At 32.9% G+C, this 60,948-nt stretch overlaps 4 protein-coding genes across 5 annotated transcripts; 1 reads left to right on the top strand and 3 right to left on the bottom strand.

The window, feature by feature from the left end:
• The first annotated feature begins 4,269 nt into the window (after positions 1-4,269).
• On the top strand, positions 4,270-12,057 carry LOC140974001 (ABC transporter G family member 24-like). Its single transcript, XM_073437192.1, has 15 exons — positions 4,270-4,661; positions 4,767-4,843; positions 7,076-7,351; positions 7,449-7,512; positions 7,595-7,741; positions 7,862-7,896; positions 8,075-8,148; positions 8,443-8,679; positions 8,764-9,362; positions 9,454-9,750; positions 10,041-10,526; positions 10,681-10,829; positions 10,968-11,257; positions 11,344-11,477; positions 11,613-12,057. Exons 1-15 carry the CDS (start codon positions 4,396-4,398, stop codon positions 11,761-11,763), a joined length of 3,282 nt encoding a protein of 1,093 aa, XP_073293293.1. The 5' UTR covers positions 4,270-4,395; the 3' UTR covers positions 11,764-12,057.
• Positions 12,058-20,888: 8,831 nt separating this feature from the next.
• Positions 20,889-54,920, bottom strand: LOC140974003 (uncharacterized). Of its 2 annotated transcripts, XM_073437194.1 has the most exons (5): positions 54,902-54,920; positions 22,954-23,123; positions 22,735-22,866; positions 22,493-22,657; positions 21,153-21,888 (listed from the first exon to the last, which is right to left on the bottom strand). In XM_073437194.1, exons 2-5 carry the CDS (start codon positions 23,026-23,028, stop codon positions 21,796-21,798), a joined length of 465 nt encoding a protein of 154 aa, XP_073293295.1. In that variant the 5' UTR covers positions 23,029-23,123; positions 54,902-54,920; the 3' UTR covers positions 21,153-21,795. The 2 variants fall into 2 exon arrangements, with proteins under 2 accessions (XP_073293297.1, XP_073293295.1); XM_073437196.1 differs by lacking the exons at positions 21,153-21,888; positions 54,902-54,920 and adding an exon at positions 20,889-21,123.
• On the bottom strand, positions 23,948-54,926 carry LOC140974002 (uncharacterized). Its single transcript, XM_073437193.1, has 6 exons — positions 54,711-54,926; positions 54,486-54,617; positions 54,244-54,408; positions 53,565-53,635; positions 52,673-52,839; positions 23,948-24,067 (listed from the first exon to the last, which is right to left on the bottom strand). Exons 1-5 carry the CDS (start codon positions 54,783-54,785, stop codon positions 52,695-52,697), a joined length of 588 nt encoding a protein of 195 aa, XP_073293294.1. The 5' UTR covers positions 54,786-54,926; the 3' UTR covers positions 23,948-24,067; positions 52,673-52,694.
• Positions 24,068-25,413, bottom strand: LOC140974004 (uncharacterized). The gene is made up of 4 exons (XM_073437197.1): positions 25,220-25,413; positions 24,997-25,128; positions 24,755-24,919; positions 24,068-24,162 (listed from the first exon to the last, which is right to left on the bottom strand). The coding sequence occupies exons 1-4, from the start codon at positions 25,292-25,294 to the stop codon at positions 24,118-24,120; spliced, it is 417 nt and encodes a 138-aa protein (XP_073293298.1). The 5' UTR covers positions 25,295-25,413; the 3' UTR covers positions 24,068-24,117.
• Positions 54,927-60,948: the final 6,022 nt, after the last annotated feature.

A 60,948-nucleotide genomic window follows, 5' to 3' on the forward strand; every position in this document is an offset into this window, starting at 1 on the left:
ATACACAATATGTACATGGATTTGACTTGGAATGCGATTCTATATCCCACTATTAAAATTAATACAATTTATAATATAATTGTAAGCCCACAATTTTATTAAAATCATAACAATAGTTAAATGTCCACTTATTCATTAGATTGATAACAAGATATCTTAACACACGTGGTCCCGAAACACAGAGAATAACACATAATATATATGACACATGCATATATTTTAGATCTCTCTCATTCTCACATCTAAGACAAGAATAAAGTGATCGATTTTATGTTATCTTGGAAGATTTGTAACTTCAATGCTATATCAATCAATGGATTCTGGTACGCGTTTACTTTTATTTATACTTTCTGATAATTCGGCATGAATTCATGATGTGTTGTGATATATGAATTTGATTAGATAATGTATAAATTTATTTTTATTAAATCTCTAACATCTTGATCATTAATTTTTAGTTTGTTATTACTCTCTTAAGAGGATTAAATATGCGGCCCCGGTCCTTTCATGATCATGAAATAGAAATGATTCAAAGACAATCCACCACGACCAATATTGATCACAAGACTCTCATCTTACCGGAGTTTTACTATTTACTAGTGAAAAAAATTAAGAGAAAACTGTAAATTTAGTTTTTTATGTTTGACTATTTGAAAATTTGATTATTTATCTTAATCGAATTTTAATTTTAATCAATTATTTTTGTTTTTCTTGTAATTTTAGTTCTTTTCTACTTGACGCTAATATGCTCGGTGTTACATAAGCACTTCAATAGAAAAATATTAAAATTGCAAAACAAATTACCAAAAATTGGAATATATGGGACTAAAACACGATTCTGACAAGAAATCGAATTAAAAACGCCAAAAACCAAATATAAAGAAAGAACTAAAAAAACAAGTTTCCCAAAAAAATTAAATATTAATGAGAAAAAAAGATTAAAGTAATGTCATGCTTCTTTTAGTAATATATACCGAAAAGGGCATTGTTCTTAGCTTCTGTCGTTGATTTGTTAGAGAATCAATTCATATCTTATTTAACATGAAGTCCGAACACGACATCCGACCAAACCCCGAGTCTACAATATTATTTATGACAAATATTCATTAAAAATTCAAAATGGCAATAAAAAAATACATCAATAATATTTGTTTAATGAAAAGATAAAACAATATTTTAAAATAGTTCAAGTTTTTATTACTTTCATGGAGTCAACGTTTTTCCCCTTCTACACCCAAGTTGTAATGAGAAACAATATTCTGGAAAATATTGGCTAATTGGCTAATGGACATATGTGTACTATATATCTATATGTTTTATATATAGTTATAATTTTCATATTCTGGTCATATGCTCGTGAGTAACTCATGGACGTCAACAAGATGTTCCGCGCTCCTATGAGTTGATCCGTCTACAAGATGTTCATAAGACCATCTTGGAATTATTAATGCATCAATTTTCTCGAGACACGAAAAAATGTGCGAAGTGATCTTTTCGTGTATCGAGAAAGTTGTTGCATTGATGATTTCAAGATGTTCATATGAACATTTGTCTGCACCTGTGTTTATTTATTTGTCATTATTGAGATGACATTCACCTATCGATGTGATCAAGCATGTTAAAATTGTATACTCAATATGTGAGTGTCAAATCAGTTGTGGGCAATATAGTTAGGAATAAAAATATCTGTATTTTGTACTCATGACTTAGAACTTTTTAATTACCTGAAAATATTATTATTCAAAAAGGGAAAATACCTGAAAATACTCATTAAATAATCCAAATTGCGTTCATTGTTTAGTTTGGCTAAACACAGAGCAAAGTGGCACCAAACCATTAAAAAATATAATTAGACATATTCAACAAATTATAGGAAATCATAGTCAAACATAACTAAGTATATATTAGACATATAATTTATTTTATTGCCTAAATCATAATCAACATATTGAATTCGTCTATAAATAAAATAAAATAAAATAAAGAATTTTTTTCTTGCCGAAGTATATATTTAGCATTATGAAATTTTACCCTTTCCATTTGAGAAAATACAAGACGTGTTCAATAATATGAACCTGTTGAAGATTACCTCCCGAGGGGTTTCCTGGAAATGCCAATGTTTTATCCCTTCATTTAATTAATTTTGAGAAAATCAATTTTTCGTTTTCCAAAACATAATCTCTTGGCATAATTATAATTTTCATTCAAATTTTTATTTCACCTAAAAAAAATCTGTTATTAGTAAATATTAAAATCAAATAATATTATTGTTGACTTAAGTGTGCATGAATGTGAGTAGTAATGAGATGAGCGACCTCTTAGAAAGTTCTTGTGCTTTAAACTGTTAACATTGCGCTGCTTGATATAATTGGCTAGGCGGGGCCGTAAAGAGTGACGTGAAATCATAACTGATAATATTGTTTGTGCTGAGAACATGATCGACGGTAGAGAAAGAATAAGACTGACTTCTAAAAGATATGAGACAACATCAACAGATAGACACGCATCTCCCCTTACTAATGGACATAACGTTCTGACTCATTATCACTCAAGTAGGTGTACTCAACGTTGTCTTGAGTATAAAAAATAAAGTTGGATCTTGACCAACAAATATAGCTTTTGGCCTAGTTGTGAGTCTTTGATCCTAATAATTATATTAAATTTTTTTTAATATTGTACAAGCTAATTAAAAAAAATAATGCAATACAATTTTCTATGATATAGCATTTTTCCGAAAAGCCAAAATAATATACATAGCTTCAATCTCCGTGCCATTTTTCCAAAAACACACTCCAAAACACAGAAAATAAAACCAAACCTTTCAAAAACAATAAATAAAAAAAAATAAAACCAAAAAAATTATTATATCCATTTTCCAAAAAAAAAAGAAAATGATTATATCTGTTCAAAATTTCACAATTTTTCAAAAATATATTATAATATTATGTTGTAATATAGAATTTACACCCTTCATCATTATCTACAAAAATATCAAATTAATTATAATTACAAAAAAAAATCTTATAAATTTTAATTATCCTTTCGGGAAACAATTTCAAACACATTTTCATAAATTCTTTTTCCTAAATACTTTCTTTTAAATATAAAAAATAGAACCAAGTATTAACTCATAAATTTTCTTTTCTATGTTATTTTACCGAGCCACGACTAAGACGAAGTCATCCTACAGAAAACTTCTCAACGAAGCAATCAAAGGTTAGTTTTTTTAAAGATTAATAATGTCTTGTTATCAAGATCGGGGTAATTAATTTTTTTTTGAGAATTAAGTATTAAAATAATACACACTTATATATATTTACTTTTAAAAATCAATTGGATTGTATATTAAGAGTAAGTCTCATGTGAGACCGTCTCACACAAGTTTTTGCCGTATATTAATGAGTGTTTGGAATTAATAATCTATTTATATTCTCTATACGAAAATGATTTACTCAAATTTTTAACTGGGCTAATATCACAACCTCTTATGAAGCATTTTAAACATCAAATTTAAATCGATATAGGATAAGGCCATTACAAAGTTTTAAAAAAATTCCTTACGATTTCTTACGGGAAAATTATATTTGGTCATTTAACTTGCAAGTTTCTCATTTTTGATTACGTTGTAGGTCATCAGTTAACTAATTTGCAAAATGTTCAATTATAGTTATTTTTCATGACAATGTTGACATTACTCAGAAAAAATACGTGACATCCGAAAATACTAACGTGTCGTTTCCACGTCAGTATTCTAGTGAAAAATAACTAAAATTGAAGAAAAAAAGTGTAAAACTAAGACTTTGAATCAATTGTTAACAGAAAAAAAATGGAAAACTTCCAAGTTACATTTCATGAACAATTTCTTACATTTAAGGAGAACAAAGTCTTAATTTTTCCAAAAATCAAACATAAAATTTATGTATTTTCTTACCTGATCATATTTTTTGAAACTGTACTAGAAATACTTTTTTTTTTTTGTGTGCTAAAGATCACATTTTTATGTATTAATTTGTTTGTAAATATAATTAATTAATTTTTAATACACCTTCGTCAACCTCTGTAATTAGCCATTTCTCTAACACGCTCTTGTTAATTTGAACATGATGTACATATAATTAATATTATCAAAATAGTCAAACACGAAAACTCAAATTACCAATTCATATTTTCCCTACGACGTGGTCAACTGCCAATGCTCACACACACACACACACACAAATATATATAGATATATACATATACAATCAGTTTTTATGGAAAACCCTACAATTCTTTAATCCTAGTTTCCTTATAATCTTCCTCTTGACACCAAGAACACACACCAATACACACGCACGCACGCGCTGGGTTTCCAAAGAAACTTTTGTTATCTATGAGCTTCCAATCAAACAACACATGGGAAACATGAAGAAGTTGAGTATTTTACAATCTATGCAAGTTCTGATCATATGGAGCTTGATGCTGTGTTGCTCGGTGCGGTTCGTGCAGTGCCAACAAGTTTTCAATAATGACTTCCATGGGCATGTAAACAGCAGTCAACTGGAGGATCCGACGACCCTGAACCAGTTCACGGAATTCGTCTACGACCGGCTTTCCGGCGTGACGTCCGATCTGATACACAGTGAGATTGCTAAACAGGCCACCTTCTGTATCACAGACCCGTAAGATAATAATATTACATGAATTCAACTATATCCTTTGTTTTTAAATTTTTTTCTCAGCTGACCCGAAAATTGAGAAAGTAGNTGCATTGTTTGTGATGACAGGCAAGATGATTGGAACAAATCTTTTAATTTCTCTAATAATTTGGATTTCTTGTCTCGGTGCATCCTCGCTACTAAAGGTATGTTTCATTTTCTTTTTTTGGTTTAATAACGCATCAATTATATATAGGCTTGGTTTTTTAAATACATATATATAGTTTTGTTTTTTTTAGGAAAAAAAAATCTTGTTTTTTAAATAAATAACTTGAACTTTAGTTGTATTAGAAATTATACTTAAATTGTGAGCATATGAATTAAATTTTTTGGTGTTAGGTACAGTTTGATGTGTGAGTTAGGAGAATTGTAAGATTGATAAATAGTTCGAGTATGTAGATAATTAATTTCGCGTGATAAAATATATGTTTTTTGGTATGAGTATAAATTGTAAGATAAAATTTTTGTATTTTCTATTATATACATATATGTGAATGTATGTACGCATAAGTAATTATATAAATTGGGACTTACCAAATTTAATTTTAGATAAGATATTTTTGTATTAATCTATTTTCCATTTAAAACTGAAATCAACTATTTAGAAATATAAAACTTTAAATTTATATGTTTGCATATATCCATACCAAATAGAAATGTTGAATTTTAGGGGAATTGCAATCTTCATGCAAGACACCCAATTTATAAGATTAACGAATGCTTTAGTAATTATTTCCAACTAAAGAATTTAAAGTCCCAAAAAATGTAATTTTATCAACAAAACATTATTTATTGCATTTTAATAATTACTCAAGATTATGCATTCATATTATTAGGATGAAGCGCTTACCACTAAGTTAAAAATTAAAACTATTATTCAATACACGACTTTATTTATTTATACTCGTGACAACTCAGAATACACCTACTTGGGTTCTAATAGGTCGGACTGTTAGGCACATGAGCCCGGGGAGGTGTGTGTCAATTTGTTGATGTTGTATCATATCCCTTAGATCAGTTTTCTATTTTCATATTGTCGGTCTTGTCCACAACAGAGACAATATTACCCGTTAAGATCTGTCGTCACTCTTTACGGTCCACCTAGTCAACCAGATAAAGCAGCGTAACGTCAGCAATTTGATACACACGAGAACTTCTCAAGATGTCACGCATCTCAGTACGGCTCTCACTCATACACACTTGACTCACTATTCCTCCCAAGAAATACAGAAATATATTTATTGGAAAATTTGAACTCATAACCTCTTTCCGACACTAATTGTTAGGATTAAAAGTTTACAACTACACATGCGCAACTTTATTTCCTTATATTTGTTGTACATAGTGCACTTTTTTGGATACTAATGGGTCGGGCTGTCAGACCCATGAGTTTGAGGAGGTGCGTGTCTACCTCTTAGATATCAGTTTTACCCTTTATCTACTACCAAATCTGTCCCCAACAGAGACATTATCAGTTAAGATCTGACATATCTCTTTTACGTCTCACATATCCAACCATATCAAATGACACAATATCAGCAGCTTGACGCACGAGAACTTCTCAGGAAGTCACTCGTTTCATCATTATTCTCACTCAAGCATATTTAACCCATACATATTGTAATTTTTTTAATCATATTTTCTTTTAGAAAGTTGATATCTACACTTCACTTTGTCTTTATCTACACTCCATTTCATGTGTAAAATATATATCAAATTTATTCATAAATAAAATAAAATAACAAAAAAAATGAAATATAAATATCATCTCTCTTTTATTTATTTTCATTTTCGTGTTTCGACAAAGCATGTTCACAAATTGATTTATACTTTGTATTAAAGAAATTAATAAATTATAGAAGACTTTCTCTGTAATTTAAATTAATAAAATCTTGGGAAGAACAACTTCAACGCCTTGCCCAGAACAAACTTTATTTAATTTATTTAGTTTTTATAAAGCAAACGATTAATTAGGATTTGCTCAGCTTGTATTCCGCCTTATTTTTAGTTTGACAAATTGACTTCATAGAAAATAGCACATGCTCTCGAGTTATTATTTATTTTTGGTATTTGATTAAGTTTACAAATTTATTTTTGAATGGGAAATAGCTTATAACTAAATTCATAGAGAAGTGGAGACCGGACTTGTAGCCCAGTGTTCTCACCCTCTGTCGGAATAGCTGGTTTACCCGAATTTGATACCTCACCTCGCGTGAGTTGTGATAAAAAAAAAATTCATAGAGAAGTGAATATGGCTGGCATTCACATGCACCTAATATGTACGCTGATACTGTGTATAGATTTATGTGTAAATATCTGAATTCAGACATCCTTAAATTCGATATCAATTTTAACGTTGCTGATGATTGATGAAACAGGAGACTTGCCGCAGAGAATATGTACAGCAGCCGATCTCAGATTCTACTTCACTAATTTCATCGCAAGAGCAAATACTCCCACCACTTTCCTGAGGCCCAACAGGAACTGTAACGTCAGCTCCTGGGTTTCGGGCTGCGAGCCCGGATGGGCTTGTAGTGCTGGCCTGATTGAGCCCTTGGATTACACAGAATCACGTGAAATACCGGCCCGAACCTCGGATTGCCAGCCATGTTGTGAGGGATTCTTCTGCCCTCAAGGCCTCACCTGCATGATCCGTAAGTCTTTGTCATGCTGCTTAGTTTTGAGTTATTGCTCTTCGTTTTTGTACCGACAAAGAATCTCTAATTTTGAGTGCTTTTGGCATTTGTGTAGCTTGTCCGTTGGGTTCATATTGCCCGCTAGCTACGTTCAATGGGAGCACCGGCTTATGTGACCCGTACGTTGTTATTTCAGGCTGGCTTCTTGGTTATCCTGTGTTCCACAGTTTGTGAATAATATTTACTGGTTGTTCTCTGCAGATATATGTACCAACTACCCCCTGGAAAGCCGAATCACACTTGTGGAGGAGCTAATATTTGGGCAGATGTTAGCAGAGGTGGTTCTACGTTTTGTTCAGCTGGATCATATTGTCCAACGAATACGGAAGAAGTTCCTTGCAGCAGCGGGTATCAGTTTTTGCTCTGATTTATTTGATGGCGCCAAAGTCTCGATTCTCTGTATTGTACTTAAGTTTGTAACAGTGTATGCTAGCTAAAAATTAATCTTTTTTTGGATTTGATTCTCAGGCACTACTGCCGGATGGGCTCCAAATCTCAGACTGGTGAGTCCTTGATTAAATTTTGTACGATTGGTCTTGTAAATGAATACGTTTTCTTTTCAAATGGAGGAAACTGTTCCTCTAGATTAGCAGCTTCAATTTGCATTTGATGTGGTGCATTTAGTGACTCTAACTCATGGATCCTTGTACTTTGCTGACCATCTTATGTTATGGGTTGCAGGGTGCCTCTGGTTGACTCCATGTGGACCGAACTCAACAAAGCAGGACATAACTAAATATGGTCTAATGCTCATTGTAAGTTTTCCTACATATTTTAGTTCATGAAGAATCTTGTACTCTTAGATGCTTTATAATTTTTCCGGGAGTAATTCAGGCTTGTTAGTGATTTAAACTGATCCATGTAACTAGAAAATACACGACTCAGTATTCAAAGGTAAATAAAAATATTCCATCTGAGTATAAACTGTGACTTATCACCACATCTGATCTTGACAGAATTTGAAATTGTATAGCGTCTCTTTTCCAAGGCCTTGCTATATTTGATGGAACCATATCTGATAGATGAAGCACTATTCTTGTTTTTTGCAGATTGGTATTAGTGTTCTTCTATTTATCTTTTACAATTGTTACGGGCAAGTGATCACCATTAGTGAAAGGAGATATGCTAGATCAAGGGAAGTTGATGTGAAAAGTGTCAAGGAAAGTGCCCAAGCAAAGGCAAGATGGCTAGCTGCAAGGGATGCAATTAAGAAAAGAGCAATTGAGCTTCAATCTCAAGTATCCCGCACGATTTCTGGTAGAATCACAGCAGGACCTATTGAGAAGGTTAGAATACTGAACCGAACTAAAGGTGATACATATGGATATTTGAATTAGTATGTGTAATCTCATAAGTTTTGTGCCTTTCAGCGACGTGCTGCTACATCTGGAGGGAAGCAAATAGAAACTGGTAATCCTCCGATACAGGAAGTTGAAGAACATGTGGAGAGTTTTGAAGGTGTGAATCCAGAAACTGAGAACAAGGATAAGAAGAAAAAGGTGATGGTCAAACACATTCGCACCGATACGCAAATATTCAAGTATGCATATTTGCAACTGGAGAAAAAGAAAGCTCAACAACAGCAGAACGTAAACCTTCTTGTGCCCATAAATATTTCAACAGCTATGAATAATGAGATTAGGAAAAGACCCAACATCGAGATTTCTTTCAGAGATCTTACAGTCACATTGAAACAAGGCAAGAAACATCTTTTGCGGTCCGTTACTGGGGAAATCAGGCCTTCTCGAATTACTGCTCTGATGGGGCCATCAGGGGCTGGAAAAACAACGTTACTCTCAGCTCTGGCTGGAAAAACAGTTGGTTGTTCAATAACTGGCTTAGTTCTTATAAATGGAAAGATGGAGTCAATACGCTCATATAAAAAGATAGTTGGTTTTGTGCCACAGGATGATGTTGTTCATGGAAATTTGACTGTGGAAGAGAATATATGGTTCAGTGCCAATTGCAGGTATGCCATGTCTTGTTCAAATCCTTGGTGTGGACGTATAATTTTTAGTTCGACTTATTTCTAATAAGAATTTATTCCGAAATTATTGAAGACTGTCAGCAGATTTACCAAAAGCAGAGAAGGTACTGGTTGTTGAAAGGGTGATCGAGTCCTTGGGACTACAGCCAGTGAGGAACTCCCTTGTTGGCACTGTGGAGAAGCGAGGTATATCTGGAGGACAGAGGAAGCGAGTAAATGTGGGTCTGGAGCTTGTGATGGAACCTTCACTTTTATTCCTGGATGAACCAACATCTGGACTGGACAGCTCATCATCGCAGCTTCTACTTAGAGCGCTCAGGCGTGAAGCTCTCGAGGGAGTAAACATTTGCATGGTTGTGCACCAACCTAGGTAATATTGGTAATCTTGTTACAAAATTTGCTCATTGCTTTGTTAGTTCACGTCAGTCATCATTTAAGTGACTAACTGCTTCATATGAATGAAATATTCAGTATTAACATATAGACAACACGATTAGCCGGACATCTTGATTAGAAATAGCACAACCGTCGATATGATAATATAGAGGCATAAGAAAGTGCATCCACTTTTAATTTGTCTTTATCAGGAGGTAATATGTTTTTCTCCAATGGGTTTAGTTCATGTTTGCTGTTAATCGAATCATCTATTTTGTTTTGCAGCTATTCCTTGTTCAGGATGTTTGACGATTTGATACTTCTAGCGAAAGGAGGTCTCACAGCCTATCATGGTCCAGTGGTGGAGGTTGAAGATTACTTTGCACAACTTGGTATTATCGTTCCTGAGCGTATTAATCCACCCGACTATTTTATAGATGTTTTGGAAGGGATGGCTAAACCGAGCACGAGCTCATGTGTGACTTATGAAGAGCTTCCTTTAAGATGGAAGCTCCATAAAGGCTATCCCGTACCTCTAGATATGCAAAATGACATTTCTCTGCAAATAATCCGCGATGATTCAATAGACCATGAAAATTATGCTGGTTCCAGTGCTGAGCAATTATCATTTTGTGGAGAATACTGGCAAAATTTACAATACAAACTGGAGGCGCGGTTTGAGGGGATATTGAATAACTTCTTGAAATCAAAGGACTTGTCCGGAAGGAGAACTCCCAGTATTCTCTTACAGTATAAACACTTCCTGGGAAGGTAAAATACTGAGTTACATCTTTCTCATATGGCTATTTTCTGTTTGTGAGATTCAAGAATTGATGTATCCACATGCAACTTGATTATGTTATGGGTCTATGTAACACCTAATCATGCAGTAATATTCTTCTCTTCAACGTTTTTGCTGTTTCAGGATGGCTAAGCAGCGACTACGAGAGGCTAGAATCCAAGCAATAGACTTTCTTATTTTGTTGCTCGCTGGTGCTTGTTTGGGATTGATTGCCAAAGCAAGCGATCAAAGCTTTAACGCACCTGGTTATACTTACACCATCATTGCCACATGTAAGTTCATTTTTAATTGATCATTCATAGAGCTATAGAATGTACTCCTTGTTAGTAACTATGTGCATCAGATTTACCTAGTTCTGAATTGACTTGAATAAGTTGTGGGATCTGAATCAATATTTTTCTTCCTTTAAGCTCTTCTCTGCAAAATCGCGGCCCTGAGAACGTTCGCCCTGGATAAGTTACAATACCGTAGGGAACGTGCTTCTGGGATTAGCAGCCTGGCTCATTTTATTGCTAAAGACACGGTCGACCATTTCAACACGCTGATTAAGCCATTGGTCTATCTTTCCATGTTTTATACCTTCAGCAATCCTAGATCTTCCTTCTTCGACAATTACATTGTCTTGCTCTGCCTCGTTTATTGTGTGACCGGTTTCGCATATGTATTGGCAATCTTCCTTGAACCTGGTCCATCTCAGCTGGTGATCAAACAGTTCACTTTACAAAACTAATTTTTTCTTTATTGTTCCAGATTTTAGACATTCTGAAATGGTTTCGCATTATGCAGTGTTCTGTGCTTCTACCTGTGGTCCTGACTCTTTTGTCAACTCAGCCGAAAACCGGAAAGTTAATGAAGATTTTGACAGAATTGTGCTATCCAAACTGGGCTTTAGAAGCCTTTATAATCTCAAACGCGAAAAAGTATGTTTGAATTCTTCCTTAGAACATAAACATTTTATTTGCCACCCATCACTTATGCTGTCACTCAACATTGTTGCATAATTCTTGTCGAAATAGACGCAGAAAAAAATGATCCCATCACCTTTCCACTTGCAGTTATTATGGTGTATGGCTGATACAACGTTGCGGTGCACTTCTAAGAACCGGCTACAATCTTCACTATTGGAAATTATGTATATCCCTTCTCATTGGCGCTGGTGCAGCCTGTCGCGCTCTAGCTTTTTTTGGTATGATAACTTTCAAATGACATCATAATTCATTCATTTAAAAAGTTTCATATTTGTTCATCAAAAGTATAGACTTGTAAAAATTAGTTGCATAGGGGTGCTTGTTATAGTAGATTAGATTGAGTTTGGCTCACAAGTTTGCGACGAAGTTTCGTTAAAATATATAGCGTATCCACATGAATCTTTGTAATAGACATATGAATTTTGATATCTTATATAATAAAAATGTAGCATAGGACTAGAGGACCTGGATATATGTATTTTTTTGTAGATTCAATACAAAAACATTCAATTCTTTTTATTTATTGAAGAAACTTATAAACATGAAACGCTATATATGTATATAAATTATTTAGTAGCTTTGCATTTGTCTTTTGTGCAATTACATTCCAATTTTGGCCATCATTATACTAGCTATAATCATTTGGAAACTTTTATTTTAATATTTATAGGTAAAAATTAAGGCATGTAACTATCTAGAAAATAGTAAATCATGATGATATAAATAATCGATAAGTTACAACAATGCTTACCAATTATTAAAATTACTAAAGGTGTTACAAGTTAAGATTGGGGCAAGATGCAAAATCTATTGACTCGCAAATAATTCACGTCAATTTTCGTTTTACGAAAATGATTAATTTAAAATATTAATCGGCATAAATGCATATCTCTTTTATTTTCGTCTCAATAATCTGATATGGACATGATATTATAAAAACTAAAAACATAATTCCTATGATTTAGAGGATTCATATAATTTTAAACCTTAGTGAAATTACATTGATGCAATAATGTTTTTATGTTGATCTATTTAATCAAATTTCTCAATTTAATTTATTTATCCTAAGATGTGAATAAACTTATTTGTGTTCTTTCTTCTCATCTTATTGATTAATTTTGACGCTTTCAACACAAGAAACAAGAAATCTTAAAAAATTAATGACCAGTGATTTTGTGTAGATATTTCAAATATTAAAAAATATTGCATGTAGATAAACACTTTTTTTTTTCTTTTTATAATACCATGCAAAGAAATCTCATTGTAAAGAATTTAATACATAGTAGATTATCATTCATCCAATATTTAGTTACTTCCCATTTTTATGTGTTATTACACTAAGAAATCTTAAATACAATCAATCTTGCTATGATAATATTGATGGCCAAGTAATCACTTTCATTGCTGGGTGGGAAGGATAAGAATCCGAATAATATATGTCGTCGTCTCGTAAGACCCAATAGTATACGTCCTTGCAACGAGCAAATACACCTTTTTCTACTTTGAAAAGGTCGACCTCCTCCGCCTTCTTACCCCACCAGAGATGACAAAAAACGCAGTGCTAAGACCTGCGCAGAAGCTGAAGGTAAAATTCTGACTTCTGTAGAGCTCGTCCCCGAAGAAAACATGGGCCAGTACCGAGTGCTGACTTCGGGGAAGGTAATTGGCAAGTATAACTGTGAATTTTTTGGTGAGAAAACATTTTTCTTCGAACAATCCCATTGTTTTGAGGGAGATAGATTGTTGGGTGTAATAATTGTCCCTGCTTAGTAGAACGATCGAACCGTGGTGTTTGAGCTGCTGTGCAGTTTAAAAAATTTGAGTTACACCATTATCACCAGCTATAGTTTTTGGTAAAGCTGCAAGCGCTCGGTCCTACAATTGATATCAGAGCCAAGGTCACGGGTTTGATTCCCGTTGATTGCAAGGATTGCAATTATTGAGAGGGAGATTATTGGATGCAATAATTGTCCCTGCTTAGTAGAGCAATGGAACCGTAGTGCTTGAGCTGCTGTGCGGTTTAAAAAATTTGAATTGCACTATTATCAGCAACTATAGCTTTTGATAAAGCGGCAAGCGCTCGATCCCACATGGATAGAACAAAAATGATGAGAAATTGCAACAAGGAATTGATTTTGGTGCAATTCATGATGCTAGAGATATTGTGGTATCAGAATGTGTAAATTGTCGATGTAAAATGTAAAATATTGAGGATATATATAGTAATATATAAAATGTTAATTGCAGTTTACACATTAAATTATTCTTGGAATTCTCATCGGATTGCCCTGTTATGTTGTATGGTTAACTATAATTATTAATTTTTTTTTTTGAATTGCATTTAAAAATATCTCAAAGTGGTAAGTATATATATATCCTAGCAATCTTGTTGGAAAATTATTGTAATAGCTAAAATTATTTTATTTATTTATTCATTTATTCATTACAACAATTTTTTGTAATTTTGTTATTTCTTAACAATGTCAAATGTGTGTATATAAATATTAATACCTTGAAGATATATATCAACACGGTGTTTATTATTAATGTCAAGAAAAAAGATAATCGAAGAAACGAGTGATCGAAGAAAATCATAATCAAATATTTGACATATGGTAGAAAATTGTAATCTTATCAATGCCTTGTGTATAGTTATATCTGAGAATTTCTTGTACTTATAAATAGGTCATCCATGTAAACCTTTCATATATTATATTTACTTGGTTAGTTTTTCCTTTATTTTGTAACACAACAATAATTATTCAAGATTTCTTCACTTTATTTTAAAATATACATGTGAAAATTGATGTTTGGTTTCTAGAAAAAATTGTAGATAATGGTTATGTAAATATTTGAGAAGTTACACCAATACTTATCAAAGAGATAAAGACGCATCACAATAATATTTTTTCACAAAAACTTTTATAAAACGGTCTCATATAAGTCAATTTTATGAGACAAATTTCCTATTCAACCCGACATATGAAAAATATTATTTTTCATGTCAAATGTATTACTTTTTCATTGTAAATAGAGTCCGATCGATCCATTTCACCGATATAGATCTGTGATACCGTATCATAAGATACCTATTCATATTTTTTTGTTGCGTCTATTTCATCAAATATCTCCATTTTTTTACCATTCATTTATCCTACGTAATATGTAAGTTACTAGATTTATTTGTTTCCCTTCGTTTAATCCTTAATTTTGACCGATTATATATATAATGATTGTTATTCTCACTCCAAAATTTGTTTCTCACACTCCACACTTTTATCATTATTATCTTAATTTACTAAATAATTTTCCTTGTTTAATTACTTATATATTTTATTAGCCTAAAATGTCCATTCATAATTATACTAATTTCCTATTTAATTTCTCAGATATATTTCTATAGAGTGGGTCTCATGTGAGACCGTCTCACGGATCCTAATCTGTGAGACGGGTCAACCATACCGATATTCACAATAAAAAGTAATACTCTTAGAATAAAAAGTAATACTTTTTCATGGATGACCCAAATAAAAGATCCGTCTCACAAATACGATCCGTGAGACCGTCTCACACAAGTTTTTGACATTTCTATAATACAACTTCCAATTTTCTCTACCTTCATTTTTCTTTCATTCACCGTATAAAAAAATATACATACCATTCAAGATTTAAAAATTTCTTGTTTACTGTATTTTCTTTTATATTTGTAATTTTTTGTACGGTAATATATCATATGATCTATGATAGAAGTACTATATATAATTTACTCATATAATAACAAAATATAAATTTTAAAATTCCAATAAAACATCTTACACAACAATAATTATTAAAAGATTTCTTCACTTTTTGATCATTCATGCATAAAAATCTTGAATATACATTTAATTTTATGATCACCAAGTAATGATTTTATGTAGCGGCGCATGATTTCGGTAAGAAGGTGAATAATATATGCCATCGACTCGCACGAGCCAATAGCACTCATCCTCACAACGAGCATATATATACTTCTCCGTTTTGAAAAGGTCGAACTTGGCTTCCTTCTTGTTCCACCAGAGATGACAGAAGAACTCCGTTTTGAAACCTGCGCAGAAGCTGAAGGTGAAGTTCTGGAATCTGTGGAGTGTATGGTATCCGATTTCGTCGTCCCCGGAGAAAACATGTGCCCGCATCGGATTGGAATTCGGGGGGAGGCCATTGACAATTATGACTCTATATTTCTTGAAAAGAAAACATTTTTCTTCGAACAATCCCATTGTTTGGAGGGAGAAGAATAGAACACAAATGATCAGAAAATGAAACATGGAATTGGATTTGGTGAAACTCATGATGCTATCGAATGATATTGTGGATGGAAATGTTGAATATCGAGGAATATACATATATATATATATATATATATAGTTATATAAAATGTTAATTGCAGATTTGCCCTTGTGGGCTCTAGTTAATTATTTTTTCCAAAATATTAACAATTTTCAAAATATATATATCAAGGGAATAAAGAAGAAATCGACAGTGTGTGATTATGCATGTATGGCGGAATCATTTATTTAATTAAAACTAATTATAAGGCAAAATCCAAGCAATTATCAAAATTTGTACTTTGACTAATCCGTGAATTAAGTAAATCGTAAGCTTAAAAACATATATATGATTTAATTTAGTGGACTGATTATAATTTCGCCCTCGATTTAAAATCATATGGATTACAAGAAAATATACTATTACCAAAAATTTAGTTATTATTTGAAAATATTTCAAATAATAAAGAGGAAATACTATGTACGTATATCAATTATTTAATAGTTTTGCATTTATANTATATTGTTAGATAGATATTACCCTGGATATGTTGGATGTCTTGAAACACGAGCAAAGCGCACCAACTTGAATCACGAACAAAAGGCAAGAACAATAAGAGCAAGTCGAGGCAAGGAATATCATTTCTCCGCAAGACGAAATTGCCCGTATAAAGTGCTATACGTTGCAGGCAATCGTCCTCAAGATACAACAACTTAATCCAGAAGATGCAGCACAACAATTTCTGGATATCAGCGAACAAGTGTATGCTTGAACTTTCAAGTATTTCAAAATGATGAATGCAGCAATATGAGAAGAAGTAATGCAGTGCAAAATGACCAGCAACCTTGGACAATGGATGGAGGGATTATTTATAGATGATCATCGGTTGCGTCGAGGAAACACGTCTCTCCAGACCGGATGCTTCGAAGAGACACAATTCTAGTCAAAGGATACAATGGTTGAGCCAAAACCAGCCAAGAATAGATGCATGATTGCCAAGGGACGCACATGTTTTTCTGAAACAGCGCTGCGCGCGCATCATTTTGCCCACGAGCAGAAAGGCGCGCGCGCGCGCGCCCTGTTCTGGGCGATCGCATCCGCGCGGGATGTGGCGCACCTGCGCGTACCTCTGTCCAAGTGCATCAATTTGCGGCTCTAATGACTGAAAAAATTTATTCACCAAATAAATTTGATTCAAAAAAATTAATACTTGTCAAAGACCGCACCGCACCGAGACCAGACGAGCGCGCGCGTATTTTACCGAGACACAGCCTATTAGCGTCTTCCCCATTCTAAAAACTTCTGGTACCCCTTGGGGCCTAAACCCCTATTCAAACTTGGAGTTTATAAGGAAGACTTCATTTGATTATTTTCTCCATATGGGATAACTCTCACTNTGTGTAGATTTAATACATAAACATTCAATTCTTTTAATATATATTGTGTGTAGTTTAACACATAAACATTCAATTCTTTTATTTATGGAAGAAACTAATAAAGAGGAAATACTATGTATATCAATTTTTTTTAATAGTTTTGCATTTTTATATTTTATGCAATTACATCCAAATTTTGGCAACAATTTATAGAATCGTTCGACCACTTTTATTTTAAGATTTATAGTAAAATTAAGGCATGTAACTATCTAGAAAATAGTAAATCATCATCATATAATTAATAGGAAAAAATGCAAAATCTATTGACTCGCTAATAATTCACTTCCGTTTTTTGTTTTATAAAAATGATTAATTTAAAATATTAAACGATTCCATTTTATATCTCTTATAACCATATTATTATCTTCTCAATAATTTGACGTGGACATGATGATATTATGAAGATTAAAGACAATTCCTATGATTTCGAGGATTCATAGGATTTTAATTATGTCAATCTATTTCATCAAATTCCCATCACTCTGGCGAATAGAAAAGATGCGAGATTTTGGAAATATGACCAGAAAGGTATATATACGGTACGGGATGGGTATAAGGCTGCCCAAGGCCTCTATGAACAGCCCTCCTCGTGCTCGGCCCCTCACCAAAAGGGCTGGTGGAAGTTCTTGTGGTCATTATCGATTCCTCCAAAAATGAGAATATTCTGGTGGAGAGTGCTTAATAATATTATCCCAACGGAACAAAAATTACTTGCACATCATGTTCCGGTTACTGGAAGGTGTCCGTTGTGTCAATTTAACTGGGATACTTCCAGTCATGCCCTACTTTCTTGCCCGACTGTGAAATCTTGTTGGAAAAGAAGCTGGATTTGGTCGTCTCTTAAGAAACTTCGCCACTTAGACGTGTTTGATATATTTCTAGGGATGAAGGAGAAGTTGAGTAAACCTGATTTCGAACTGTTTATCATGCGTACTTGGGCCACTTGGAATGAGAGGCTTCTCTATCTTCATGAATGTAATGGCAAGGCTCGAGAATTGGATGCTGATTGGTGTGAAAATCTGCTCCGGGAATTCCGTGCGGCACGTGATTCAGTTATGAGCGGCACAGAGTCAACTTTGATCAGCTCTCAAAGCACTTGGTCTGCCCCGTTAGTTCACCACTTCCGGTTGGATGTGGATGCAGCTTATAAAGAGGGATATCCTAGTTGTGCAGTCGGTGGAGTGATTCGTGATCATGAGGGACAACCGATTTTGGCTTTCGGAGAATTGATTGACAAGGCACAATCTGTTACAATGGCCGAGCTTCTTGCCATCCAGGTTGGCTTGAAAGTCGCTAGGCAGAACAACATTCAGATTCATCAAATCACCTCAGACTATCTTCTTGCAGTGCAAGCAGTCACAAGGCCAGAAGAGGATCTTAGTTATGTGGGTTCTATTGCTGCGGATATTAGCATCCTTATGGAGGCACTCGAGAGCCCTCATCTTTTTCATGTTAGGACATCGGCTAACCGGGTGGCTCACTCGGTTGCTGCTTTTGTTTTTTCATCCTCCTCTCATTTTGTTTGGGAGCATGGATCTTTTCCTTTGTGGTTGATTAAACTTGTAATTGCAGACCTATCTTCTTCTTAACAAATTACAAGATTTCAGGTGTCAAAAAAAAAAATACGTGAATAAACTTATTTGTGTTAATTTTGACACATTCAACACAAGGAACAAGAAATCTAAAAAAAATATATTGACTAGGTATTTTGATATTGTTTTGAGTAGAGAGAGGGGAGCTTTTAGTTCATCTGACATAAAAGTCCGAGGTTCTAGTCCATATTCGCATAAAAATCTCAAATTTGGAACGATGATCTAGAGCTCAAGACCCAACATGCAGCCATTTTGCTATGATAATATTGATGGCGAGTAATCACTTTCATCGCCAGTTGTGAAGGATGAGAATCTGAATAATAAATGTTGTCTTTTCGCACGACGTACCCGACGGCATACATCCTTGCATCGATCATATATGCCTCCTTCCACTTAGAAAATGTCGAAATCCGCTGCGTTGTCATCCCACTAGAGATGAACAAAAACAAAGTGTTTAAAAACCCACGCAGAAACTGAAGGTAAAATTTGATTTTGTAGAGCCTATGGTATCCGAGTTCATCGTTCCCGGAGAAAACATGCGCCAACACCGAGTGCGACTTCGAGGCTAGGTCATAGGCAAGTATGACTGTGAATTTTTTGGTGAGAAAACATTTTCTTTCGGACAATCCCACTGTTTTCAACATTTCATCAGGGAGAGGATCACAACAAACTTATTTTTATTAAATTTAACTAGTAGGCTCACAGAGAACTAAGCCTGCGAGATCCTCCAAAAATTTATAAATAACAACGAACACGCATATTATCAACATACACTATTTAGTGGAGTATTATTCAATTCATCCTTTGATAATTAGACAAAATCTCAACAAGATATAGGTTAGTGAACATTTACATAAGCTCGTTTTGACCTTGATCACTTGCCACCAAGTGTGGCACTTTCGTGTAGATTCAATACATGAGCATTGAACTCTCTTTTTTTTTAATGGAATTAAGAAAGTGAGAGAGAACCTATTGTATATCAATTGGATATCAAACATAACACCATGTCCAGATTTCAAGACTTTGATGCAAGATGGACTATAAATTATCAACATGTATACCAATTGTTTCAAGAGTATGTCTCTTTTGAAACGGTACATGAACGGTACATGAATTTATATATATGAGACTAATCAACTTGATTCATATTTAATTTACAGTGAAAATTAATTAATACTTTGAGCATAAAAAATAATATTTTTCATCAGTCAGGTCGGATAAAAAATCCGTCTAGCAAAATTGACATGAGAGACGATATCATGAGAATTTTTTTGTGGTTTAAACAGTGTTGCATTTCTATATTTTTATGCAATTTTTACCGTCATTATAGTCATGACCACTTTTATTTTAAGATATATATGTTAAAATGGAGAGATGGTTTTCTGGGGAAAAAAAAAAAGAAGAAGTAAATAATGGTCATCCAAATAATTGAGAAGTTACAACAATACTTATCAAAGAGATAAGCCGCATCACAATAATATTTTTTCACAAAAACTTTTATAAAACAGTTTATAGGTCAATTTTGTGAGATAAATATATTATATTGAAATTTTAATTAAGATGCATAAACTAAAATTTACTGACAGTCAATGTATCAAGATTAACGATGGCATTCTATAATAAATTAGTAAACATAATATTATATTAAAAAAATTTATTTTATTTAACATGATAGAAAATCGTGATAGCTAAATATATAAAAATAACACAAAATTCAAAATCATAACTGCAAATAAATGAAATGATATAACCAATATAGATACTTAAAAGTAGTTTATATTTTTAAAAGAAGTCAAATTCAAATTTGAATTTTAAAAAGAAGTTTAAAATACTTCAAATTTAATTAGGCGTCTATTTCTTATTTGTATTTAAATATACTAACAAATATTTCTTTTTGTAGTAATTATTTTTTCGTGAACTTTCTAAATATGTCAAAAATTCAATTTATATATATAGATAATATATATAATAACGTAAATTTACATCCTAAAACATATTGTAAATTCAATTCAGCATCGGGCTGATACTAACACAACAATCAAAAAGGCATAAAATAACGCAGTATAACCATTCACTACTCGTAATAATCCTCAAAAGCGGAATAAACCCGGACTTAATTTGATGGTGTTCATCAGTATTTAATCTTTAAGAGCAGAACAAACGACACATACACATTTACCACGAGTTGAACCAACAGCATAGTCGCATTTACCACCAAGTGAACCACCAGTAGAGTGGAATTCGCCACGTTCATGTTTAAAGCTTTGAAATTGGAACAAAAAGAAAACAGAAAAAGAAGTGTGTAAGAAAGAAAGAACTTCCAAAAAGGACACTGCATCTTCAAAGAGACGTATAATGTATAATGACAATTGCGCTAACGAAACAGTGTAACATAAGGAAGAAAGGAATGTTCATTAAACAAGCAGTCTTGGAAGTAAACTGAGAGCATGATCAAACGTCAGAACCATCACAAACAAGGACTTGAAGTTGGAAACAAAATATGAAAAATTCGAAGATAGTTATTACTTATTAGGCCACGACTCATGACTTGAAATCGGCCGATCTGGAAACACGCCGTGGGTAACACTTGTAAAGCGCTAAATTTTATTGATTCCAAAACAAGTCACCGAAAGAAGAACAAAAGCCCTATAGATAATAATATCAACGCCTAATCTAGTACTTCGAAATCAAAGGAGACTTAAAAAAACAAATCCAATCCTAACCAAATATAAAAAAAATAAAAATATAGACATCGTATCTAGTAGACTAGAATATAAATATTATAAAGATAAGATGAAGCATCAATCTCCTACTGTATCAAATTACCAGGTCACAAACTTGAGTAAAAAATAGAACACTTTGATACCTTCATCACCATGGTGATCATTAAGCAAGAGCATAAAAATAACCAAGAAAATGAAGAGAAGGAACCAGTTAAGACAATAATTTCTGAAGACAAATGTAGTGACATGATGGTCTAACAAAGGAAAGAATGTCGTCACCCGGATCCTTACTTACATCACCATCCTAAAAAATACAACAAAAGTGAACTTCTTGTGCAAATAATAGAAAAAAATATGGATAAAAGGCTTGGTTTTGGTGATACACATATTCCTGTTTCACCTATTTAGAATCTGCTCTAAAATTCGTATCTTCTTGAATGGTCATTTATTTTACGCTCCAAACAAAGTCTCGTATAGCCTCACTCAAGCATCACAATACCCACACGCATAATTTTTTTTTTCTTTAAAAAAAAATCTTCATGCAATTTACTTGCCGTGCACAAGCAGCATCACCACACCATTTGATGTCCTACATAAGAAGTTGCTGGTGTATTTACGCATAGTTTTCTATGTCAGCTCTCACCATTCAATATCATTCACATAGCTACTTGATTGAATGATCAAATTCACATAGCTAACAACGGGTCAACTAAAACAAGCAAACCATCACCAGCACTTCATTTGGCATGAGGTAGATATTTAGTCGATTTAAGTTTGTCTACATTGACATGACTAGGATTTTATGGTAGTCCATGCACAACAGTACCAATGATAGAAGATTAACATAAACAAGGATAGCATGAAATTGAAAATCCAAAGAAAGCAATAAAGAAATGAATTGTTCGTACCCTGATCTCACACAACAATACATTGTCCGTGCCGATCATATTAACAACAGCTCGGAAAAGAAGACACTCATCGCTTCCATCTTCCTTAGCCTCGAAAGTCATGGAGTTAAATAGAAGGCTAATGCGATTAAGCTTGATAAACTTCACCAACTTGAAATTTCTCCCCTGTATCAATCAAATCAAACCGAAAGAAATTTCTTACGTGCATCAAATAATTAGGATTGTCAATGTATTTGCCTAACCTTGGCACTGTTGAAGGCGTCTAGGGCTATTTGGGGAATATGTCTGAATACATACAAAAATTCGTCGGCAAGGTATGTGTTCGATCCACCAAATGAACCAGGATATAGCGTGCGTACATACACATCACACATCTGTCAAATGGTATATTCAATAATCGATAAACCATACTGATAAAGATAAACAGAAATTAATTCAAAAAAATAATAATCCCCAATTACTTGACGCATCTTCGGCAACGACAACTCTTCCACTTCCATCCTACGATATCCTATAAAACAACGGTCCGAATCCATCTGCTCTAACAAATTCCGATGAATACTGCTGAAACATAACTTTCATACAAGGACAAGTATTACAAGAAAATTCGCCGATTCTCCGACGCCCAAACCTAGAAACCGTATATTATTATTATTTTCATTTTTAAATGCTTCTCCTTTAAAAAATAAATCGTAGTTTTCCTTTAAAAAAAATGGGAAACCGAGTACGGATTTTTTTAATTAAATNTATATTCGCTATTATTGCAGTAATAAATTTTTAATGCAATCAGTACTTTGATTATTCGATAACAATTATTTTAATAAAATATAATTATTTAAATTTTATTTGCACCAAAAAGTAATTATTTTATTGAAAACTCGATGATGAAACAATCTTGATTTTAGACATACTATCTAAAGTATTAAAAATATAAAAAAGCTATACGTTAAATGAAAAAAATTGCATGAATCTAATTTAAAAAGCGCGATTGGAATTTCTGGGAGTTATATACCGAAATTTATTTCTAAAAAAATGATTACTTTTCCTTTTTTTTTTGAGTAATCTAATTGATTAATTTTTCATTTTTTCCAACATGTGAATTTAGTTGATAATCACGTAAAATTCACAGACATTTAAAAAAATGATGTGTAAATAGGTAAACATTAACTGTCTTCTTTCTCGTTGACGAATTTCATGAATAAAATAATTTATTAGTATTAACAAATATTTTTACATGCATTGTTCTTGAAAAAGTATGATAGTTAATTATTTGTTTAAATAATTGAACATTTACTACAATAATCATGAACAAATATTTTTTTATATACATTTCAAGTTTTTTATTTTCCCAACTACCATAGAGTAGGAAAACTTATTTAAAATTATCAATATAATGTAATGAATATACTTAAAATTTGAATGTTATTATAAAAAATTATTATATAAAATATATATTGTATGTATAATAACGTAAATTTACATCCTAAAATTAAATCAATTCAATATCGGGCTGGTACTAACACAACACTCAAACGCATAAAATAACACAGGATAACCATTCACTCCTCATAATCCTCAAAAGTGACAAACTTGGACTTCATTTGATGGTGGTCATTCTTTTATCCTTATGAGCAGAACAAACCACACATATCCTTACTTTCATCACCATCCTAAAAAATACAACAAAAGTTAACTTCTTGTGCCAATAATTAAAAAAAATGGATAAAAGGCTTGGTTTTGGTGATACACATATTCCTGTTTCACCTATTTAGAATCTGCTCTAAAATTCGTATCTTCTTGAATGGACATTTATTTTACGCTCCAAACAAAGTCTCGTGTAGCCTCACAATACCCGCACGCATAATTTTTCTTTTTTTTTAAAAAAAAATCTTCATGCAATTTACTTTCCGTGCACAAGCAGCATCACCACACCATTTGATGTCCTACATAAGAAGTTGCAGGTGTATCTACTCATTGTTTTCTATGTCAGCTCTCACCATTCAATATCATTCACATAGCTACTTGATTGAATCAGATCAAATTCACATAGATAACAACGGTTCAACTCAAACAAGCAAACCACCACCACCACCACTTCATTTGGCATGAGGTAGATATTTAGTCGATTTAAGTTTGTTTGCATTGGCATGACTAGGATTTTAGGGTATTCCATACACTACACAAATGATAGAGGTGTAACATAAACAAGGATAGCATGAAATTGAATCCAAACAGAGCAATATAGAAATGAATTGTTCGTACCCTGATCTCACACAACAATACATTGTCCGTGCCTATCAAATTAACAACAGCTCGGAAAAGAAGACACTCTTCGCTTCCATCTTCCTTAGCCTCGAAAGTCATGGAGTTAAATAGAGTGTTAATGCGATTGAGCTTGATAAACTTCACAAGCTTGAAGTTTCTCCCCTGTATCAATCAAATCAAACCGGAAGAAATTACTTGCGTGCATCAAATAATCAGGACTGTCAATGTATTTGCCTAACCTTGGCACTGTTGAAGGCGTTTGGGGCTAATTCGGGATTATCTCTGAATGCATATAGAGCTTCGTCGGCAAGGTATGTGTTCGATCCACCAAATGAACCAGGATATAGCGCGCGCACATACACATCACACATCTGTCAAATGGTATATTCAATAAACCATACTGATAAAGATAAAACATAAATCAACAATTTATTCCAAAAAAAATAAAAAATCCACAATTACTTGACGCATCTTCGGCAACGACAACTCTTCCTCTTCCATCCGACGATATCCTATAAAACAGCGGTCCGAATCCATGCTGCTCGCACAAATTCCAATGAATTTTCTCAATATAGTGAAGTTATAAACAGCTGAAACATAAATTTCATTCAAGGACAGGTCTTACTAGAAAATTCAACGATTCTCCCAAGCCCAAACCTATAAATATACGGATTGTTTATTATTATTCTTTTCCATTTAAAAAGCCTTTCTTTAAAATAATAATCGTAAAGGGTTTTTTTTATAATAAATAATAAATAATATATTTGTTAGATTAGATTAGGGAAGACTAACTTATAAAATTTGATTTTATATTTATATAAATAATGCTGCAATTGTTATTATCATCATCATTATCGCGTAGAAATTTTATTGGCAAAAACTTGTGTGAGACGGTCTCACGGGTCGTATTTGTGAGACGGGTCTTTTATTTGGGTCATCCATGAAAAAGTATTAATTTTTATGATAAGAGTATTACTTTTTATTGTGAATATGGGTAGGGTTGACCCGTCTCACATATTATTATCCGTGAGACGGTCTCACATGAGACTCACTCAAATTTTTATACTTTCAGTATGTATATTTATTATTACAATTGCTAGTAAGAAGATTATTAATTAGATTACATATATTATAACTAATTAATTACTACTATCACGATATTTTGCATGGTTACTTCTTATTATTTGAACTGCTGAAAAAACCCAACATCATTCCTAATGACAGCAACAATGCTCCCAAAATACCTATTTTTAACCTTTAATTTTCATTAAAATTACTTTTATGAAAAAATCTAAAAACTTATTAAAAATAAAAAATAATCTTTATTTTAATTTTTTTAACAGAAAAAAAATCGACTTGACATATGCATGCACACAAGGGCTAGTATATATTAAGTGAAATATAGAAAACACAAATTTATGTAAATTCTCTATATTATTTCCTCTTAATGGGGCATTCAAGTACTTAAAATTTATTTATTACGTTTAAAATGCAATATAATGAATAATATGTTATTGCTGAAAGTGGCTGAAAATACATAACGTATTTTATAAATTGATGAGAATGTCATATGATAAACATAATAAATCAATGGGATGCAACGTATTTTGAGGAAATAAAAACAAAATGTGAAGTTGGAACTAATCTAAACTCTAATTCTTCATCCCTATTAATATTTTCACAAACATTGATCGCACCAAGATCTCATGCAATAGAAATAAATAGAAAATAATTCCAATAAAATAGCTTCACACAGGTATCGACCGAGAGGCATAAGCACATCACGTAAATTTTCAGTCCTAAAACACTGTAAAATTGCTTCACTATATGAAACTATTAGACCTTGAAATCTGATGAAAACTAATTTTAGCAGGCTAGAGATTGAAAATTTTGCACTTTAAACAATAAAAAAATATTAGAAAAATCAACATCTAGAATTCTTATGCTAATAAAAGCAAATTACGATAAAGTCTCATACCACATCTCACTTGTGATATTGTCCGTTTTGGCCCGAGATCTCACGACTTTAAAATACGTCACAAAGGGTGAAAGCTCTTAGGCGAAATCTCACATCGCCAAAACACGGGAGAAATGTTGGGCTTTTAAATAGGCGCGTAGCAATCCTTTGTGATGTGTTTAAAAGCCGTGAAGCCAGGGCCAAAGCGAAAAATATCACAAGTGGACTGGGTCGTTACATTTGGTATCAGAGTGACTCCACGTGAGTTTGAGATGGTGGGGAAAATCTCAGCAAGGACGCTGAATCCTGAAGGGAGGGGGGGTGAAGGCCCTTAGGCGAAATCTCACATCGTCAAAACCACAGGAGAGATGCTGGGCATTTAAATGGGTGTGTAGCAACCCGTTGTGCCGCGTTTTAAAGCCATGAGGCACTGGCCAAAGCAGACAATATCACAAGTGGGCTTGACCGTTACATTTTGTATCAGAGTAACTCTGCATGGGTTTGAAATTGTGGGGCAAACTTCAACAAGGACGCTGAGTCCCGCGTGGGGTGGGGGGGAGGGGGGTGAAGGCTCTTAGGTGAAATCGCACGTCGCAAAACCACAGGCGAAATGCTGGACATTTAAATTGGCATGTAGCAACCCGTGTTTTAAAGTCGTGAGGCCCCGGACCAAAACGAAAAATATCAGAAGTGGCCTGGACGGTTACATTTGGTATCAGATGGACTCTGCGTGGGTTTGTGAAGGTGGGTCAAACCTCAGCGAGGACTTTGAGTCCCGAAAGGGGGGTGAAGGCCCTTAAACAAAATCCTATATCATCAAACCACGAGAGAGATGTCGAGCAATTAAATAGACGTGTAGCAACCTGTTGTGACGCGTTTTAAAGCCGTGAGGTCAAGGGCCAAAGTGGACAATATCACAAGTGGGCTGGACTGTTACATTTCGTATCAGAGTGACTCCACGTGAGTTTGGGATGGTGGAGCAAACCTCAGCGATGACGTTAAGTCCCGAAGGGAGGTGAAGACCCTTAGGCGAAATTCCACATAGCCAAACCACGGGAGAGATGCAGGACATTTAAATAGACGTGTAGCAATCCCTTATAACACATTTTAAAGCTATGAGGCCCAAGCCAAAGCAGACAATATCACAAATGGACTGGACCGTTACATTTGGTATCAGAGCGACTTTATGTGGGTTTGAGATGGTGGGAGCAAACCTCAAGGAGGAAGCTGAGTCCCAAGGGGGTATAAAGGCCCTTAGGCGAAATCTCACATCGACAAACTACGGGAGAGATGTTAGACATTTAATTGGGCGTATAACAACTTGTAGTGACACATTTTAAAGTAGTTAGGCCACGGGCAAAAGCTGACAATATAATAAGTGGGTTGGGCCTTACATTAAGTATTATAGTGACTCCACGTGGGTTTTGATTGGTATGGTAAAACTCAGCTAAACGCTGAGTTTCGAAGGAGGGGTGAAGGTCACTACAAGAAAAATCTGTTTTAACAACACATCAAAGACAACGGTTTTAATTTTTTACTTTTAACAACGGTTTTAACAAAAACCGTTGTCGTTGCCCAAAAAAATCCGCTCAAAGAAAACAGTTTCTTTAAAACCGTTGTCTTTGATATATCTACGACAACGGTTTTTAAAAACCACCGTTGTCTATGAGCGTTTTTTTTGGGCTACGACAACGGTTTTTAAACTGTTGTCTACTAGCGTTTTTCTTCAAGTTACGACAACGGTTTGTAAAAAACCGTTGTCTTTCAACTGGTTTTTCTACAAATTTTGTTGTCAATATTAGATTTTGCGACCGTTTAAGTAAAATCTGTCGCTAAATTTAGCGACGGTTATACTATACCGTCGCTAATTTAAATCTTGCGACGGTTAAAGTATAACCGTCGCTCAATTTAGCGACGGTTTTAAGCAAAACTGTCGACGATGTAGATATAGCAACGGTTTTACGAGAACTGCCGCTAAACTTAGCGACGGTTTTTGTATAACCGTCGCTAATTTTAGCGACCGTTTTGGTAAAACCGTCGTCGATCTATAATTAGCGACGGTTTTTAATAACCGTCGCTAAATATAGCGACAGTTCTTGTAAAAGCGTCGCTAATTTTAAATCGGCGACAGTTAAAAAAATAACCGTCGCAATTTGCGACGGTTAAAGTCAAAACTGTCGCAAACTGTCTATAAATATCCCCACCCTCAGTCCATTTTCTACCATACCACTTTACAACACTTAAAATTTTTCTCCTTTACACAATTTTAGTTTCGATTTTCTCTTTAAAGTTTAATAAATTTTTAAAATCAAGAATATAGTATTTTCGACGGTAAATCAAGAATATAATTAGCATTGTTAGTTTTTTTTTTATATTTATTAAAATATTAAAAGTGAAAATTTTTTTTATTTTACTGAAAAATTAGCGACGGAAAGCATACAAAACCGTCGAAGTTTAAAAAACACCGTCGCTAAATTTAGCGACGGTGTATGAAACCGTCGCTATTTAGCGACCGTTTTAATTACGACTGTCGCTAATTGTAGCGACGGTTAACGATGATGTCCGTTGCAAATTAATTTGCGACGGTTTTTTAAAAACCGTCGCAAATTGTAACTACCACATCACTCCAAACCACAGAAGAGGTTAAATGGGCGTGTAGAAACCCGTTGTAACGCGTTTTAAAGTCGTGAAGTCACGGGCCAAAGTGAACAATATCACAAGTGGGCTAAGCCGGTAAATTTGGTATCAGAGTGACTCCGTGTGGGTTTGGGATGATGGAGAAAACCTCAGCCAGGGCGCTGAGTCCCGAAGGGGAGGGTAAATGTCCTTAGGCGAAATTTCACATCGCCAAACAACGGGAGAGGTGCTGGGCAAATAAATGGACATGTAGCAACCCGCTGTGACGCGTTTTAAAAGTCGTGAGGTCATGGGTCAAAGTGGAAAATATCACAAGTGGGTTGAGCCATTACATTTGGTATCAGAGTGACTCACCATGGGTTAAGGATGGTGGGGCAAACATCAGGAAGGACACTGAGTCCCGAAGGAGAGTGGGGGTGAAGGCCCTTAGGAGAAATTTTACATCACCAAACCACGAGAGATATGCTAGGCAATTAAATGGGGGTGTAGCAACCTGTTGTGACGCGTTCTAAAGTCGTGAGGCCACAGGTCAAAGCGAAAAATATTACAATTGGACTGGGCTGCGGGAGGTATGCTGACCATTTAAATGGACGTGTAGCAACCCGTTGTGACACGTTTTAAAACCGTGAGACCTCGTGCCAAAGCGGACAATATCACAAGTGTGTTGGGCAGTTACATTTGTTATCAGAGCAACTCCGCGTGGGTTTTGGATAGTGTGGCTAACCTCAGCGAGAACGGTGAGTCTCAAAGGAGGGGTGAAGACCTTTAGGATAAATCCCACACCACCAAACCACATGAGAGATGATGGACAATTAAAAGGGTGTGTAGCAACCAATTTTGATGCATTTTAAAGTCTCGAAGTCACGAGCCAAAGTGGACAATATCATAAGTGGGCTGGACTGTTATATTTGGTATCAGAGTGACTCTGCGTGGGTTTGAGAAGGTGGGGCAAACCTCAGCACGGATTCTGAGTCTCGAAGGGGAAAGTGAAGGCCCTTAGGTGAAATTTCACATCACCAAACTACGAGAGATATGTTGGACATTTAAATGAGCGTGTAGCAACCTCTTGTGACGCGTTTTAAGGATGTGAGGCCTCAGACCAAATCGGACAGTATCACAAGTGGGCTGAGCTGTTACAATATATCTCATCCTTTTCAAACCTCGCACGTTTGTGACGACGTCTCTCCACAAATTGTATTGTTCCATTCTAAGTACACAACTTACAGTTATGTTAAAATAAAAATAAAATTCTTATAAACATTTTAAATTAAATTCAGTTATAGGAAATAAAAACTGTAAATACTTCCATTTTTCTGTAAGAAAATTTTTCTGGATCTATTTGTAGTCGCAGAAAGATGGTAAATATATCACAAAAGTCAAATGGTAATATTATATATCCAGAAAAACCTTGAGTATTCCCCCAACTATTTTGGATGATCATATATGTTTGAGTTCCACTACTCGTTTTAAGTTTTATGATCTCAATGACCAAAACAACATGTTGGTCTGTTATATAACATTTGACACTTTTCTCATCAACGATAGGCCCTCCATAAACTGTTTATACTATACAAATTACAATTAGCTCCACATATATATAAGTGTTGATAGTTGGTCTTTGTTTTAGGAACTTGTGACACCGTGAATACAAAAAGTTCATGAAGGGAAAAATACTTCTGGAAACTATTTCTGGATGAGACTAAAAAATAACCAAGGTGGAGTTTGTTGATAGTTGTTCATTGGAACTTGCGAAACAGTATGAAGATAAGGAGTTCAACATTCAAGAAGGAAAAAGACTTCTAGAGGTTTACTGGCTTAGTCGTATTGTTAGGGAACAGTGGCAGTTAAGACTACCACTTGTTGACTCATATATATACATGAAAGCTAGTTGGATTAAAAAAATTACTTGTAAAATCCTTTCTAAAAGATCATAGTGGATTATTCTTCTTGATGCAGGCAGATGTGGACATAAGTTCAATAAAACTGAACCATGTAAATGGTGTTTATTGATTACCTTTCTTGAAATCTACTTATAAATGCATTCAATCGATAATAAACTGTTTGGTAATTAACACGTATGAGGAGATCGGATTTTGAATAATTTTTCAGGTTTCTTGAATGGAATATACAAAACAATAAGAAGCATACCTGAGTACATTTCGACATAGAAGCATAAAGTAAGACATCAGCGATGAAGTGAAATATTTCTAGATGCTTCAAAACTTTGTTTTCATCTAATATGGAGTGTCCATGTATTCTACATCTTAATGCCTATAAGACAAAGGTAATTTATTATAAAAATGTTTAGAGTAATATAAATTTTAATATATAAGTTTACCTCGTCGTCAAAATTCGCAAGCTTGTCGATTGCACGAGGCTTCTTGCATAAACTCGTCACTCTAAAGCCATAGTTAGTGACAAATGATATCATTTGCTTCATCAAACACGTTCCTCTAGCATTAGTAACATGGTATATTTGGAATAATCAGTCCATGGCATCACAGACATCCAAAAAGTATATCTTGTCCCAAAAAGGGACTTGGATACAAAGTATTCTTACTGTCATTTCCCAGCAAGCAGTCGTGGTAATAAATAGGCAATTGTTTGTAGATTTTTCAGCTCTAATGGGAGACAAATAACCATCTAAAATATTGAAGTCGCTTATATTATCCACTTGAATACCATGATATGAAAGGTGAGTCCACAAACTTCCTTTAAATTTATTACAAAATATATGCTATCAATTTGTATTATATTATATGTATTTTACATATTTACTTTATTTGTAATTTTAAATTAATGTATGTCAAATCTCAAAAAAAGAGGATCACGGCAATCAAGTCTTAAGTTTAGTTTGCCTTATAAGTCATTTCTTTATGTATATATTACATGGTGAAAATGAAATAAATATGTTCTTCTGCATGAATTTTTAATTTTGACGTTCTTGTTTGCTCATTTTCCTTCTTTTGTCATTATCATTATTCAAGAAAATTCACCGTCAACATAGAGCAAAATCTTTTTTTGAAAAAAATAATAATAATTCTAATGAGAAGATAATGAAACAGATCAAGTTGTTGCTACAGCTAGCTATCTCATAAATATGAGACTTTCAGTTCCTCTATGTTTTTTCAATCCAATGCAAAAGTGGTCGGGCAGAGGAGCTATATTTGAACATCTAAAGTCCTTTTGATGTGCAACATATATGCATATTAAACAAAAGAAGTTAGAAAATAGAGCCATAAAGTGTGTGTTTCTAGGGTACCCAGAATGAGTTAAAAGGGTATAAGCTAAGATGTATTGAACTTGGGATGCAAAGAACTTTGGTGAGACAAGATGTAACTTTTAATGAGAGAATTTCATATGAAGAACACATCTGCTAACACCCCCTCAAACTCACACAGTACCAAAGGATACCGAAGTTGAGGTGGTGCTGCTGCCACTATGAGGAAGTATGACTGAAAGAATTAATGGTGAAGAAATACTGGAACAAGAACCATTACAAACACATGAACAACATCATGACTACTTGTTAGCAATGTATAGAACAAGGAAATCCATCAAATCACCTCAAAGGTTTGGCTATGCTGATATGGTCTCATGTGCTCTCAATGTGGTTTCATCCATGGAATATGATGAATCAAAAAATGTAAAGGAAGTCATGAACTCAAAAGAAAGCAGAAACCGGTACCCTAAATCTTGTGTCTATCGTTATTATTTTTTATCTAGATTAATTGATACAAACAAAGAATCTACAGAAGATAGTCATTGCAATGAAATCAACAGAAGAAAATGATCAGAATCACAACGCAAAGAACCAAACTGTAAAGCAGCACAAAATCTACCAAAACTTCCAAACACGCAAGTTATAAAATTGCAATTCCAAAAATAGAAAGTTAAACCTGTTTTCTCCCATCGAGCGATCAGATTTTGAAAGTCTCTATGAGAAGTCGCACAGAGCTGATGGTGGCAACGCCGAGAGAGTGAGCAATTTTTATAAAAGAAAATACAAAAGAGACTAAGATGATGGTTTAGTGTGAGCGTCGTTTTAATCGTGTGCGTTGAAGCACAGAGTTGAGAGAATCTAAAACCGTATGGAAGGAGAGGAGAAGCGCAACAATGGTAGTAGTTGTCACTCCCCGAGATCGGAGTTAGTCAACACTGACGTTGTTTTACAACCACACAATCGAAAACAACAAGTCTTGTAGTACTGTATAAACCAAAAACAAATTTATATCATAATTTTCATAGAAATAACATTTTCTTCACAACAGAATTACGTAAAACAATAAGAATAATACGGAAGCATTTTACAACTTAATTAAAGGTAAACTTAAATTAAACGCCCTTGTGCGTACGTCACTAGCCCCAAAACTGGTCTGACTCTTCTTTCTCGATCTGTTCTTCTGACTTATCTAGGGAGGGTACAGTAAGAGGTAAGTGATATGTTCGTCACTCAGCAAGTGGGGGCCGTTCGAGCACATACATAACAAAATACATAAATTTTGAAAACAACATAGCATGCATAATTAATATCATCGACATATTTTTGACCTAGACAGTGAGATTCATTTATTTTCCATAGTTTACTGATATCAGTCTCTAATTTTTACTCCTCTAAAGGGGCGAGGCCGTATAACGGTTATAATCTCACCGTGTAAGAGTCATACTTATCATGTTTTGTGAGTCTCACTCATATCTAGTTGAATCCTCACGGTGCCAAAACACATAGTGTAACGGCCAAGTCCATTTGTGAAAATTCCGCTTTGATTCAGGGTCTCACGGATTTAAAACGCGTCATAAGGGGTTGCTACATGCCCATTTAAATGTTCATCATCTCTCCCGTGGTTTGGTGATGTGGGATTTCGCCTAAAGTCCTTCACCCTTCCTTTCGAGACTCAGCTTTCTCGCTGAGGTTTGCTCCAACATCTCAAACCCATGCGGAGTTGCTCTGATATCAAATGTAACGGCCCAGCCCACTTGTGAAATTATCCGCTTTGGCCCAGGGTCTCACGAATTTAAAACACGTCACAAGGGGTTACTACACACCCATTTAAATACCCAGCATCTCTCTCGTGGTTTGACGATGTGGGATTTCGCCTAAAGACCTTCAAATGTAACGGCCCAACTCACTTGCGAAATTGTCCGCTTTGTGAAGGCTCTTCTATGTCTTTTTAACGATTTCACCATCTTCAAAAATTAATATAAAAATACACAACAATGAAAAAAAGAAAGTAAATATCAAGGTGAACCTATTAAATAATAGCGTCTGAAGACTTACAGTGTACGAGAGAGGGTGTATTCTGAAAAGACAAAATCATCATCAGATATCCAAATCCATAATGTCGTCACCAGGCTAGAAAAATACAAGAAAAATCAACATCCTGACTTTTTACGTTAATAAAAGCAAATTACGATAAAGTCTTATACCAGTTTGACATACCGAAGGATGACAAGTCTCCTCCTTTCCGAACCTCCCACGTTTGCGACGACGTCTTTCCACAAATTGTATTGTTCCATTCTAAATACACAACATACAACTTATGTTAAAATAAAAATAAAATGCTTACAAAAATTTTAAATTAAATTCAGTTATTGGAAACAAAAACTGTAAATACCTCCATTTTTCTGTAAGGAAATTTTTCTGGATCTATTTGTAGCATCAGAAAGATGGTAAATATATCACAACAGTCAAATGATAATAATATATATCCAGAAAATCCACGAGTCTTCCCCCAGCTGTTTTGGACGATCATATATGTTTGAGTTCCACTACTCGTATGAAGTTCCATGCTCCCAATGACCAAAACAGCATGTTGGTCCATTGTACAATCTCTGCCCATTTTCTCATCAACAGTAGGCCCTCTGTAAACAAGGAGTTCAGTAAGGGAAAAATACTTCTAGAAACTACTTCCGAATGAGAGTAAAACAAAACCAAGATGGAGTTTGTTGATAGTTGTTCCTTGGGTACTTGCGAGACGCTATGAAGATAAGGAGTTCAACATTCAGGAAGTAAAATGACTTATAGAGGCTTACTGGCTTAGCTGTATTGTTAGGGAATTGTGGCAGTTAAGACTACACATGTTGACTCATATATATACATGAAAGCTAGTTGGATTAAAAAAATTAATTGTAAACTACTTTCTAAAAGTTCACAGCTTGCTATAGGAAAATGTGAATATAGGTTCAATAAAACCGAACCACGTAAATGATGTGTGTTCATTTCCTTTCTTGAAATCTAATGTTATGTTAATTTGTATGTTAATTATGATAAATTCATTCAATCGATAATAAAGTGTTTGCTAATTAGCATGTACAAGGAGATCGAATTTTGAATAATTTTTCATGTTTTTTGAGTGGAATATACAAAACAATAAGAAGCATACATGAGTACATTTCAACATAGAAGCATAAGAAAAAACACCAGCGATGATGGGAAATGTTTCTAAATGCTTGAGGACTTCGTTTTGATCTAATATGGAGTGCCCATGTATTTTACATCTTAATGCCTATAAGACAAATGTAATTATTATAAAAATGTTTAAAGTAATATAATTTAATATATAAGTTTACCTCATCGTCAAAATTCGCAATCTCGTCGATTGCACGAGGCTGCTTGCATAAACTCGTCACTCTAAAGCCATAGTGGGTGACAAATGATACCATGTCCTTCATTGAACATGTTCCTCTAGCTTTAGTAGCAGGGTATATTTGGAATAGTCGGTCCATGGAATCACGTACATCCAAAAAGTATACCTTGTCCCAACAAGGAACTTGTATATGAAGTATTCTTAGTGTCATTTCTAGGCAAGCAGCCGTGGCAACAAATAAGCAACCGTTTGTAGATTTTTGAGCTCTAATGGGAGACAAATAAGCATCTAAAATATTGAAGTCGCTTATATTATCCTCGCGAATACCATAATGTGAAAGGTGAGTCAACAAACTTCCTTTAAAATTACTGTCAATATAGAACAAAATCATTTTTTAGAAAATAATAACAATAATAATTCTAATGAGGATATAATGAAAAAGATCAACGTGATATTTTATTTTTTTCCAAATAGCTTTTCAGACAAAAAAAATCAGGTTTGGGTAAATTCAATGCAATTGTAGGGTCGAGTTCCAGTATGCGTTTTTGTAAAAACTTAGAAGAAAATTCCTAACCACATTCAACCATCTCCAGTCTCATCATTTTTCAAAGCTAAAAATCGAATTCTCAAACTCTAACCCCTTGATAGCTAACCAATAAAAGGATTCCTTCAAATTAAAAAAAAAATAAAAAATTGTCTATGTAAGATTGTGTAAAAAATGTAAACTACAATCACAAAAATTTCCTGGCAATGTAGCTGTAAAAACTTAGAAGAAAATTCCTAACCACATTCAACCATCTCCACTCTCATCATTTTTCAAAGCTAAAAATCAAATTCTCAAACTCTAACCCCTTGATAGCGAACCAATCAAAGGATTCCTTCAGATTAAAAAAATTATAAAATCGTCTATGTAAGATTGTGTAAAAAATGTAAACTACAGTCACAAAAATTTCCTATCAATGTAGCTGTAAAAATTTAGAAGAAAATTTCTAACCACACTCAACCATCTCCACTCTCATCATTTTTCAAAGCTAAAAGTCGAATTCTCAAACTCTAACCCCTTGATAGCTAACCAATCAAAAGATTCCTTCAGATTAAAAAAATTATAAAATTGTCTATGTAAGATTGTGTAAAAAATGTAAACTACAGTCACAAAAATTTCTTGGCAATGTAGTTGTAAAAACTTAGAAGAAAATTCCTTACCACATTCAACCATCTCCGCTCTCATCATTTTTCAAAACTAAAAATCGAATTCTCAAACTCTAACCCCTTGATAGCTAACCAATCAAAGGATTCCTTCAGATTAAAAAAATTATAAAATCGTCTATGTAAGATTGTGTAAAAAATGTAAACTACAGTCACAAAAATTTCCCGGCAATGTAGCTGTAAAAACTTAGAAGGAAATTCTTAACCACATTCAACCATCTCCACTCTCATCATTATTCAAAACTAAAAATCGAATTCTCAAACTCTAACACCTTAATAGCTAACCAATCAAAGGATTCCTTCAGATTAAAAAAATTATAAAATTGTCTGTGTAAGATTGTGTAAAAAATGTAAACTACAGTCACAAAAATTTCTTGGCAATGTAGTTGTAAAAACTTAGAAGAAAATTCCTTACCACATTCAACCATCTCCGCTCTCATCATTTTTCAAAACTAAAAATCGAATTCTCAAACTCTAACCCCTTGATAGCTAACCAATCAAATGATTCCTTCAGATTAAAAAAATTATAAAATTATCTATGTAAGATTGTGTAAAAAATGTAAACTACATTCACAAAAATTTCCTGGCAATGAAACTGTAAATGATGTTCATTTATCTATCCCTGGTCAAAGAGTAATTTAACTAATTATCGACAAAAACTTACAACAAACAAGTTATAAAATTGCTATTCCAAAAAAACAAAGTTACTTTTCGTGACTTACCTGTTCTCTCCCATCGAGCAAGCAGATTTCGAAAGCCTCTATGAGAAGTCTCACGGAGCCAATGGTGGCAACGCCCAAGTGAACAGTTTTTATAAAAGAAAAGGCTAAGATGATGGTTTCGTGCGAACGTCGTCTTCATCGTCTGCGTTGAAGGACAGAGGCGAGAGAATCTAAAATGTACGGGAGGAGAGGAGAGGAGAAGCGCAGCAGTGGTAGTGGTGTAGGAAAAGTTTTCTGAGAGGAGGGAATGTGTTTTTGATAATACAATTATAATTATAATATACAAAAGTCAAAAAGACCTATTCTAACTTATTTTATTATCTATTAATTGAACTCCATAAAATTAATAATATCCTAAACCTAGATGATAATTTTTCGAAAAAAATATTATACTCTTAGTTTTGTTTTTTAATTAGTGTTCATATGGTACTTCATTTGTCTCATATATTTAGGTTGAACAATTTTTCCTTATTTAATTTACTTTTTTATATATTACCAATTTGTTCATTTAATTACTAAAGCATTCATTAAATAATAGGTAAAATGGGAAATCTCTTTGTAAAATTTGATTTCTCAATAATTTTCTTAATTTGTTCGGAAACTTATATGAGGTTTGATATGTAGGAAGGAGAGAGTAAATGATTAAATATTTGTATTTATTTAATTCAGTGTCAAGTAAAATCATAACTTAACTTCTGAGCTAATGATTTGTTGTTTCATGTTAAGCAATGCTGCATCCTAAAGGTGATCATGGTGCAAATTTGACGTTTTTCCAACAAGTTTACATCGAATTGTTTAATATTAATATATTAATAAAAGTATGAACCAGAAGTACGAAAGGTCACTAGCATATAAATGGGCATGCGCAGTGCACATATACAGCTATAAGCTAGAGCTACAACAACAATCCATCGTTGGTTAAGTTTTATGAGGACTTGGCTGCAGGTGTTTTTGGAGCTGGAAGCAAATTGCCTGCAGCAACAAGAGGCCGGCTACAACAAACAAACAAGTGATCACCACAACAAGCGATTATGCTATTTATGAGTCGCTGGTAGCACACATGCATGTATTTTTCGACATGTCAATTAAGATGATCATGGAGAGGCAAATTAAGCTTGACGGTTTAGGTCAACTTCCCTAGGAAGTCGATAATAATCTAATGACAAAAAAGAGTTCGTTAATTAGTGGTAAATGAGAGATTTGAAGGTCCAAACCAAAGAAACTGGCTCTCACCTTTAAGTGTACATTCCACTATTCCAGTGAGACCTCTGAAGACATTCGTTTCTTCTTGTTATCGAGCTTTGATCTCTTTGAAAACCAATGCATGGAAAGGTGAGATTGATAGATTATTCGCGTGGTTGGTAATGCACGGTAATTGAACAATTCTTGTCATGATATTTGATCCTAGATTGGACCTACTTGATGCAAGAGAAATGTGTTCAATATCACAGTACTCTTCACAACGTTGGCATGTTCCGTCACATGATTCTTCAAGTTGAGAATGGTTATGCCGCATTAAGTTAAAAACCAAGGAGACTACAGCTTGATATACAGTCTGCCAGTTAAAAACACCACCATCTATCATAAAAAATCATTTATCTATTATCTATGAATATGATCACTAGTATCATCATCATTGTTATAATTCCTAACATAAAAGAGAGACTTTTCACTTTTAAGATGTCACGGCTCAGCCCACTTGTGATATTGTCCGATTTGGCTCGAGGTCTCACGGTTTTAAAACGGGTCACAAGGGGTTGCTACACTCTCATTTAAATACCCAGCATCTCTCCCGCGGTTTAGCGATGTCGGATTTCACCTAAGGGCCTTCACCCCCCCCCCCTTTTCGGGACTCAGCGTCCTCGCTGAGGTTTGCCACACCATCCCAAACTCACGCGTAGTCGCTTTGATACCAAATGTCACGGCTCATCTCACTTGTGATATTGTCCACTTTGGCCCGAGACCTCACAGCTTTAAAAAGCGTCACAAGGGGTTGCTACACGCTCATTTAAATGCCAAGCATCTCTCCCGTGGTTTAGCGATGTGGGATTTCGCATAAGGGCCTTCACCCCCCCTTTCGGGACTCAGCGTCCTCGTTGAGGTTTGCCTCACCATCCCAAACTCACGCGGAGTCGCTCTGATACCAAATGTCACGGCCCAACCCACTTGTGATATTGTCCGCTTTGGCTCGAGGCCTCACGGCTTTAAAACACGTCACAAGGGGTTGCTACACGCTCATTTAAATGCCCAACATCTCTCCCGTGGTTTAGCGATGTGGGATTTCGCGAGGCCTCACGGCTTTAAAACGCGTCACAAGGAGTTGCTACATGCTCATTTAAATGCCCAACATCTCTCCCGTGGTTTAGCGATGTGGGATTTCGCGAAATCTCACATCGCTAAACCACAGGAGAGATGCTGGGCATTTAAATGAGCGTGTAGCAACCCTTTGTGACGCATTTTAAAGCCGTGAGGTCTCGGGCCAAAGCGGACAATATCACAAGTGGGTTGGGCCGTGACACAAGATACCCATTATACCATCCTTTTCGTTTCACCAAATTATATGCATTATCCTTTGAGTACATTAAAGTGCAAAAATACGAGAGGATTTTACGTCCGTATGTTCGTTCAAGAAATAAATGCACAACAGTATCGAGTGAGGAAGACAAAGCAATGTTTAACAAGAATTTGTCCATGCAGTCATTTAAAATGTGACTTGAGTAGAACAAGGAATAGGATGCTATCCTTCTAGTATCAATAACAGTAATAGCTAAAGCACTACCTTAATGCTGAAACTAGCCAGTAAAACAAGATCACCTTCTGGTAAGGTCCATTGTGTCAGCTGTTCTTCATCAGTGGGAACCTTGTTGTTCACACTTTCCATAAGCTAAGGCGACAACATCTCAAACTTCTTGCTGTCATATTATGAATAGCACCTTTAAAGAAATACCATAATAACTTTATTATTATCTAAACGTCAAACCCTGATATGCATTTTGAGTGGGCTTTTATCATTTAAAATTTCACAACACGTGCAAATCGCTTGAACTAAAAGCTAAAACCATTTCATCAGCTCCCTTCCAATGAATACAAACTTTACGTTTACGGCTACTCTGCTAATAGAAAAAGAAACTCAAATGACATACAAAGCTGTGTAAATAATAATCAGCATATATAAACAATTGTAAATCAGCAGTTGATACTTCAATTAAGTATTTTAAAATCATCGTGATCCCATCATACAGCTGTTGGACATTCAAACCAACAGTTTGGGAAAAAATCCTACTCAACGTGGTATTTAGAGCCTATATTACTATACTGACTAAACAAACTGCACTGTCTCATTAAAACTATGCATATTTCCCAATCATCTAAAGCTGAAACAAACATCCAAGTATGTTAGAGGCGTAACTTCAATCATGTCTTGACTTTGCAGCCAAGAAGAATAGTATTGAAAACAAAAAGGACTAAATGTTCTTCTCTATCAATAGACACACAACTATCATGTTTAATTTGTCTTTTCTGTTGCTTGGAACATTTATCTCCATGAAACATAGCAGGGACTTCAGCCACTTTTGCTCAATAGACAAGCTTTACATCAGCATTTGAGAAAATAAAGTTTGATTCCCCTCAAAGGTTAAGCAAACTCTAGTAAGTAAAAATTGCCAAGATTTAGAGCAATGCTCTTGTTTTGCATTTCTTCGAAAAGAATGCAGTACAGAAATTACTAAGTTTTATTGAATGCTTCATAAATTACATGGAAAGATGCTTGTGTTTCGTCTTCGAGCCATTTTAACCTTTGGGGAAAAACAGTAGACTTTCAAATTGTTTCACCCCAACCATGCGTTTCTTTTATTGTGACCAAGAATCGACTCACAAGTACTAATTTTAACACCCAATTAGTCAAAGCTAAACATTCCCTTGCAAGGCCAGAATTTAGAATTTAAGGAAAAGAATGTTAAAGAAAAATAATCAATTACCCGCCCATAATGCAGCACTCCGTTGCTTCCTGGTAGAATTGAAAGCAGAGACATGAAAAAGTATAGCCTATGATCTCACGACATCAAACTTCATTCCCAACTACAACTACTACAAATATTTGGTTCTGCATGCATATGATCAATTCATATACTCATTCAAGGTGAAAATTTGGATACTCGTTCGTGCATATCTGGTCTCCTTAACTTGATGAAACGGAAAGCTTCATGAGAGTCTTTTCGGTTCTGATGCTGCACTAACAAAATAGCTATGAATAAAGTAAATTGTAAGCCTAAAACCATATGATTTAATTCCCATGATTTAGTGGACTGGCTATAATTTAGACCTCAGTTTAAAAGCAAATCGATATATCATGTGAAAATAAACTATTGCCAACTATTTAGCTATTAGTTGAATAGAATTCGATCACAAAATAATTAGCAAAGAAAAAAAAATCATTCATTCATATATTATAAAATTATTTTTATTAAGTTTTCAATCATGTGTAATTTATGGTCTTCTTCCAATAAATTTCACATTCTAAATATTGTAAATTATGAGGGGAAATTTAATAAATTTTGTAATTGATGTAATTTAAGGAGAGAATTTGAAAAGTTACTATAGTCTATAAGATATATAATATATTGACCATATCTCAATAAGATATAGCATAGGATTAGTGGAAATGTACATAAACTCGTTTTGAGCATTTACTTGCTTCCCGTGGCATTTTTCATGTAGATTCAATACATCAGCATTCAATTCTTTTTATTTATGGAAGAGAGTGATAGAGTCAACAATATGTATATCAATTAGGTAATTCGTCTCCAATTTAAGATTTTGATATCAGATCATGCTATCAATAATTTCAATGGTTTTGTATTTTTATATTTTTATGCAATTACAAATCAATTTTGGCCATCATTAACCATTATGGTCATTACCACTTTTATTTTAAGATAAGATAAATAAGTTAAATTTGAGGAATGTGGTTTTCTAGAAAAAAAAAAAAAAAAAAGAGGTAAATAATGGTTGTGTAAATAATTGACAAGTAATAACAATTCTTATCGATGAGAAAGAATGGGCATTGCAATAATATTTTTTTGTTACTCTATTTCATCAAATTTCTCCATTTATTTATACTAATATATTGTAAATAGATAGATTTATTTGTGTTAAAAGACCACACATATATATAGGGATAAAAGCCAAAATAATCATGTAAGTTTGTCTATTTTGTGTTTTGGTCACGTAAATATTCAATTTTGGGTTTTGGTCTTGTAAATTAGGTAATGTTTTGATTTTTAGTTCTTTTTTACGAGTACTGACATGAATTCTGTCACGTCAATATTTCTCGATGCCACATGGAACGTCAGTCTTTTCCATCGTTATGTCACAAGTTCGACAAAAAATGACCAGAAACCAAACCATAACCTAACTTATAAGACCACAAACCAAAAGTGAATATATACAAGATCAAAACACAAAACTGTCAAACTTACAACACTATTTTATCCATTTTCCATATATTCTTTATATATATATATAAGATATCCCATTTATATATATATATATATATAAGATATCCCATTATTATTGTGTTATATAATTATAAGTCTCAACAAGCACAATGCCATGCACAAATCTCATTATGAAGAATGTAGGTAATTAATGCCTTGAAGATCCACAAATTATTCAAGCTTTATTTACTGCTTTTTCATCGTATATTTGTTGTCATACACATAAAATCATAAAATACAATCATTAATGTTCAATATTTACCACCAAGTAATGACTTTCTTAAGCGGTTAATTCTGATAAGAAGGTGTATAATATATGCCATCGACTCTCACGAGCCAGTAGCACTCATCCTCACAACGAGTATATACCTAATTGTACTTTGAAAAGGTCGAACTTTGCCGCCTTCTTATCCCACATATCCGATATGACGGAAGAAAACCTGTGCAGAAGCTGAAGTTAGAATTCTGATTTCTATAGTGTATGGTATCCGAGTTCGTCGTCCCCGGAGAAAACATGTGCCCACATAGGATTCGACTTCGTTCGGAGGTCATTGGCAATTATGACTATATTTTTTTGGTGAGAAAACACTTTTTCATCGAACAATCCCATTGTTTAGAGGGAGAAGATTAGAACAAAAATAATCAGAAAATGAAACAAGGAATTGGTTTTGGTGAAATTCATGATGTTAGAATCTTGTGGTATCTGAATGTGTGATTGTGGCTGCAAATGTTGAATATTGCTGAATATATATAGTTAAATAAAATATTAATTGCAGATTTATCCATTATACTATTCTTGGTTCTCATCAGATTACCCAATATGTTGTATATGGTCAGTATATACATACTCGGAATCTAGATGGAAAATTATTTTTAATGATATATAATAATCTCTTAATTATTTTATTTATTCATTTATGAATTACAATAATTTCTTGTGTTTTTATTATGGAAAAATCCAAGCAATTATCAAAATTAGTATTTTGACTATTCCGTGAACTAAGTAAATCATAAGCCTAAAACTATATGATTTATTTCGATCCGGCCATGATTTAGTGGACTGGCTATAATTTAGACCTCAATTTAAAATCAAATCTATATATCATATGAAAATATACTATTTCCAACTATTTACCTATAAATTGAATAGAATTCAATTATGTCAAATAATTAGCAAATAAATTTGTATTATTATACATATATTATAACATTATTTTTATTAAGTTTTCAATCATGTGTAATTTATGGTCTTCTTCCAACAAATTTCACATTCTAAATATTGTTAATTCTGAGGGGAAATTAAATAAATGTCGTAACTGATATAATTTAAGGAGGGAATTTGAAGAGTTACTATAGTCTATAAGATATATTGACCATATCTCAATAAGATATAGCATAGGATTAGTGGAAATGTACATAAGCTCGTTTTGACCATTTTGTTGGCTCCAGTGGCATTTTTCACTTGGATTCAATATATGAGCATTCAATTCTTTTTATTTATGGGAGAGAATGATAGAGTAAACAATATGTATATCAATTGGATATCGAACATGAAAACTTGTCTCGAATTCTTCAATATTGATCTCATATGAGCTATAAGTCATCGTCATGTTATCAATAATTTTAATATTTTTGTATTTTGTATATTTTATGAAATTACCAATCAATTTTGTCCACCATTAATCATTATAGTCATAACAACTTTTATTTTAAGATAAGATATATAGGTCAAAATTGAGTGATGTGGTTTTCCAGGAAAAAATAGTAAATATTGGTTATATAAATATTTGACAAGTAACAACAATATTTATCGATGAGAAAAAAATCGGCATTGCAATAATTTCTTTATGTTACTCTATTTCATCAAATTTCTCGATATGACAGAAAAATAGAGTCGTGAAACCAAGCCAGAAGCTAAAGCAAAACATGTACTTGGTATAATTCATGAAATCTCTCTACAAATTAGATTAGAGGGAGATATATTATTTTTGTTGAAAAATTATTTAAAAATGTGTTAAATATTTGTGTTGAAAATGTGAATGTTGAATGTTGAAAATTAGGTAAAATTAGGTGTTGAATATTGAAAATTAGTGTGTGATGATGTAGGTAATGATGTATTTTATTTTTGGATTATTTGTAAAAATTTTCTATAAATAGATCTCTCATTTGTGAAGAAAATCACAATTGAGTTGAGAGAAAAATATTATAAAGTGTGTAGTGTGATAATTTTAAGAGTTTGAGATTTTTACTTTTTACCGTAAATTTTTACTTTTTCACAACACGTTATCAGCACGAAGCTCTAAAAGTCCTCCATATTTTTCCAAGCTCCGAACAGAAGAAAAAGGTAACAAAAGTAATAATATTTATTTTACTGTTATTTATTTATTGTTTATATATGTAATATATAATATAATGTTATTGTTAGAAATAATAAAAATAATTTTTTCAAAAACTTGTTATAAATCCTGGGAGGATGTTAAGACGACATCCCACACTCCCGGTAAGGGATACGACAAGTATAAAAGCCTATAAGGTTTTTTAAACAAAATAACTTATGACACCTAATTATAATAATGTGATATGATATACATAATTATTTAAATATGACTAATATTATATACACCATATTATTACCATAAAATTATACAAATACATACATTTATTTTCTTATACACCAACGGTAATAAACGGTAACAAAACGGCTAGTTTTTGCTCTATAAATACAATCTCACAAATACATTCAATCACTCCAACTTTCTCTTCTTCTCTAAAAATTATTCTTCATCAAATTTTCGAAGAAAAAAAGAAGATGGCTTTCACGAGGTTATTTTTAATTATTTTGGTTATCATACTCACCAGTCTTGTATTTATCGGAGAATATCCTCCTCGTGTGTTTTCTTTATTTTTACGAATACTTGTACTTGTTGTTTATCCATTACTTTGTATTGCAATATTCATTAACTAATAAAATGCATCGTAATTTTTAGTACCACCATGGCAAACTTGGCAAAGCTCGAATTCATCGCTCTTGATATTACTGGGAAAAACTATATGCCATGGACTCTTGATGTAGAAATGCATCTTGAGTCATTGGGTCTAAGCGAGACCATTAAAGAAAATGGTATATCTTCATCACAAGAAAAAGCAAAAGCTATAATATTTTTACGACGACACCTTGATGAAGGTTTAAAATGTGAATATCTCATCGAAAAAGATCCCATGGCTCTGTGGAAAGGATTAAAAGAGAGATTTGAACATATAAGGGAAGTTATACTTCCGACCGCCCGTGATGAATGGAATATGTTAAGATTCCAAGACTTTAAAAAAGTCAGTGATTACAATTCAGCGATGTATAGAATAATCTCGCAGTTAAAATTTTGTGGACATGAGGTTACAGAATCGGAAATGCTTGAAAAAACATTTTCCACGTTTCACGCATCAAATATAACACTACAGCAACAATATAGAGTGCGTGGATTTGCGAGATATTCTGAACTCATCGCCTGTCTTCTTGTGGCGGAAAAGAACAACGAGCTATTAATGAGAAATCATCAGTCCCGACCCACTGGATCAACAGCATTTCCAGAAGTAAATGCTGTAAGCAAAAATGAATTTAAACCTGGAAACCAAAATCAAAGTTACAGACAAGATTTTGGTCGAGGACAAAATCGAGGTCGTGGTCGTGGTCGTGGACGTGGACGTGGACGTGGAAGTGGTCGTGGTCGTGGACGCGGCCGTGGTTTTGAAAATAATCGAGATAGTTATTTCTATAACTCATCTCAAAAGAACGTCCCAAACCACCCACCGAAAAGGCATCAAGAGAATATGAGTGTTAATGAGAATCACTCAAAAAGATTTGAAAGTTCTTGTTTCAGATGTGGTACTCCAGGACATTGGTCCCGTATTTGTCGAGCCCCTGAGCACCTTTGTAAACTTTATAAAGAATCAATAAAGGGGAAAGAAAAGGAGACCAACTTTACTGAACACAGTGAACCTTTGAGTGGTTCAACTCATTTTGATGCTGGAGATTTTCTGATTGATTTCTCAGATAATGATCAATTTGATGGTGGAATAAATATGTAAAATATTTTATTTTTTATGTATTCGTATGATAATGTTTTATAGTGTGTTATATTGTATTGTATTTTATTGTCAATAATTTTATTTCATTGCATATTTTTTTGAAGTTCAAATATGGAAAATGCTACGAACCAAGCTGAAGTTTGCATACCTGATAGTGGTACAACGCACACTATCCTCCGAGATAAAAGATATTTCTTGGAACTAAAACCAACAAAAACAACGGTGAATACAATATCAGGTCCTGTAGACTTGATTAAAGGATGTGGTAAAGCACAATTTTTGTTACCTAATGGTACAAAATTTTTGATCAATGATGCTTTATATTCACCACAATCGAAAAGAAATTTGTTGAGTTTTAATGATATATATTCCCATGGGTATGATACTCAAACAATGAATGAAGGGAATGAGAAATATATGTGTCTTACCACATATAAATCAGGAAAGAAATATGTGATTGAAAAACTACCAATGCTCCCTACTGGATTGCATTATACACATATACGTCCCATTGAATCAAACATGGTAATTGATAATTCTTCAATATTAACCAATTGGCATGATCGATTAGGACATCCTGGTTCAACAATGATGCGAAGAATTATAGAAAATACACATGGTCATCCATTGAAAGACCAGAAGATCTTTCAGAATAATAAGTTTCAATGTAAAGCATGTTCTCTTGGAAAACTTATTATAAGACCATCACCAGCCAAAATCCAAACTGAATCACCAATGTTTCTTGAACGTATTCAGGGTGATATTTGTGGACCAATCCATCCACCATGTGGACCATTCAGATACTTTATGGTATTGATTGATGCCTCCAGCAGATGGTCACATGTATGTTTATTGTCAACTCGAAATGTTGCATTTGCAAGATTACTTGCTCAAATAATAAAATTGAGGAATCAATTTCCCGATTATACAATCAAGAAAATTAGACTTGATAATGCTGGTGAATTTACTTCCCAGACTTTCAATGATTATTGTATGTCTATGGGAATCATTGTTGAGCATCCTGTTGCTCATGTACATACTCAAAATGGATTGGCTGAATCATTGATTAAACGTCTGCAAATGATTGCTAGACCAATGATTATGAAAACAAAGCTCCCTATTTCTATATGGGGACATGCAATTTTACATGCTGCTTCATTAATTCGCATCAGACCAAGTGCATATCATAAATACTCCCCATTGCAGCTTGCATTTGGTAAAGAACCAGACATTTCTCATCTGAGAATTTTTGGATGTATGGTGTATGTGCCTATTGCACCACCTCAACGAAAGAAAATGGGACCTCAAAGAAAGATTGGAATTTATATTGGTTATGATAGTCCATCGATCATTCGATATCTTGAACCACAGACAGGCGACGTGTTCACAGCACGTTTTGCTGATTGTCATTTTAATGAGGAAATCTTCCCAATGTTAGGGGGAGAACAGAAACATACCGAAAAAGAAATTACATGGTATGTATCATCATTGTTACATCTGGATCCAAGAACAAAACAATGTGAAAAAGATGTACAGCAAATTGTGCACTTGCAAAGAATAGCAAATCAAATACCAGATGCATTTGCAGACACAAAAGGGGTAACTAAATCATATATACATGCTGCAAATGCCCCTGCTCGAATTGAAATTCCGAAGAAACAAATTGAAGATAGTCATGATGTCATTAAACGCCTGAAGCGTGGAAGGCCAGTTGGTTCCAAGGATAAAAATCCTCGAAAAAGAAAATTCATAGAGAAACACAATGATCACAAAATAGAGAATGATGTTCCTGAAGAAACACATAATGATCACAAAATAGAGAATGATGTTCCTGAAGAAACACATGATGATGAAAATGTTTTGTCAGAACCACAAACTGACGAGAATCATGAAATCTCTATCAATTATATTAATACTGGAAAAATATGGAACCGAAAAGATATAGAAGAAATTGATGATATATTTTCTTATAATGTGGCAATCGACATCATAAATGATAATGAAGATCATGAACCAAAATCTTTTGGTGAATGTAAAAATCGGCAGGATTGGATAAAATGGAAAGATGCCATCCAGGTTGAATTGGATTCGCTAAATAAACGTAATGTTTTTGGACCTATAGTCCTTACACCTGAAGGTGTAAAACCTGTTGGATACAAATGGGTTTTTATTCGAAAGCGAAATGAGAAAAATGAAATAGTAAGATATAAAGCTCGACTTGTTGCACAAGGTTTTTCTCAAAGGCCTGGAATTGATTATGAAGAAACGTATTCTCCTGTGATGGATGCAATTACGTTTCGGTATTTGATTAGCTTGGCAGTATCTGAAAATTTAGAAATGCGTCTTATGGATGTTGTTACAGCCTACTTATATGGATCACTTGATAGTAATATATATATGAAAATCCCTGAAGGATTTAAGATGCCTGAAGCACAAAGTTCAAAACCCAGAGAATGTTATTCTGTGAAATTACTAAGATCATTATATGGGTTGAAGCAATCCGGCAGAATGTGGTATAATAGGCTAAGTGATCACTTGATGAAAAAGGGATATGTAAATAATTCAATATGCCCTTGTGTTTTCATTAAGAAAACAACATCCGGATGCGTAATTATTGCTGTATATGTTGATGATTTAAACATCATTGGAACAAATAAGGAAATTCAAGAAGTTGTGTCATACTTGAAAGAAGAATTTGAAATGAAGGATCTTGGAAAAACCAAGTATTGTCTGGGTTTACAAATTGAACAAAAAGAATGTGGAATATTTGTTCACCAGACAAATTATACAGAAAAGATCCTTAAACGTTTTAATATGGACAAATCAAATCCTTTAAGTACTCCAATGGTTGTTAGATCATTAAACATAGAAAAGGATCCATTCCGTCCATGTGAAGATGATGAAGATATTCTTGGTCCAGAAGTACCATATCTAAGTGCTATCGGTGCCCTTATGTATCTTACAAATTGTACAAGGCCTGATATATCTTTTGCCGTAAATTTATTGGCAAGATTTAGCACATATCCAACAAAGAGACATTGGAACGGAATTAAACATATATTCCGTTATCTACGAGGAACGACAGACTTGGGACTTTTGTATTCAAAAGATGCTAATCCAAGTATAATTGGTTATGCCGATGCTGGATACTTATCTGATCCACACAAAGCACGTTCTCAAACTGGATATGTATTTACTCGTGGAGGCACTGCAATTTCTTGGCGTTCACAGAAACAAACACTTGTAACAACTTCATCAAATCATGCCGAGATTATTGCACTACATGAAGCAAGCCGTGAATGTGTGTGGTTAAAATCAATGACTCAACATATCCAAATCTCATGCGGATTATCATTCGACGAGAAGCCTGTGATACTATATGAAGATAATGCTGCATGTGTTGCTCAAATGAAAGAAGGATACATAAAAAGCGACAGAACTAAACATATTCCTCCTAAGTTCTTCGCATTCACCAAGGAGCTTGAGAAGAATAAATGTATTGATGTTCGTCACATTCAATCAAGTGAAAACTCATCAGATCTCTTCACAAAGGCACTTCCTACGACAATATTCAGAAAGCACATATATAATATTGGGATGCGCAATCTACGAAATTTGTGAAGAATTGTTCGTGTCAACATGAGGGGGAGTTTACGTGACTGCACTCTTTTTCCCTTACTATGGTTTTTATCCCAATGGGTTTTTCCTAGTAAGGTTTTTAACGAGGCAGTATAAAAACACGTAATGTATACAATCATTATGATCATCATCACAAGGGGGAGTGTTGAAAAATTATTTAAAAATGTGTTAAATATTTGTGTTGAAAATGTGAATGTTGAATGTTGAAAATTAGGTAAAATTAGGTGTTGAATATTGAAAATTAGTGTGTGATGATGTAGGTAATGATGTATTTTATTTTTGGATTATTTGTAAAAATTTTCTATAAATAGATCTCTCATTTGTGAAGAAAATCACAATTGAGTTGAGAGAAAAATATTATAAAGTGTGTAGTGTGATAATTTTAAGAGTTTGAGATTTTTACTTTTTACCGTAAATTTTTACTTTTTCACAACAATTTTAAAATTTATTCTCTTCCTCAAGTATAATTTTACATATTCATACGCACATAAAATCATGAAATGGTTGATCAGGGTGTCCGTGCAAGAGCTTGGGGCATCTTCGGCCAGTCCATCACTTTCTCCGGGCTATATAAAGGAAACGATTTCGAATAATAGATACTGTCGCCGTATACTTGCCAATAGTACACGTCGAAACAGTTGATATGAAGAAGTGTATTATTGAAAACATCGAAAGAGAGTTCTTTTTTATCACACCAAAGATGATAGAAGAATACGGTTTTAAAGAAGATATTTTCGCAAAAGCTGAAGCGGAATTCTCCATTCTTGTAGAGCGTATGATATCCGATATCATCATTTTTGGAAGCACAATGCACCAAAAGCGATGGTGAGTTCGGAGGAAGATTGTTGGCAACTACAACTTCATATTTTTTGGTGAATCTGCATGTTCGTTTATAAAATTATTTATTTTAGTATTATAAAACATCATACATTATCGGTTTTATATAATATCCTAACTAAATCAAATATTTCAAAAACAAAAATATTCATTGGGTTACACACGTATTGTGTGTGCTTTAGATTAGGAGTGAGAAAAAAGATCGAAAATTTCGATATACCAAGATTACCGTACCGAAATCTCTTTCACTTCCTCCTACAATTCCTCCTACATATTTATATTTAGTAAATTAAATATGTTATATCATCTATTACTCAAATTACCAATTAAAATCTCTCACTTCTNCTATTAATATATATGTGTATATATTTTTTAAAAAAACACAGATGTATATAAAATAGCTTTTAACTAAATTAAAATTAACTTTAGGTAACAATTGTTATTATATTTCAGTATTTCCATAAATACTTGATATTCTTGTACTGTCATGAAGGTAAGAAGTGAGAGATTTTAATTGGTAATTTGAGTAATAGATGATATAACATATTTAATTTACTAAATATAAATATGTAGGAGGAATTGTAGGAGGAAGTGAAAGAGATTTCGGTACGGTAATCTTGGTATATCGAAATTTTCGATCTTTTTTCTCACTCCTNCTAAAACATATTATAAAATCAATTCAGCATTAGGCTGGTACTAACACAACACTCAAATGCATAAAATAACACAGAATAACCATTCACTCATAATCTTCAAAAGTGACAAACTTGGACTTCATTTGATGGTGGTCATTCTTTTATCCTTATGAGCAGAACAAACCACACACATACATTTACCACGACTTGAACCAACAGCGTAGTCGCATTTGCCACCGAGTGAACCATCAGTAGAGTGGCATTCGCCACGTTCATGTTTAAAGCTTTGAAATTCGAACACAAAGAAAACAGAAAAAGAAGTGTATAAGAAAGAAAGAACTTCTAAAAATACACTGCATCTTAAAAGAGACGGATAATGCATAATGGCAATTGCGCTAAAGAAACAGTGTAACATAAGGAAGAAAGGAATGTTCATTAAACAAGTAGCCTTGGAAGTAAGCTGAGAGCATAATCAAATGTCAGAACCATCACAAACAAGGACTTGAAGTTGGAAACAAAATATGAAAATTCGAAGATAGTTATTACTTATTAGGCCACAACTCATGACTTCAAATCCGAATCAAGAAATATGAAAATTTGAAGATAATTATGATGGACACTGATCTGGAAACACCCGTGGGCAACACTTGCAAAGTGCTAAATTTTATTGATACCGAAACAAGTCACCAAAAGAAAGAACAAAAGCCAGATAATAATAACACCACCTAATCTAGTACTTCAAAACCAAAGGAGACGTAAGAAACAAATCCAATCCTAACTAAATATAAAAAAAATAAATAAATAAAGCCATGGTATCTAGGAGACAAGAATATAAGGATAAGATGAAGCATCAATTTCCCACTGCATCAAATTACCAGGTCACAAACTGAGGTAAAGAATAGAACACTTTGATGCCTTCATCATCATTGTGATCATTAAGCAAGAGCATAAAAATACCCAAGAAAATAAAGAGAAGTAACTGGTTAAAGAATAATTTCTGAAGACATACCAAATGTAGTGAAAAGATGGCCAAACAGAGGAAAGAATGTCGTCACCCAGATCCTTATTTTCATCACCATCCTAATAAATACAACAAAAGTGAACTTCTTGTGCCAATAATAAAAAAAAATAAATTTGGATAAAAGGCTTGGTTTTGGTGATACACATATTCCTGTTTCACCTATTTAGAATCTGCTCTATAATTCGTATCTTCTTGAATAGACATTTATTTTACGCTCCAAACAAAGTCTCATGTAGCCTCACTCTAGCATCACAATACCCGCACGCATAAGTTTTCTTTTTTTAAAAAAAAAATCTTCATGCAATTTACTTTCCGTGCACAAGCAGCATCACCACACCATTTGATGTCCTACATAAGAAGTTGCTGGTGTATCTACGCATAGTTTTCTATGTCAGCTCTCACCATTCAATATCATTCACATAGCTACTTGATTGAATCAGATCAAATTCACATAGCTAACAACGGGTCAACTAAAACAAGCAAACCACCACCACCATCACTTCATTTGGCATGAGGTACATATTTAGTCGATTTAAGTTTGTTTGCATTGGCATGACTAGGATTTTAGGGTAGTCCATACACTATACAAATGATAGAGGTGTAAAATAAACAAGGACAGCATGAAATTGAATCCAAACAAAGCAATATAGAAATGAATTGTTCGTACCCTGATCTCACACAACAATACATTGTCCGTGCCTATCAAATTAACAACAGCTCGGAAAAGAAGACACTCATCGCTTCCATCTTCCTTAGCCTCGAAAGTCATGGAGTAAAATAGAGCGTTAATGCGATTGAGCTTGATAAACTTCACAAGCTTGAAATTTCTCCCCTGTATCAATCAAATCAAACCGGAAGAAATTACTTGCGTGCATCAAATAATCAGGACTGTCAATGTATTTGCCTAACCTTGGCACTGTTGAAGGCGTTTAGGGCTAATTCGGGAATATCTCTGAATGCATATAGAGCTTCGTCGGTAAGGTATGTGTTCGATCCACCAAATGTACCAGGATATAGCGTGCGCACATACACATCACACATCTGTCAAATGGTAGATTCAATAATCGATTAAGATACTGATAGAGATAAACAGAAATCCCCAATTTATTCAACAACAAAAAAATCCCCTATTACTTGACGCATCAGCTGCAACGACAACTCTTCCTCTTCCATCCGACGATATCCTATAAAACAACGGTCCGAATCCATCTGCTCGCACAAATTCCGATGAATTTTCTCAATATAGCGAAGTTATAAACAGCTGAAACATAAATTTCATACGACGAGTATTACAAGAAAATTCGCCCATTCTCCGACGCCCAAACCTAGAAATATACGGATTGTTTATTATTATTATTATTTTCAATTTTAAATGCTATTCCTTTAAAAAAAATAAATCGTACTTTTCCTTTTTAAAAAATGGTAAACGGAAAAATTAAATAATGAATCATGTTAGAATTTCAAAAAAAAAAAATGCATCTGCCAATGTTTCAATTAAAATTCAGTATCTAGCTATTATTTTTTAGAAATCAGTACCTGACAAATCTATACATTTAGTTTTAACTACCCATAAAGCAAACTTTACATTTTTACCCTTTATTATTTAAATAAATATATTATTTTATCCACAAAAATTATATCATTTTTCTCCATTTAAAATATAATTTTAACAAAATATTATTTCTCAATTATCATGGAATAAAAGTAAATACTTATTTTGACATACAAAATACATATTATGGGGTTTCAGATACTTGATTTCGCTCTTTGAATACTCCAAATATATAAGAAAATATTATATTTTCGAGCATTCACCATAAATTCAGTAATTGTTGGTCCTTTCATGAAAAATGCATTAGGATGACTTATTCATGTCATTTTATTTTAAAAAAAAAACATAGGCCATCACTCAACATGAAATAAGATTAAGTATTTATTTTGACCAACAAAATACCTATTTTGGAGTACTAAATGCTTGATTTTACTCTTTGAATACTCCAAATGTGTAAGAAAATACTGGATCTTCGAGCTATCACAATAAATTCAATAATTATTGGTATTTTCATTGAAAATGCATTAAGATGACTTATTCATGTCATCTAATTTTTGAAAAAATACAGTTTCTCACTCATTGTTGAATTAGAAAAATTACTTATTTTGATCAATAAAATACCTATTTTCGGGTTCCAAATATTTTATTTGGCTATTTGAATACTTCAAATGTGTAAGAAAATACGTAAGTTTCAAGTAATATTAAGTGACTTTTGATTGTGTCATTTGTGAAGTTAAAATGTGATACTTAAATTGGTACACAACGTATCTAATTAGAGTATATAATACATGATTTTACCCCGTAAATACTCATATCCAATTATTTGAGGATGCCAAAATATAATTTGAAGTTAATATTAAGTGACACCGATGATGATATTCGTGAAGAAAAAATGTCATACTTAAATTAATACAAATAATACATAATTCGAGTTCACAAACACTTGATTTTACCTTTTAAATACTCAAATTCGATTGAGTATGTCAAAATATATAATTTGAAGATAATATTGAATATTTTTTGATGATGAGATTTGTGAATAAAAAACGTGATACCTAAATTGGTACAAATAGTACCTAATTTGATTTCACATATACTTGATTTTACCCTTTTAAGACTCGATTTTGATTATTTTGGGATATAAAAAAATATAGTTTCAAGTAATATTAAGTGACTTTTTATGTGTCATTTGTGAAGTCAAAATATGATACCTAAATTAGTACAAAAAATATCTAATTCGAGTATATCAATACTTTATTTTACTCCCTAAATGACAAGTATTTTAATTTGAGTTTGCAAATAATTTATTTTGTAAATGAGATACTTAGAATATGTATTGAAATACTGAATATTCGAATAAGCAACGTAAGTTCACCAAATATTGGTATTTTTATGATGATACATTTGGATTACATATTCATATCATTTAATAATTAAAAAAAAACATATTCTCAACTAAGAATTAAAATTTTAAAGTACTTAGTTTTACTTGAGAAGTACCTAATTTGAGTTTGCAAATACTTGATTTCGTAAATGAGATACTCACAATATGTATTAAAATACTAGATATTCGAATAGGCAACGTAAGTTCACCAAGTATTGATATTTCTAAGGAATAAACATTTGGATGACATATTCATATCATTTAATATTTTTTCTGTAAAAGAAAAAAAAAATTCCCAACTAAGCATAAAAATTTTAAAGTATTTGTTTTTATTTGAGAAGTATCTAATTTGATATTGTAAATATTTAATTTGGTACATGAGATACTCATAATATGTAATAGAATACTGGATATTCGAATATGTAACGTAAGCTCACCAAGTGTTTATATTTCCTTGGAAGATGCGTTTGGATGACATATTCATCTTATTTAATATTTTTTTTGTAAAAAAAAACAAATTATCAACTAAGTAGTGAAATTTTAAAATACTTATTTTTACGTGAGAAGTATCTAATGTGATAACTAAATTAATACAAATAATGCATAATACGAGTCCACAAATACTTATTTTACCATTTAAAACTCAAATTCGATTATTTGATGGTGTCAAAATATATAATTTGAAGTCAATATTGAGTTGTCTTTAATGATGAGATCCGTGAAATGAAAATGTGATACTTAAATTGTTACAAGTATTATATAATTAGATTCCACTGATAATTGATTTTACCCTTTGAAAACTCAAATTTGATAATAAGTATAATGAAAGAATATTGATGCATATAATGAATGATTATCATGATTAATAATGAACTATGTTTATTTATTTAAATGATATGAATAAGTATCCTAATGAATTTTCCATGGAAAGATTGCATATTCGAATATCCAGTATTTTAATGCATATTCTGAGTATCTCATTTACGAAATCAAATATTTGCAAACTCAAATTAGGTACTTCTCAAGTAAAACTAAGTACTTTAAAAATTTCATGCATATTTGAGAATTTTTTTACCAAAAAAATATTAAATAAGATGAATATGTAATCCATGCTTAGTGATCGAGCAAAACTTTCATTGTAAAATTCTTAGTAAAAATTAATAATATTCAAGCTCGAAATAATCGCAATTGCACGATGTCAAGTAATAACATAGTCATGGACTTTCAATAATCGCAAGTGCACGATGTCAAAATGCTCCATGATTATGGATTGAGCAAAACTTTCATTGTCTAAGGACTGTATTTCTCAATTATTATTCTTAGTTATTCAATTTTTAGCAGCGAAACTTCAGATGATTGTTTACTACTACGATTATTAAATAAAAACTCAATGAAATGGTTCAAGGATTAAATGATGAAATAAATAAGCTAGAATGATTGATTAAAGTTCAATGAGAAATGAATTTGTTGAGAATCTCGGTTCACATATCCCTCGCTAATCTACTTAATTCATTCGACAATTATCTATGCTTTCGACGAGATTTCATATCCAATTGAACATGCTCTCTCAAGCTATGTCAAACTAATTCAACTTAGTGAAGTAATTAAATCTCTTTAATTATTTATCAATTGTGAATTGCATGTCGTTTTATTAAATCTCATAGCTTTCGACCTATTGGAACATGTCATCCAAATGCATCATGGATGGAAATGCGAGCACTTGGTGAACTTACGTTACATATTCGAATATCCAGTATTTTAATACTCATTATGAGTATCTCATTTACCAAATCAAGTATTTTAAAACTAAAATTAGGTATCTCACAAGTAAAACTAAATACTTGAAAAGGTTCAATTGCGAATTAATTTTTTTAACAATAAAAAAAATAATTAAATGAAATGAACATGCCATCCAAATGCATCTTGGATGGAAATGCGAGCACTTGGTGAACTTACGTTGCATATGCTAATATCCAGTATTTTAATACTCATTCAGAGTATTTAATTTAACAAATCAAGTATTTTAAAATTGAAATTAGGTATTTCGCAAGTAAAACTAAGTATTTCAAAAAGTTCAATGCTTAGTTGCGAATTTGTTTTTCTTTTAAAAATTAAAAAATATATTTAAATGGAATGTACATGTCATCTAAATGCATGTTGGATAGAAATACGAGCACTTAGTGAACTTACATTGCCTACTAGAATATCCAGTATTTTATTAACTTTTAGGAGTATTTCAATTACCAAATCAAGTATTTAAAATTGAAATTAGGTATTTCGCAAATAAAAGTAAGTACTTCAAAATGTTCAATACTTAGTTGCAAATTTTTTTTAAAATAAAAAAATAATTAAATAAAATGAACATGTAATCCAAATGCATCTTGGATGGAATGCGAGCATTTAGTGAACTTACGTTGCATATTCGAATATCCAGTATTTTAATACCCATTCTGAGTATCTCATTTATCAAATCAAATATTTTAAAATTGAAATCAGGTATTTCGCAAATAAAACTAAGTATTTGAAAAAGTTCAATGCCTAGTTACGAATTTGTTTTTTTTAACAATAAAAAAAATAATTAAATGAAATGAACATGTCATCCAAATGCATCTTGGATGGAAATGCGAGCACTTGGTGAACTTACGTTGCATATTCGAATATCAAGTATTTTAATACCCATTCTGAGTAGCTCATTTACCAAATCAAGTATTTTAAAATTGAAATTAGGTATTTCGAAAGTAAAAGTAAGTATTTGAAAAAGTTCAATGATTAGTTACAAATTTGTTTTTTTAACAATAAAAAATTAATTAAATGAAATGAACATGTCATCCAAATGCATCTTGGATGGAAATGCGAGCACTTGGTGAACTTACGTTGCATATTCGAATATCCAGTATTTTAATACCCATTCTGAGTATCTCATTTACTAAATCAAGTATTTTAAAATTGAAATTAGGTATTTTGCAAGTAAAAACTAAGTACTTCAAAAAGTTCAATGCTTAGTTGCGAATTTGTTTTTCTTTTAAAAATTAAAAAAATATTTAAATGAAATGTACATGTCACCTAAATGCATGTTGGATAGAAATGCGAGTACTTGATTAAATTACATTGTCTACTAGAATATCCAGTATTTTATTAATTTTTATGAGTATCTCAATTATCAAATCAAGTATTTAAAATTGAAATTAGGTATTTCGCAAGTAAAAGTAAGTACTTCAAAATATTCAATGATTAGTTGCGAATTTTTTTTAAAATTAAAAAAATAATTAAATGAAATGAACATGTAATCCAAATGCATCTTGGATGGAATGCGAGCATTTGGTGAACATACGTTGCATATTCGAATATCCAGTATTTTAATACCCATTATGAGTATCTCATTTACCAAATCAAGTATTTTAAAATTGAAATTAGGTATTTCGCAAGTAAAAGTAAGTACTTCAAAATATTCAATGATTAGTTGCGAATTTTTTTTAAAATTAAAAAAATAATTAAATGAAATGAACATGTAATCCAAATGCATCTTGGATGGAATGCGAGCATTTGGTGAACATACGTTGCATATTCGAATATCCAGTATTTTAATACCCATTATGAGTATCTCATTTACCAAATCAAGTATTTTAAAATTGAAATTAGGTATTTCGCAAGTAAAAGTAAGTACTTCAAAATATTCAATGATTAGTTGCGAATTTTTTTTAAAATTAAAAAAATAATTAAATGAAATGAACATGTAATCCAAATGCATCTTGGATGGAATGCGAGCATTTGGTGAACATACGTTGCATATTCGAATATCCAGTATTTTAATACCCATTATGAGTATCTCATTTACCAAATCAAGTAATTTAAAATTGAAATTAGGTATTTCGCAAGTAAAAGTAAGTACTTCAAAATATTCAATGATTAGTTGCGAATTTTTTTTAAAATTAAAAAAATAATTAAATGAAATGAACATGTAATCCAAATGCATCTTGGATGGAATGCGAGCATTTGGTGAACATACGTTGCATATTCGAATATTCAGTATTTTAATACACATTCTGAGTATTTCATTTACTAAATCAAGTATTTTAAAATTGAAATTAAGTATTTCGCAAGTAAAACTAAGTATTTCAAAAATTTCAATTAGTTGAGAATTTGTTTTTTTTAAATAAAAAATATTTAAATTCAATTTACATGTCATTCAAATGCATTGGTAATGATGAGAGGAAAGAGAAGATGACCAACAAAAATTTGTATTTATTTAATTTTTTATTAATTAAAAGGGTAAAAAGGTAAAAATACATAAAACATGTAGTAAAAGCTAAGTTGGTCTTTTGTCAGGTATTAAAATACAAAAAAAAACGGATGGGTACTGAATCTTAAATTAATCTTTGACAGATGTATTTTTCTCCAATTCACCCGAAATAATAGAAATACGACTATGAATATTT

This window comes from Primulina huaijiensis, chromosome 3, assembly GCF_012295235.1.
Source record: "Primulina huaijiensis isolate GDHJ02 chromosome 3, ASM1229523v2, whole genome shotgun sequence".
Lineage (NCBI taxonomy): Eukaryota > Viridiplantae > Streptophyta > Magnoliopsida > Lamiales > Gesneriaceae > Primulina > Primulina huaijiensis.

Coding starts and splice junctions, on each gene's coding strand:
- LOC140974004 (XM_073437197.1), bottom strand. CDS start 25,294: ATGGATTCGGACCGCTGTTTTATAGGATATCGTCGGATGGAAGAGGAA. Junction 24,920..24,996: donor ACGCCTTCAACAGTGCCAAG/GTTAGGCAAATA, acceptor TGATTGATACAG/GGGAGAAACTTCAAGCTTGT. Junction 24,163..24,754: donor TATTGTTGTGTGAGATCAGG/GTACGAACAATT, acceptor TGTATTTTTTAG/GATGGTGATGAAAGTAAGGA.
- LOC140974001 (XM_073437192.1), top strand. CDS start 4,396: ATGGGAAACATGAAGAAGTTGAGTATTTTACAATCTATGCAAGTTCTG. Junction 10,527..10,680: donor TATAAACACTTCCTGGGAAG/GTAAAATACTGA, acceptor TTGCTGTTTCAG/GATGGCTAAGCAGCGACTAC. Junction 10,830..10,967: donor TTACACCATCATTGCCACAT/GTAAGTTCATTT, acceptor TCTTCCTTTAAG/CTCTTCTCTGCAAAATCGCG.
- LOC140974002 (XM_073437193.1), bottom strand. CDS start 54,785: ATGGATTCGGACCGTTGTTTTATAGGATATCGTCGGATGGAAGAGGAA. Junction 54,618..54,710: donor CGTTGCAGCTGATGCGTCAA/GTAATAGGGGAT, acceptor ACCATTTGACAG/ATGTGTGATGTGTATGTGCG. Junction 52,840..53,564: donor CCATCTTTTCACTACATTTG/GTATGTCTTCAG, acceptor CGAATTTCAAAG/CTTTAAACATGAACGTGGCG.
- LOC140974003 (XM_073437194.1), bottom strand. CDS start 23,028: ATGGATTCGGACCGTTGTTTTATAGGATATCGTAGGATGGAAGTGGAA. Junction 22,867..22,953: donor CGTTGCCGAAGATGCGTCAA/GTAATTGGGGAT, acceptor ACCATTTGACAG/ATGTGTGATGTGTATGTACG. Junction 22,658..22,734: donor ACGCCTTCAACAGTGCCAAG/GTTAGGCAAATA, acceptor TGATTGATACAG/GGGAGAAATTTCAAGTTGGT.